General features: G+C 38.9%; 1 protein-coding gene across 1 annotated transcript; it reads right to left on the reverse strand.

The window, feature by feature from the left end:
* Positions 1-7,181: 7,181 nt before the first annotated feature.
* On the reverse strand, positions 7,182-45,021 carry Oprm1 (opioid receptor mu 1). Its single transcript, XM_038339174.1, has 3 exons — positions 44,738-45,021; positions 8,482-8,834; positions 7,182-7,717 (listed from the first exon to the last, which is right to left on the reverse strand). Exons 1-3 carry the CDS (start codon positions 45,019-45,021, stop codon positions 7,182-7,184), a joined length of 1,173 nt encoding a protein of 390 aa, XP_038195102.1.
* Positions 45,022-72,089: the final 27,068 nt, after the last annotated feature.

Here is a 72,089-nt window from a genome sequence, read left to right on the forward strand (position 1 = left end):
CTACAGTTATAGAGGTAATAATCCATACTGCATATGAATAAATAATATATACTTTCCTAGCTACAAACAAATCTATAAATGTTATTAAAGCCAAGTATTTAAATAGACATATTTCTAATTAAAAATATTTTACCATTGTTATACTTAAATGATGGAACATACTAATTGCTTCTATTTTCTGTAGTATACCTTTGTGTAAGCCTAGATAACTCTAGTTTCATATATATAAATACACACACACACACACACATATATATATATATATAATATACATTCATTTATAACACACACATGATGACTGAACCATCTTCCTTTGAACCAAAGAGCTGAAAGAAAAGCCATTTTGGTTGCATTCACAAAGAATGCATTAATGTGGTCCAGTACAGTAATTTTGTGAGCTATTCTCATTTCGGGCTTTTGTCATGGAATTGATATCATTTTCTTCCAAAATCAGCTCTCCACAGATGTCCTACAAAAAACCATGAATCCAGTATTTGATAGTGATGTAGTTCATTTTCACGATCAGGCTTTTGCATTTTCTTCTCTGAGAAGACCATAGTTTTATAGCTTATTCCAATGCAAGTCTCTTCTGATATTTGGCCTGCTTCTTGGAGTGAGATGCTTGGAATGCTAAGAAAATGTCTTCAAAATGGTAATCAGAGGGTTTAGGTGCCCTTGCCATACCAATGAGAAGAAATTAACATGACATTAACTTTACTGCTGTTGCATGACTTAGGCTCATTGCTAAAAATGACTGCTTGTCTTCAAAGGTAACTATATTATTTTATAAATCTTTTTTATTATTTTTATTTTTCTCTGCTTCTTTCCCTGCCTTTTCCCTCCCCTTCAATCCTCCCCCAAGGTTCCCATGCTCCCAATTTACTCAGGCTATCTTGTCTTTTTCTACTTCCCATGTAGAATAGATCTATGTATGTATCTCCTAGGGTCCTCATTGTTGTCTAAGTTCTCTGGGATTAGGATTTGTGGACTAGTTTTCTTTGCTTTATGATTAAAAACCACTTATGAGTGAGTACATGTGATAATTGTCTTTCTGGGTCTGGGTTACCTCAATCAAAATGATGTTTTCTAACTCCATTGATTTGCCTGCAAAATTTAAGATGCCGTTATTTTTTTCTGCTGTGTAGTACTCCATTGTGTAAATGTACCACATTTCCTTATCTATTCTTTGGTCAAGGTGCATTTAGGTTGGTTCCATGTTCTGGCTACTACAAACAATGCTGCTATGAACATAGTTGAGCACATGTCTTTGTGGCACGATTGAGCATCCTTTGGATATATACCCAAAAGTGGTATTACTGGGTCTTATTTTACAAATCTTATGTTTTCCTTTGGTGAGAAAACATAACAATTGCTCATCAAATTGGTAGTGATTGAAGGAAAAGGTATAACTATTTTCTGTGTGTGCATATATATGTGTGTGTATGTTCGATGAATGTATGGTCATGCTATATGGACACGTGTGTGTGTGTGTGTGTGTGTGTGTGTGTGTGTGTTAGTCAGTGGTTGAAGTCAGTGGTCTTTCTCTATTTCTCTTCAACTCATTTTTTTGGGTTAGCACCTCTCCCTCTCACTAACCGGGAGCTGTTTCAGCTCCACTCTACGGATTTGCCTGCCTCTCTGCCTCTAGTGCTGAGATTACAGATATGTGTCACACAACCTGGAGATTACAGATCCATGCCACATGACTTGGAGTTTTATGTGGGTGCTAAGGATACAGACTCAGGTCTTCATGTCTATACAGCAATCATTTTGTCCCCTATTTAAATCAGAAATTTTGGTATAGTATTTTTATTTAAAATTCAGGTTCCTGGCCCCACACAATGAGCCATGATTCCTTAAAGGATGTCTTACAAAATCCTGTGTTGTCTAGAATTCAGCATAAAGGCAGAGAATCTCTTGCTATGGTCATACCACACTCATAGAAAGAGGCATAATATTAAGGTGAGAGGGGCAGAAAAGAATAGTTCTCAATTATTCTTAATATCCGTGGTTCTTGTCTAGAGTGCACTGTTACTGATTATCGGGTGTTGTATTTAACGTCCATGATCATTTGTCCTATCTTTTTTTCTCTGTCAGAGATTCTATGGCAAAGAGATGTGCTGGACCACACACAATCATCATTTAATTTGTATGTTGGTATAGGAAAGTATCATAGCATTCTTCTATGGTTATAGTTGTTGTATTTAAATAGTATCCATGGTGACCTAACAGAGTCACCCCCTCTCCTTATATGATGTTAAACATTTTCAAAATCACCCAGGTATCAAGTATAAAGTGCCTTTAAGGGTAAGGTTGGGTAGAAATCAGGCAGGAAAAGCCCTGAGTGGATAGTGACATTTCAGGTCTGAACGAGACTCATGTTACTTGCAGTCCATAGTGGCAAGTGTTCTGTCCAGTTCAGCAGGACAGCAGGATGCTACGTGGGTGGGGAAACTCAATTGTAACAGGAACAGATGGAACATAAATGTTTTCATTGGGCTCCACCTAATCAAGATAAAAAAAGCCATAAAGGCGACACACTGAACATAAAGCCACCATGGGTGCTGCAGAGGGACCAGGAAGCTGAGCCTGGGATGAACAAAGTCCAGAGGAAAACATTACCCTCTCCCCATTCTCAGTGACAAGACTTCTTCAGGGCAGTGAGTCCAAGTCTTGGTTTTTTTTTAAAGCATCTTGTTAAAAATTAATTTAGAAGACAAGTTGAAAAGTCTAACTTATGTGTAGAATACCGTGGACTGAGGTGGAGAATGCCTACTGATCATTGTTTCTGAACGGTGGACCCCAAATTTCAGTGTTATGGTGTCATTTGAGTTACAGTTGGTTATTTAAGAAAGAGGTCTTCCATATACTTCTCTGTATAAAATACCACAACTCACGCAGCCATTCTGTAGATATCTGTGGAGTGTTTTTTAATGTTTCAGGGACTGGGCTACATAGATACCAGAGGTACAAGAAGAAGCATGATGGGTGTGTTCCTGCTGTCAGAAGCAATGGGGTGGCTGTTTACTACAGCCTGAACAACTGTGACTTCAGTGACCTTTCCTCTTCCCTCTCTCCATCTCTTCACAAGATGACCAGAGTTCCTGTCTTCAGGAGCTAGACCGTTTCCCTCCCACCCATCCAAATCTAGGTTGATGGGTTGTTTGATCCATAGAAAGCATGGACGTAACTTTGTCATTTACTTTAAGAGTTATGTAAGTGTGAGTGGGTATGCACGCATGCAGAGGCCTGATGTTGATATTGGGGGTCTTTCTTGATTACTTTCCATATGATTGAGTAGGCTCTCTTGATTGAGCTAAGAGCTCACTAATACAGCTGGTTTCTATAGACAGCTTTCTCTAGGGATACCCATCTCATGCTTTCTAAGGGTTGCAACCACAAACCACAGGCAGGCTGTTGTTCCCTGCCCCTCAGTATTCATATGGTTTCTGGATATCTAAACTCTGGTTCTCATGTCTGTGTAGCAAGTACTTTTGCCACTGAGTCATCTCACCAGAACACTGTCTTTTTCTGTCACCAGACCTGAAGAGGTCTGTTCACTTTCTTTTTTTCTTCCTCAGAACCTGTGGCCATGATGAAGACAAGCTTAAGACAACATTCAAGAGGATGAGTCTATGCTCCTGTGGCTGTCTTAGATCAGGGGACTGATAGCCCCAACAGTGTCTGGCTTCAGTGGGAACAGCTAAAACTGACAGCACAGGCAAGCCTGACCCAATGTACTGATGTATGACACAGTTGTGGTCTTTGTAGATGGCTGCTTCTAGACTCTAGGTTTGGGAATATTTTGCTGTACAAGAAAAACATAATTAGATGCCTTTATCTAGAACGTGTGACTCCAAATTTGTGCCAGGCATAGAAATTTCCTGTATGGCTTATCAAATTACCTTGGTAACTGCCACATCGTCACTTCACTTTTTGCTGTGTGGACATGGCCTCAGCGCATAGCTGTCAAAATACAGACACTCTCGGGAGGTTTGACATTGGATCTCTGGTCTGCAGAATGGGAAGTTGACTAATGTGCTTGGCGTGTGACACGTGGAATATAATATATATATATTTTGGAGAAAACACAAACAGACAGAACATAAACATTGATCACCATGGCAAATTATTCATACTTCTAGCTAAAAAGCTTATGCCAATCCAGTTAGTCTTGTTTCCTAACAAGATGACTATTTTATAAACAAATGAATGAATAAACACAAAACCACAGTAACTCTGATGTGGGATTTCCCTTTGTATGCTGGGAATACCATTGGCTAATAAAGGACTGCTTTGGACCTATAGCAGGGCAGAACTTAGTTAGCTATGTGGGGAAAACTAAACTGAATGCTGGGAGAAGGAAGGTGGAGAGAGAGAAGCCATGTAGCCTTGCTAGAGACAGACACTGGGAACTTTACCTGGTAAGCCACAGCCATATGGCAATATACAGATTACTAGAAATGGGTTAAGATATAAGTGCTAGCCAATAAGATGCTAGAGCCAATGAGCTAAGCAGGGTTTTAAATAATATAGTTTCTGTGTGATTATATTGGGTCTGAGCTGCTGGGTGGCCAGGGAAAAAAATCTAGCAGTCTCCTCACAACAGATCTAATGAATGCCTGTTCATCAGATTTGGACTCTGTTTGAGCTAATCTAATGATTAACATAGGCAGAGCCATGTAGTCAGACCACCTTCAAATCTGATTGGAACGTCTGCCTGAAAATATCCACCATAGGATTTCCTATCATCCCAGACATCTTTGCATGATTGAGTCAACCCTAAAGAAAGACATACTGAGAGAGATGGGTAAAAAAAGCAGCTTTGATTTTTGTTAATTTTCAAATATGTCAGAGCATCTTTTCTGCTCCTTGCAGTTTCTCTTCTTGGTCCAGCTCTCCCAGCTGGGCCTTTGGGAAGCAGCCAGTTCCAGGCTAATGTGCTTCCCTGTTATCTGATGCTGACTCCGCTCCACAGAGGCAGTGATAACGATAAGTGCTAATTGGATGTATTTCTAAAGCAAACCTTTTAGTTACTTAGGACAGAACTTCTCCAATTATCTTCCCTTCTACTCTCTGGCTGTGCAAGAACTGATTTGCAAACACTGGGTTTGAAAGGGAGTCAAAGGCAGTCTTGGAGAAGCTGAATGACAGTCTTGTTTAAGTCAGGTAGGGACTAAACTGGAGAGATTGGGGGCTGTGCTTCCATTAGAGGAAGGACAGGGTGGGTCAGGCAGGGTCCTACAGGAAGTTACCAATCAGCCACGCCCCTGTAAGCTTGGGAGGAAAGACCCAGCATGGCATTTGGGGAAGGGAGGAAGAGCCCAAGCTTCCCTATTTTCATTCTTTTCTGTGGTGAAAGTAAACTATTTCAATGCAAAGGATTTGAATCCTAGCTTTGGACAGGTAGTTTCAAATTCTTTCCTCTAATAGGCTACCCATGGGTTGGAGAGAAAAAAAAATCATTTTAAATCCTTAACCCTTTTAAAGTGACCCATAAGAATTTGAAAGCCACAAAACATGAAGGACTGCTTAGAAAAAGGAGCAGGTTATAAGTCAGTGTGGATAACAATGAGAGAGGTGTGGGGAGGTGGGGAAGCAGAGCAGAACCCAGTTTTTTTTTTTTTTTTTTTTTTTTTTTTTTGGTTTTTCGAGACAGGGTTTCTCTGTGGCTTTGGAGCCTGTCCTGGATCTAGCTCTTGTAGACCAGGCTGGTCTCGAACTCACAGAGATCCGCCTGCCTCTGCCTCCCGAGTGCTGGGATTAAAGGCGTGCGCCACCACCGCCCGGCAGAAACCCAGTTCTTTATGGCTTTGATTTTCAAGCTGGAAACAGGGACATAAATTTGTTAATACTTGCTTTTGCAACAGGAATGAATCTGCCACCATTACCACATGCTCTCCAGGGGAACTGGCTCACATGTTTTATGTTAGCCACGTGTCTCATTTAGGTATGAGGATTCCATGTGTCCTGAGGCAGATTCATGTAGGTTGTATTGCATAACTATGACGTTGTGAGAAAGATGGAGCCTTGGCTAGGCTGGGTAGTCGCAGCTGGGGTGAAAAGGGACATGGAGAGATGGGTATGAGGAAGAGACGGCAAGTGGAAACAGCTACCACTGTGGTGGTCAAGGCCTTCCTCAGGCTGCTCCCCTGCTGGACTCTGAGGTCTTTTGTATAAAGCTGCTGTCCTCATAGCCCTGCCCCTTGAGAATATAAACTTGACCCAAAATTTTGACCCAAGCAATTATTTCACAGGAGTCTTGAACTCCAGTTTCGTGTTATAAAATTTTATATGCTGTGATTTTTTTTTCAGGTGTGGGAAGCATTTTGGAACACTTATTTATTTAAAATTTATTGATAATTTAGTCATACGTGTACTGACATTTTAGGTTAGATGTCAAATTATTGCAAAGTGGTGAGTTAGGGAGTTTTGAGAGTATTAGAGATAACTTCTTCATTTCTTGTACAGTTACAATATCATGAGTAAATCTTGGATCTTCCTGGGACTCTCCTGGACATAGGAAGGAATACATGTCCAAACATCTAGTCACTCTTAAATAATTTCCAAATAGTATGGACAATGTTTAAAATGGATGTTAACATAATAGTTAGCAATATGCTGGCATTTGCTCTAGTGTTCAGACACCAGTTATTACAAACCAAAGCCTTAACAAATACAGAGATGGGTATACTTTGGTTTGTTTTTCTCTTTTCTCCTTTTCCATGACATTGATTTTTGGGAATATCTTGTATTTACGACCACAGCAGACAAAGCTCTTTAACAACAGAATTAGAGTGTGGTTGGCTTTTAAGTGGCAGAGATATTAGTGTGATGTTGTTGCGATGTAGAAAGTTTCTGTGTGAAACAAGGACTCCAAGGTAGAATTACATCTAGGATGTACTACAGCCATTAATTTTGCAAAGAAGACAAGGCTAGGAGGATAGTAACTTTTCGCAGCTTGATAGACCGTTGGTCATCGTATTCCTATACCTAAATAAACATGTTCAAATATATTGAGCACATTTATGTGACACATCTTTCTGACATCGTGATGAGAACTGGGTCCCCTCCTCCCTCTCTTCTTGGGCCTGGCCTCAGTTCCCCAGTAACTGATCTAAAGGTTTTAAATATTGTATTGCTACAAGATGATGTATTTTTTTAATAAGCTGTATGTAATTCTAGAAAGCACATACCTGATGGTTAGTTCGATCCACTGTGTTAGCTGTGGAGGGGTGGTCTCTAGTGTTCTGACGGACACGAGTGGAGTTCTGCTGTTCGATCGTTGAGGAGGTTGGGATGCAGAATTCTCTAAAGCAGCGCTTGAAGTTTTCATCCAGGAACGCATAAAGAACAGGGTTCAGGCAGCTGTTTGTGTAACCCAGGGCGATGCAGAAGTGCCAGGAAACTGTCTGGAAGGTGGTCTCTGGAATCGTGATCAGGGCTTTGATGATGACGTAGATGTGGATGGGGGTCCAGCAGACGATAAACACAGCCACGACCACCAGCACCATCCTGGTGATCCTGCGCAGGTTCCTGTCCTTTTCCTTGGAGCCCGACAGCATGCGCACGCTCTTGAGACGTAAGATCATCAGTCCGTAACACACGGTGATGATGAGGACCGGCATGATGAAGGCGAAGATGAAGACGCAGATTTTGAGCAGGTTCTCCCAGTACCAGGTGGGATGCGAGAACGTGAGGGTGCAATCTATGGACCCTGGAAGAAAAGAATTTTCAAGGAAAATTAGCAGCAACATTTAGTTATAGCATTAGGTACCAAAGCTGCTCCTTTGTCTACTAATAGCTTTGACCTGAGCTAAGTTTCTTACACAGACGTGTGAGGAAAGAATGAAACTTATTTATTGATTACAGAGAATTTACTTCCTTTCCTCCCTTCCTACATTTCCCATTTTTCTGTCCACTTGTATCACATTAAGATTTTATGAAGCCAGAGTTATGTACATTTTGCAATGAATGAGGCACTTGTCGGGTTTATGCTGTTATAAAAGCTGTAACCATTGTCCCAGGTTCCCAGGAGTTTCCTGCTAACGAATGGCTCCCCTCCACTTCGGAATGGCAGTTGCTGTTAAGTCAGGACAGGTTGAGAATTTAGAGCAAGCCTCAGTGAAACGTTCTCTGGACTTAAGTTTAAATTATGTTTGGAAAAGCTATGCTCCCATGTACTCAACATTTTGTTGAAGTAAGTTCAGAGAAATCAGCAATAGTAGACTTTGGTCCTATTAAAATTCCTAGAAGGCCTATAATTATAGAGAAATCTTCCCATTTCAATATATTTAAAGGCATTTTCTTACCATATTATTTTAGTTTTTTATTATTTTTATTATTATAGTTAATTAAGTAACCAATTTCTTAATTGAAAGTACAGTTCGGCAAAGACACTGTGCCATGAATTCTACTTGGCTCAAGATACTACCCCAACACATCAGACTAGACTTGACTCAGGCCCATGTTCACCCTTACCCTGCCTGTATTTTGTGGTTGCCATGAACATAACAGGCAGACCAATGGCAGAAGAGAGGAGCCAGTTGCAGACATTGACAATTTTGGCATTTCGGGGGGTACGGAAATCCAGGGCCTTGACCGGGTGGCAGACAGCAATGTAGCGGTCCACGCTCATGGTGCAGAGGGTGAATATGCTGGTGAACATGTTGTAGTAATCTATCGAGATGACGATCTTGCAGAGGATGGTTCCGAAGGGCCACGTTCCCATCAGGTAGTTGACACTCTGAAAGGGCAGTGTGCTGGTTGCCAAGGCATCCGCCAGAGCAAGGTTGAAGATGTAGATGTTGGTGGCGGTCTTCATCTTGGTGTATCTGGGAAACAGGAGAACAGTGGAGGGATTATGAGAGACACCACCTGAAAGACTGGTGTCATTCCCTTAAGAGAACATCAGTTGTAGACCCAGGACTCTGTCAAAGTAACAGTTGACTGTTTATGAGTTCCCATGAGATAAATAGTAATTTCCCTAATTACAATTTTTCTTTTCTATAAAATCGTTATTACAATAGAAAACATGGCAATTGTGGGTGTTGTTTATTTACTTGAGACAGTCTTATGTCCCAGACTGGCCTCTAATCTGCTATACAGCATGGCTGGTTGAGCTCATGATCTTGAACTCATGAACCCCCTAACTCTAACTCCCAGGTTTTGGGATAAAACCATTTCCTTGTCTTTAATGTAGCAATTGCTGTGATTGGTGCAATTGACATGGGAACTATCAGAGAGTGGATAACGATACTCTGGATATAAGAGAATATTTCAGCTATATGGAGAGATTTAAAATTATTGAACACTGTTATGGTACAAGGACAAGTGTACCTCTGCATATGCATAGATACATATCATAGGTACATCCCTGTACTGTCTGCTATGGGGCATGGAAATGATCATTGGTAAATAGAGCAGGTGAGGAACAAGTAAAGTAGAAAGCATTCCAGAAGCCCATATTTTGTCTTAAAGTTCAAAGAAGAATGTTGTGGTAGGAGTAGACTGTTCTAGAAGGAGAACAAGAACTCTACTCAAGGCATAGAGTTGAAATGGTACAATGAATGTGTTTGGCATTCTGAAAGGTAATATTCTACCAGGAAATGGTGGTGAGTATGAGGGGGAAGTAATACAGATGCCAGGAGGTAGGGAAAGAGTATGTGATGATGAATAAGCCCTCACCCAGTGGTGATTGAAATTTAAGACATTTTTGGCTTTAGTTTTAAGGTCTTTCTTGAACTGTTATTGACAGGTAAGAAATTATACATAGTGAGTGCAATTTGGCAAGTTTTGACATATGTATATCTATGAAATCACTTCCATCAAAATCAGTTTTTGGTTGTATGCATCAAAAGTCCTTTCCTTTATATTGCTAAGAAATTTGTCATTGTGTGACTATACCCCAACTCCATAATCCATTAATTTGTCAATAGGAAGTGACTGACATATGGTTTTTGGCTGTGGTATATTAATCTACTGTGAGCACCCAGTTAAAAATAGAATGCACTTCCTCTCTTGGCTAAATTGCTAGGAGTGTTGTTTGTCTTGCATGTAAGCAGAAAGTTGAATGATGAGGTAGGGAGGATACGCATTTGTAATAATAAATTAGATTGATGATAGAATACATCCTGTACATAGCTCCCACCTATTGCTTTCCCCTCTTAGTATTTTATGCACTCAAATTCTTTAATATTATCCCCAGAATTATGCTAGAGATGACTTCCTTCCCATTCTGTCTGTGAGCTGTGCAGTAGGCTTTGTTATTGGTTCAGGCCACAAAGATGTTAAGAGATGGAGATCACAGGAAATAGATTCGACTTCTGGCTTCAGTGGAGCCACTATGGTTTGATTTTTTTTACATGGTCCACATATTCACAGTGTGAATATATTATATTCACTTTATTATTAGTGAGAGGTCTTTTAAGAGACAAGAGTAGCAGGATATCTTTGGGCTATTGATTCAGGATTTTGTCCTCAAAATGAATTGGCCTAGTCATTCTAACCCTGGTTGTTACTTGAGAGAAGAATGCTATAAAAGGGTAAGAATGAGCAATGTCCAGCATCATTCTGAGCTTCCTCCAGACATTTAGTACCTTTTGCTAGCATGAATGCCCATCATGACATCAGCCATGATATGCATGGTGTGATTCAAAGAAGGGCTCTCACCAGAGCTGGCGCCATGTTGTTTGAAATTTTAGCCTTTAAAGTTGTGACTTATATAAACCTCTTCCTTTTTATATATTATCTGGTCTGAATTTTTTTCCATAAACACTGGAAATGAGCTAAATAAAAAACTAGAGGTTTTTCCCTTATGGGAGGTTTATTTTAAAGAGGGCACCAAATCTGAGGATTTTATAGCCTATAGTTGTTGGGAAAACTCATTTAAAAATGGGGTTTCAAAGCCCTCTGCCTGAGGATTTTAAAGAACACAAGAGACTGCAATACTTGAAGCAAGGGCTTCCCTGGACTTTTTATTTACAGAAGCTAGTACACTCCTTTAAAATTTCAGTTTGTGCTCAGAGGCTTTCAGGCAAGCATGTTTAAAAATCTAAGTCATTCAGCACCAAACAGCTAATTTTTGTGGGATTTGGTATTCTAGAGCCTCTGGTATAGGGCATTAATTCAATGTTCCAAGACTGTTTTGGTGTCCGTGAACAGCAGGGAGCAGAACCTTTATACTATTTCATGGGCATCACCAGGACCAGCCAGCTGAGTCTGTTTCCTGAGTTCCACTTTGGACACCTGGTGCACTCTGCAGAACTTGCAGAGCAATTGGTGCATTTCAGATGCAAGGTGCTGTGGGACACTGTAAAAATTTGTCACTCACATTGGTTTAAAAAATGCTGATTGAATAGTATCCAGGCAGAAAGTATAGGCAGGGTAACCAGACTAGAAGAATTCTGGGAAGAGGAAAGGAGAGATGCAGTCCAAGCCAGATGCAAAGGAAACAAGATGAGAATACCTTACTGAGAAAAAATACAAAGTAATGTAGCTAAACATAGATAAGAATTATAGGTTAATATAAGTTGTAAGAGCTAGTTAATAATAAGCATGAGCAGAAAGCCAAACAGTTTGTAATTAATATAGGCCTCTTGTGTGTATTTGGATCTGAACAACTGTGGGACCAGATGGGACAGAAACTTCCATCCTGAAGGCCACCCTGAGTTGTTTTAGAGCTATTATTTCCTTCAAGGACTTTAATATAGGAAGGTAGAGACAGCCAGTTATCTTGAGATAAGTCAATGAGATTCAGTAAAGACCATATACCTGACAAACATAAAGCAGATACTTTCAACAGAAGCAAGTGTTATGGAAATCAAGTTATAATAGCGATTTTAAGCTTTTAAACTCATTTACTTTAATGTTCAAGATATTGAAAAAATTTTGATGTTGTGATAAATGGAAAGATTTCTTTCCCCCAAAGCAGAAAATGATTTTTTAAAGATAAGCTATTGATGATAGGCCTGTGATCCAAAGGCATACCATATGACATTAGTCACACTCTGGAGAGAGTACCTTCAGGCAGCTTTCTGACCCATTTCACTCTTAACATTTTCTTTAAACTTATTTGCTCACTTAGAATGCATAGTTTATTTCAGTTAAAAAATTATTTCCTCCCTTGTAATGAGGTGCTTGTGCAATAAAATTTGATTAGTATTTATCATAAATGGAAAAGTGAGTGGAGGGTATGCAAAATTTTCAATTCTGCTATGTACATGTTTATCACAGTATCATATGAGATTAACACATGGTTAATACATACAAAATATTACTTGTCAATTAAATCAAACAAAGCAAATATTAAGATCTTTCCACTGGCGTTTTATAGAAACACTGATATTGAATTTTTCTCATGAGGTCTGTACACCTTTCCTCTGAAGTGAACTGGAATTTCAATGCCAGTTACTCATGCTTTGAGCCATTTTAGTAGCTTTCTAAATATATGAAAGAGAATTATAGGGCCTGGAGGTTTGTTGATGCCTTCAGTGTATTTCCACAGTCTTTCATCTGGAGAAATGCTTTGCTTGGGGAAGGGGTACTGCTACTCAGCAAAGGAGCCTTTCATTATGCTCTGCTCTGATGTGGTGGTCTGGATGTCTTCTTAAGAAACTTAGATGAATTATCAGAGACACACTAGATTCCATAAGGAGTAAATAAGCCAGAATTAGCAAGTAGAGAAAGATGTAAGATAGAGGAAGGATTGTCTTTTCCATTCTCTTTGCTTGAGCAAGTCTTGACAAAACCCATGAATATTAAATGCAATCCTTTCTCCACCCTTTAATTTCTCTACTTCTTACTATGCAAGGAGAATGGAAGTAAAAAGAAGGAAGTGAGCAGGTACAAAAAGTGAATGAGCAAGGCATATGGCCTGGCAGACTGTCTTCTGGACTCCCATGCCCTTCCTGGTGTTGGCTGCACCTGTCTCTACTAAGCAGTGACCCAAATATTTGCTTTCTAGTTATCCCGTTAATAATTTCATAATAAATACTGAAAATACATGTATTCTAGATGAATGATTAGCTATGTTTTGTAAACTCAAAGGCATAACTATGCAAAATAACTTCAAATATGTGTTCATCTTAGGACCATCAGAGTTTGACTACCTGGGTATGTGTACAACCCACGTCCTAGGCTGGCATGAGGCTGTGCAAAGTCTCTTTTATTGGTCCCTCTCTGTGGTCCCTCTCACATGGCACACGCACATCTTTTGCTTCTAAATGTCTACCCTTTGCATGTGGTTACAAAGCAACTACAGTGTGTTGCTACACTTGTTCTTCTTGCCATTTTCCCAATTATAGCTACTTTCTAAAACCTCACTGAGTTTAGTTCGCTAATGGTAAATGAAACCGCAGCAATCCAACAACCTGTGTGGCCATCTACCAGCAGCCTGGCCAGTCTTTCCTCTGATTTGTTTCTGAGTTAGTTCTTCAAATGGTGATGACTTTTAGTTCAGAAACAAAACTGAGAGAGGGAGTCTGAAAACAGGAAGAATACATTTTCCAGTTTGGTTTTATGGCTTTCTATCAAATTTATCATATATATCTTATATCCTATCTATCACATATCCTTCACCCTTTCCTCCATTATGCTATAGGTATTTGCAATAAAGCCAATGGGATTTATAGGAGAAAAGTCTCCAGCCTTGGGCCCTTTCTAACCTTTCAGGATTTTACCAATTTGAGTGAGGAAGGAAGAAGTTTAATTACACAAGGCTCTGTGAATTTCTTTTATAAATTTGGCACATATACTTGTTTTGCCATGACCTTTGTGGCCACATCTGCACACAGAAATCCATATTTATAATGGAGGAGGAACAACCCTTTGAGCATTATCTTTTCAATCTCATGATGAACAAGGTAAATCAAATGAAATAAAGGTGCTTGTCCTACATTGCAGGTAATTATGCAAGCAGAGACATTGTCAAGTGAACAACTGTCTGAATTTCTCCATTATTATTCAGGATGGGGTATATGTGAGTGGATGGTGCCAAGGAGAGGCAGGAAACAAGGAATAGAGAGAGGGGAATTCTATAATAACAAGTCCCAAAGGAAAACTATCATTGTCCATGAATATGGAAAGAGGCTATATGCTAGTTTGCTGTTTTCTGTTACATTTTCTACTACCTTCGTTAAGGAGGAAACAGGGATCTCTCTGTAAATTGCTTAAATCAGTTCATCTGTGTTTCTTTCAAAGGTATGCTACATGGCCATTGACCCGATTCCCCACGAGCCAATACTAGCAGAGAACAGTTGAATGACCTCAGAGTGAATCTTCCTCTATAGGTGAAAGGTGATTTATTTATCATTTTACTCAAGGGAAGACAAAAGTTTTCAAAAAATTAAACAAAGAAGCATAGCCTTCCAGTGGTGGATTAGCAATTCTCATGTGTCGCTAGAATAAGGGACTACAGGAGCCCTTGACTGAGCTCATCCTTTTTACCTATATGTTCTCTGTTCCTGTTTTCTTTTTGTCTACTCTCCTTTTTTCAACCCCAATTCCCTCAGGGATGTCATGAGAAAAGAATCTTCCAGATAGAGTTACATAAAGTTTTACTTTCTTGGAGAATTGCTGAGCTATATGCATAGAAAACTTAAAATGAATAACCAATATTACTTTTACATCTGGGGCTAATAAAGGTCAGAGTAAATTGCAAATCTTCCATTGTTTGAAGTCTAATAGGGATGCATTTCTATTGTTCTAAGTTTCTTACCAACAGTAGTCTTCATTTCATTTAATTTAACTTTATACTTGGTTATTTGCAATTTTTCTGTTACTTTACTTAATATGTTTTAATTAACTTTTAAATCATGTGTATTCCATGTATATTGACTATTTCCAATGCCCCCAACTCTTTACCACTTTTGTATACATCTCCTCTTCTCCACGGCTCTCCTTGTATATCTGTCCCTGTCTGCCTGTCTGTCTCTCATATTCATGTTTCTTTGTTTTGTTTTGTGACACACTAAGATTAACTAGGGCCATCAGTATGACTGTCACATCCCAAATTTATAAGAAAAAACATGGTTTGCCTTTAAAAATTTTTTGATTCTATGATAAACACATAGTTTAAAGAAATGTTATTTTGCTTCATTGTATGATATAAATAGTTAGAATTGGATACAATTTTCTTATCTGTAACCTAGAACTTTCATTTGCTAATAAATAGAACACACACACACACACACACACACACAAGCTATTTCAAAACATCATCATCAAAGCTCCCATTTCAGAGCTACAGCTTTATGGTTCATGAATAGTAACATTTTATAGCTTTCAAATTCAGAACTTCTGAGAGGAAAGGAAATGTGTTCTATGATGTGGGATTCCCCTCTGTATGCTGTGAATACCATTGGTGAATAAAGAAACTGTCTTGGCCTATTGATAGGGCAGAACATAGGTAGGTGAGGAAAACTAAACTGAATGCTGGGAGAAAGGAGGCAAAGTGAGAGAGAAGCCATGTAACACTGCCAGAGACAAACACTGGAACTTTAGCTGGCAAGCCACAGCCATGTGGTGATATACAGATTAAGAGAAATGGGTTAAATTAATATATAAGGGTTAGCCAATAAGAAGCTAGAGCTAATAGGCCAAGCAGTGATTTAACTAATACAGTTTCTATGTGATTATTTTGGGGCTGAGCAGCCATGAACCAAGAAGAAACTAACCCTCCCTGAAATAGATTGGTGCCCATGTGTCCAACTAAATCCACGTAAAACCCGAGAAAGCTTAAAAAGGAATCCTAGGCATGAAAGAACATAGTTAAGCATGGTTTGGTAGTGGCATTCTCTTGGTTGACTCTGTTTGCCAGAAGCAAGCAGAGGCATGGCTCCTTTAAGAGAGGTTTTCCTGATTCAGTGGTAGCACAAAAAAAGCTGCAGCTTTGAAATGCTGGCTTTTTGGGCCTTGCTGCCAGTGCTACCTCTTACTCTTTCAGGAGGCTGAGCACTTAAATGGGGTTTGTAAGCAGTGTGTTTCAAACTGTTAGTTGCTTGACATAGTCCCGGTGTATACTTGGAACTGGGGTGGTGTGCACAGCTCAGAGGCAGCAAACAGCTCCACCATACTGGGCTGGGTGGGGCAAACAGGAAGTTCTGTATTTACCCTAGCAACGGTGCAGCTTAAGTTCATAAGAAGTGCTAAGCATTTTAAAAAGCACTTCTGGTCAGAAAATAATTACGGATATGCAATAATGGAAAATCCAGGAAAAAGACCACTAATGAGACACAGTGTGTTTTAAAATATTTACGTAGGCTTGGGAGAGAAGAAAAAGAGTATAGAGAGTTATCAAAAGAAGTAATTGGCTTATAGAAAAAAATGAAACAAAGTCTTTAAAGAGACAGAGTACAGACAGTCATAGATTAAAAGGAGTAAAGAACAATAAGCCATGTAAAGATGAAATATACAATGAGTCTGGATTATATATATTATTGTGTTTCCTTTTGATTTTTTTGACTGTAAAGAAGCTAAGTAACCAAGATATATACTTTAAAGGTTTATTGTCTTCAAAATATGGATCTAAGGATATGTTGCTTTGGAAAAGAGGTTATTGTTTGTTTCTACAGAAGATAAAAACTTGTGTATTCATTCCAGGTTAATGTGGTTTGATGGACCAAGACCCTCTGAAAAATTGCTGTGAACACTCCCCCAAAAATTACTTTACCCAACTGCTGACTGAGATGATCTTAGCACACAGGATACACCATGAAAGACCTGAATAACAATCACAGCACCACAATCAGCAGGAATTAGTCTAGAAAATTACACCCAAATTCCCAAATATTGTTTATAAATGTTTGTTTATATATAAAGTGGGATAGGATATATAGATGAATACTTTGCATTGGTATTGATCTTGTTTTATAGATACAAATTTAAAGTCAATTTTGTTATATTTTTATTTCTGCTCTTTATTAAGGTATTATGTTTGTCCAGCTCATTTAAAAATGTAATGTATAATTAAGAAATATAAGTTAATAGATAATCATCTATATAGTCATGCTTCTAGTCATGTTAGTTAGGTTTTTTAGATATATAGAGATACAAACCTTTCAAAGACCTACAGAATATGGCATTTAAATGGTTTAAGAATTTAGGACTTTTCATGAAAATAAAACACATCTGTTCCTGGCAGCACCAATTTACTTTAAGAGTAAGATGGGCATCAAAGAGGCTCCTTATGGAGTTTGTTAGCCATTTGGGAAAGAAACTGCTTTTGCCTGGACTGCTTGATGAACTGGACATGTAGGACCCACAGAAAAATGACTGCTGAACTTGCCTAAAGGTGAGACAATCCTTTAAGGTTCTAAAAAACTTCATGAAAGAGTCTGTTAAACATTCTGCAGGACACAAAAAAGTGACTGATGAGCTGCCAATATAGGTGGAACTGTCTTTGAAGTTTCCTGCTTCATAGTAAAGTCTTATGGATAATAGGGGCCTGTAGGCTAAAGATGGATGCCCCAATGGTAGAGAAGAACTTTGGGTGACTGTCCCGGTAGTGAGATGTCTCTGCTAAATCTAGAGTTTTGGAAGTTGCTTATAATGTGCTTCCTGTTTACTTAGGTAATATTATATCCTTCTGGAGTCTTTGATGGAATTGAAGGATTTATAGTTATAGTTTTCCTTAGTTATGATAAAAGATAAAGTAGATATAAATATTGTAACTACAATTCTTGCTTGATACCTGTTTTGTTATATGCAATTTTACTATGTTTAAGTTAAAATCTTCCTTTTTATTTAAACAGAAAAAGGGAGGGGGAGGTGATGTGGGATTTTCCCCTGTATGCTGTGAATACCATTGGTGAATAAAGAAACTGCCTTGGCCTGTTGATAGGGCAGAACTTAGGTAGGCAGAGAAAAAATAAACTGAATGCTGGGAGAAAGAAGGAGAGAAGCCATGTAGCCATGCCAGAGACAGACACCGGAAGTTTAGCTAGTAAGCCACAGCAACATGTCATTACACAGATTAATAGAAATGGGTTAAATTAATATGTAAGTGTTAGCCAATAAGAATCTAGTGCTGATGAGCCAAGCAGTGATTTAACTAATACAGTTTCTGTGTGATTATTTTGTGGCTTAGCAGCTAAGAACCAACAAGTAGCCCTCCTTGCAACAGTTCTATGCACCCACAATGCATAAAATCTAGCAACTTCAGATAATGGTGTGCCTGTAGACATTTCTTTAGTATTGAAAAAAAAACATGAATAGAACTCTGAAATATGCTAAAATGGCATCAACATTATTAATACATTTTTGAAACAAATGCCAGTTTCAATATTAGAAAACCTAATTGTAGAAGCTTGTAAAGATCTGTGGATACTCAGGTTAAAATTCTTCAGAGAATGTAGGCTATTGGTAAATAGTTTTCCTTTGAAATTAGGCTTTAATGACACACAGGCACTTTAGGTGTTGTTTACTGACCTTGCTCTTCAGTAGTAATTTGGTGATGTTGTAGTCATCCAGTATAAGTAGGAGATGAACAGTGATACAGGGAAGGAAAAAAAGCAGTAGACACAGATAAGGAATTATCTACCCTTTAAAGCATTCTAGCATAAGATGGGTACCACCGGATGCTTGTTGAAAGGGGCTAAATAAAGGGACTGGAGTACAGCAGTTTAATTCATTGTGATACAAGCAAAGTTTTCTTAGCAACACCAAAAACTTGAAATAAAATGAAGAGAGAGTATTTATTTTTGTCTGGTTAATCATCAAAGTTTAAAGTCATTAACTGATGTCATCACAGAAACTCATGGAATAAGTCTGAGGTAGACTACCTCAAGACCACGTTATTGAACACCCTGTGTTACAGGAAAGGACAGGCACAGAGGGCTGTGAGTTTGAGAGTGTCCTCTCCACTTCATTTCTACAGATTGCACTAGGAGCTGAAATGTCTCCACTATACTGCCTTCTGAGACTTGCATATTTATGAGTGCTTTCCCAACAAGGTTATAAAACACGTTGCTCCTGAAAATTTCTGCTCATGGTCCAGTTAAATCAGGCTAACCATGGAAAACATTTATTTTCTTTGCAGAGTTATATCTGTTTAGAGTATCTCTGAAATCAGTTTTCTGTGATGTGTGTGTGTGTGTGTGTGTGTGTGCACGGACACGTGTGCATGTGCATACACGCATCTGGGTGTTCACATGTGTTTGTGTGCATCTGTGTGTGTATATGCATGTGTGCATGTTATTCATACAGACTTTCCTTACTCTGAGGTTGTTAAAATGATCTAAATGGTAACACCAATAAATCATACAATGGGATTTCACTGGGTCTGCTCACCTCTATCAGAGAGGGAATCAAAACAAGGCTGAGTCTTAGAGTACTTCAGTACATAGCAGGTACTCAACATGCTTATATTTGTGATACAATAATAAGATTGGGGCTGCAGAGATAGCTCAGCAGTTGAGAGCCTTTGTTGATCTTGCGCAGGACCTGAGTTCAGTCCCCAGTTATCCTGGTAGTTTGCACCCATCTGTAATGCCAGTTCTGAGGGATCCGACACCCTCTTCTTACCACCATGCTCACCAAGCAAGACATTCATGAGCAGAAGATAAATAAATAAAATGAAAACCGAGATCATCCTTGTGATGAAACATTAACCCCATTTTCTCCTCTTCATTTTTATATCTCAAAGACCATTTGTCGGGGTATTGTTGTTGTTTACTCAATGAGACTAATAGAACACCTGGCACGAGTTGGGTGCAGTCTAGAAGCTGTCCAGCTGGCGTTACACTGCCTGTGGCTTTCATTGATTTTGACTGTGGCATTCTGTCCACTGTTTCCTTTTCCTTTACTCACCCTATTATTCTAAGAGATATAGTTTTCATCGTTTCCTTTATTATAGTATTTTTTAAAAAGTTTTCTTTTCTCTATGTGAAATGTCTGTTTATTTGACATTGGTGGCCTGTCCAGTTCAGGATGTGTGGGCAGTTGTTTCAACAAAGGTTGCTTTTCTTTCATACCTCTGTTCATGCTTTTAATATATAATGTTAGCTTTTTGGTATCTACTCATGTCCAACTTCATGTGATTCTTCCTGTTTTGTGGAAACATTGATTTTATTTATCTGAAAATATTAAGTATAATATTTTAAAGTCATTATATGATTTCTTTTTGTGGCTTTTTTAGGTTGTTGGATCCCCATTAGTCTTCTTCATGGTATAATACTGCCATTCATGAGCAGTAAGATGATGGGAGATTCGAGGGAGATCTTTGAAGTCAATAATCATCACAGCCTACCTGGAGTCATGGCTGGAATTATCCAGTTTTTAATAAATATAGTGGATGGGATGAGTTGTATTAACGCATGATATGCTAGTGTTTCCTAATCTGGTTTTGAGTGCCTTCTGATATCCAGAGAATTGCTAATCTCTCAGATGCAGCCCAGCATTCCTGCCCCAGCCACTGCACCATTGCCTTTGTCCAGTTTGGAGACTGGAAGGCATACAGCATGAACTGACACAGTTACTGCCACCATGTGGGACACGTTTTCGCAATGTAATGACATTGGTGTCCCTTCCGAGTTCTAACTGTTCATCCAGGCTTTCTGTTTGTCTGGTTAGGAGAACACTCTTCCTTCTAACTCCATGATTCTAACAGTCTCAGTTCTCTCAGTTCTCTTATCCACCCCTTTAAAAGGAAGAATAAAAACACCTATCTTACAGTATAAGGCAAGAAAAATTGTATGTGTGTAGTTTTCCTTTATCTCCCTATCTGTGAGGTTTGGCTTCTGAATGGAAATTCACTTTATGTCCCACAGCTCTGGTTTGTAAATTTGAAATAACTGTTCTCCTTGCAGAGAAGCCACCTGTTCAGGTTTGGGACAAGGTGGGCTGGTGTTTCAATCTGGATTAGAAACAGGAAGATAGCAGGATACAACTCAATCATTTCCACCACAAATGTATTGATCAATAGCAAGGACAATGCTATTTCTTCTTCATATGCTAATTTGTTTTATATTCCCACAATGGGTTAAAACATTACCAGGAAAGACAGTAACACTTAACTGGACTCATTAAACTGATATTTTACCGTTTTCATAAATTTATGTGTGGCTATCATTGATAAGTTATTTACTTATGTTCTTTCAAAAATAATTTCTAAGGTGTTCTGGATATGGGAGCAGGCAATAAAGTTTTTTTTTTGGTTATTTATAGTGGACCATATTGAAAATCCAAAAGATTGAATTTACTTTCAAACAGTATAGAAAACCAAATAAAGGCAAATCTTGTGTTATTCATGGACTTGAGAATCCATTTCAAATTTCTCATGCTCATACCTGAAACCATAGTTCCAGTTAAAATGAGTGAGGTTCAACAGAGTATCGGCTGCTCTGTCTATTTGTGCTAGACCTCAGAGCTGTATGGAGTCTATAATATCCTGACTGTTCTGCTTTGGTCAACCTCAGCAATCTATGGGTTTTCCTGGCTCTGATGTTCACATGTACAGCTATCATCAATTAAGACAGTTTTGGTCATTGTATGGAGTCTTGAGAGACTCCATTCCTATGGGAATAAAATATACTTGCTATGACACCTCAGTATTTCCATCTCAGTTCTCATGTGAAGTTACCTCACTGCTGTGGGAGATGTAATAATGAGATACGATAGTCAAGAGGTTGAGTAATAGTGAGAAAGATAAAAAGCCCCAGACACTGTTCAGAGTTAGTTTAATTGTAATCAGGGTGTTCTGTGTGGAGCAGAGTTTCTCTGGGTATCAAAATTATATGAAGATTCTCCATGATACAACAAACAAACAAACCATCACCCTCAAAAAACAATAACAAAAATAAGTTGACTTTATAATCTTGTTTATGAGAGAGATAAAATAGAATCTGCCCACAACCAGAAAAAAGCAAAACATCTCCTGATCAACATGACCACTGCTTCTCAGGCAGATGACCCCTTCCTTATTTCTTAACTATACTTCTCTATGTATAAAGTTATTGATGCATTTTTATCGAGTTACCTTTGTGTGTTCATTCAGACGAACTTCTGTTTCTTCAAATTCTCTTGTGATAACCAACCTGAAATTTTTGTGATGTTGCCTCTTTATTAGTATAGCAAGCTTATTGAATATAAAAAAAGTTACAGACATATCCCTGCTGTTTTGGGGCTCATGTACATTGATTGTGGAGTGCACTTGTACCTAGTAATGTAAATTAGTAGGTTGTACCCTCACCAGGAGGCCAAAGAAAATCAGCCATGGAGAGAGGCCTTAGAAATTCTCCAGCTATGTGAACAGAGGAGAACGGACCATTGGGGGGGCGCTATAACTATGACACCTGCTGTACCACTAATGTTTTGGCATGTGCACTCAGCAGTGTTTGTAGAATAGGAAACATCCAGTCCAGCTGAAGCTAGGCAATTACGAAGGCAAGGATTTTGTACCATCTCACCATAATGTCAGCACTGGCTCCGTTTTTCAGATCCTCTAGCCATGCACTGTGCCTATAGTCCCACACACTAGGCTATCTCTACCTATAAGATACTTCTCACATCTTCAAATCCTAGCCAAAACAACTACCACCACCAACAAAACCCAAACCAGACTTTAATTCTAGATGCCCTCGAAGTGAAGAACTACTTATCATAATCATTTGATTTTTATTTATAGTAGGTTTTTTCATATCTTCTAGAGACAGTGTATATTTTACAATAAATATGTAGTGCTCTCTGAGTTAAAATCTTAGGTATCAATGTCCTGGATGCTCGAACAGCAGTCCTAAGAACAAGCCTAACCCCATTCAAGGGCTATGAATCTATAGACCAGTGAGTAAGTGAAACTGTCTTGCTTATGTTAATTTTCTTTAATTTGCATTCTTTATCAAGTTAGAAATAACATTCAGGTATAGCTTGATAGGGACAATGTCTTTAAAACTAGGGCCCATAGATCTGAGCACCTTGTCTGTGACCTTAATCATGTGACTGAACCTTGATTTCCACATCATTAAGATCTGATTCCATTACCAATAAAGATGACTGCTGAACCAAAGGAAAAGATAATGGAGCAACACACTGCTTCTGCACATTACTGTGACAGCTAGCAGGTGTGGCCTGCTCACTGTGTGCCTGGCATCATTCTAAGAATGTTCCTTGGATTTTTTTTTCAATTTTCATAACAAACTTATGAGATGTATACCATTAATTTTTTGGTAGATGAATACACTAGGATTTATGAACGCTGACTATCTCACTTAGAAATAAGCGAGGCAAGGGATCTGAGCAGATGGCTGAGTAGGAAGCTCTAAGAGTCTGTCTTCCCCACTAAGCTATGATTACACTGGCAGAGTCTCTCTGATGTAAATATTTTGGAACTTTGGAGTACATTGAAGACTTACAACTTCCAGAGGAACATTTGGGCAGTAAACCACAGTTAAGTTTGGTCAGTTTTCACATAGTAAAACTGTGTAAAAGTGTGTAAACTCCAAGCAAGGTAGACATCAAGAATCCTGTCCTACAAATATCAATGTGTGTGTTCGGGTCGCATTGGTGCAGACACAGAGGCATGGAGCATTGTGAAATCCTTTCAATGGTACAAATCTCTCCTCCTACAGCTAAAACAACATGAGGGGCATCTAAAGGTCCTGGGATCTTCCTTCTCACTTCCTTCATTGTTTTGAGAACCACTTTTCTTTTGGAAGATAGACATGTAAGATTAAGACAGCGAACAGAAAATGTATGTATATATATATATATATATATATATATATATATATATATAAAAAATGAGGAAGTGACTATTTATGGCTAGTGAGAAGTACAGGCTCAGAAAAGTTAGAAAAGACCATATATTTTCATCTCTGGTCAATGCTTGAAACAGGTGATGATCTACATGATTTAAAACAAAAACAAAACCAAATACCCATGAACTTCAGAGAAAGGAGAGAATCTGGTTGTCAGATCTCACAGGCTATTCTATTCAAGGTAGATTTTTGCCATAAATACCTTACGGCACAGACACAGGAAAATACTGACTATTTAGAAGGAGCAGAATAAAGGTAGGGAGAGAAATAAAGCATAAACTGAAAGAGTGAGGATGTCAGTTCAAGTAGGAAAAACAACAACCTCAAAACAAGCCTTAATGATGGTCCACAATGTAATGGACCATTGTGGAAAACTCAGGAAAAGAATGAGTGGGCAAGATAGAAATACTGGGTAGATGTGCAAAAGCTAAAGTAAACCAGAGGGAAACCCTAGATCTAGAGATAATGATAACTAAAATGGAAATTAATGAGCAGAAGAATCAGAGTGCTGAGGGTCATCCAAGTTGAAAGTATCCAAGCTGAAGAACAGAAAGAATGAAAAATAGAGCCTAAGGGATGAGTGGGGAAATACAAAGGGAACTAAGACATAAAATAGAGAGAAAGAAGAGAGAGTGTTTGAAACAAGGCCAGGCACTCCTTAAGTTGGATGGGTGATGTGAAAACACAAGCATTAAAGAAGATGATTACCCTAGGTAGCATGGAACCAGACACTTCTTTTGAGATGCACAGTGAACCCGCCAAAAGACAAAGGGAAGCTTAAAAGCATCAAGCTTTTATCACGTGTAAGACTATGCCTGAGCAGCTTTCTCATCAGAAATGTTGGAAGCTGGAAGGTGGTCAGAGTGTTAGCAGACTTAAAGTGTCAAAAGGAAAACATCATCATGTAAGAATTTCTTCAGATGTGAGAGAGAAATTAGGACATTTCTAGATAAGCTAAAATTGATGAAATTTGCTAAATTTTGCAATTCAAGACATCCTAAAGGAGGTCTTGCAGGTTAAAGTAGAAATACAGTTGACCATAACTTGAAGCCATACGAAGATAAGATCTCACTAACAGAAAACTAATAAGCAATTATAAAAAACTAGCATTGTTGTAAGAAGGCCACTAGTTAGTTCCTGGCTACTTAGTCCTGAAATAATCACACAGAAACTATATTATTTATAACACTGCTTGGCCCATTAGCTCTATCTTCTTATGCTAACTCTTATATCTTAATTTAACCAATTTCTATATCACCATGAGGTCATGGCCTACCAGTAAAGTTGTAGCACATCTATCTCCAGCAGTGGCTACATGGCTTCTCTCTGACTCCACCCTTTCTCCCAGGATTCAGCCCAACTTTCCCTGCCTACCTAAGTTCCGCCGCCCTGCTAGTGGTCCAAAGCAGTTTCTCTATTCATTAATGGTAATCACTGCATACAGAGGGGACTCCTACATCATACAGAGGGAAATCCCACATCATAGCATCATTAAACTAGTGGTTTGTAGGTACACACTTCTCTTTTCTTCATGAATTACATACTGAGACAGTGAAAATGTAAGTCTAAAAGCTAGCATTTTGCTAGGTATATATGGTGACACATGCCTTTAATTGCAGCACTAGTAAGGCAGATGCAGGTGGATCTCTGAGAGTTTGAGGCCAGCCTGATCTATAAGAGCTTGTTGCAAAGCTACAGAGAAATCCTGTCTTGAAAAAAACAAAACAAAACAAAACAAACAAACAAACAAAAAACCCACCCTACCCCAACAAACCAAAATAAGTAAGTAAGTAAGTAAGTAAGTAAGTAAGTAAGTAAATAAATAAATAAATAATAAAAGCAAAGGAAAAAAAGCTAGTATTTCTTCAACCTTGTTTTGGAAGTCCACATTTTGTTTTCTATACAAGATACTAATGCCTTAAAAAAAAGCACCACCAGGAAGCAGCAATTATGACTAGACTGATAAACTGTAAGAGATCAGGTCAATAACCATCAAACTCTTCTAATAAATAAAACCTTTGGACATCAGACTTCTAGACATACATGCTACCAATCATCAAATATGTTTAAAGTATTGAAGAAAAGAAAGCAAACACTTTCCTATCCTTTCTAGGAAGGATGGGGAAGCGTTTGCAATGATTTGACATCAAGGTTCAAAAATTGCTGCCAGCAAAGAAATCTACAATCGATGTACAAATAAACTTATGAAAAACTGGTGCAAAAAGTTCTAAACAGAACACTGTCAATCAAGATTTGCTGCATATTATAAGTCGTGTAAGTTCAGGAGATCTGACACCCCCTTCTGGCATCTTTGGGCACATACATGTACACGAAAACAAATAATAAAACCAATCTATGAAAATAATTAAAATAGGGTAGACAAAATGGCTCAGTAGGTAAAGACACTGGCTGGTCAAGCCTGAGGATCTGAGTTTGATCCCCATGACCTAGGGCAGAGGGAGGGAGAACGTTAAATCTAGAAAATTGTGCTCAAGTACTGTGACACATCAGATACACACATGTGTATGTGCACACACAAAAGTTAAAAAATAATGAAAATGATATATTTGTACACTGTGCCATTATTACTCTAAAGAAAAAAATGTGAATCAGAGTAAAAGGAGCAATGGAGGCAAAATTTACATCTGTAATCTGTTTGCTGTGACGACTGGCCTTTTCAGCTCTACACTTCACTGATACAATATACACACCCAAGCTGTGAACTATCTGCATGATAATCAGTCTCACGGAGTTTATAAAGGTTCACAAACATCTCAACCCATGTTATTGCAAACAGATGCTGAGACCCCGTATTTAAACACCACTGAGATTCCTCACAAATTTCAGGCAGGAAGCAAACACTGTAGTTAGGAATAAGTTGATGCTCCTCGTTATGTCAATAGGAGATGTAACTAATTAGGATTTATTTCATTTGTTATCTGGAGTTTATAATTATGGAATTTGAAATTTTTTGGAAGTATAGCAATATATAAATGTTAAATAAAATGTCAGCACTATATAGTAGGCTTCAGATTGAGAGGAATTAAATGTGGGGAAAAAAAAAGCTGTTCCAAAGGTTGCTAAATTTTTAAAGGCGATTTGATTAATGCTTATGGCAATTTAACTTGAAATTCCATTTGTCAAAACTGCAACTGAGCATTCCTTTCTCTTCCTTTCAGTGTGCCCATGTTCCTGCTGCTACCTAAGTAGTTTAGCATTTCATTAGCACCTGCAATGCTGACTTTCAGGGCCAATTGAAAGAAAAATAAAGGCAATGCAATTTAGCTCCCTGGGACCCTGATTTACATAAAATTACATATTTATAACGACTGTTTTTCATCCAATAATTACGTAATTTTCTTGAACTTAAATACCGTGCCTACTTGGACTTTTTCTAAGAAACTAAAAGTAGCTTATTGAGGGTTATTTTTTCTTCTAAGTATGTTCAGGCAGAGATTTTTGGAAGGTATTTCCCTTCCCTTGTGGAGAATTCAATAGCATTTGTAAGGGGAAAATATGATTCATGAATAAACCAGTGATTTGGCAAAGCAAGGAAGTACCATTAGTTTTTAAAGGCTGGAAGTTCAGTCTTACAGTGTGACGGGGTTATTAAACCTAAGCAGGGTTGGCGCCCAACTTGGAATGGACTCCGTTGGCAGTAACAATGTTTCAGTAAGAAATAAGGAATACAAGTGTGGTTTTAATAGGACAGCTCCAAGGACAACGATGATTTATTCTTTCCTATGAAAGCTCTCTATGAACGAAGTATTGTGCTGCTTTTGGAATCATCTACTATCTTTGAAACTCCTTTTAGTTTTATATTAGTAAAAGTTTTTGTCCCTACTATATGTTTTACTTTAAAAAAATCTTATGAGTCTGGAAATATGTGTGTGTGTGTGTGTGTGTGTGTGTGTGTGTGTGTGTATGTGTATATATATAAAATACACACATATATATGTGTATTATATATATATATATGCTACAATAAAAATCACTATAATGTATATAGGCAACTCAGAACAGTTGGGTGTATTTAATATCCTTATTTTATGATCAAAATGATATATGTCACAGTTTCTCCTAACTAAAAGTAAAAATCTTATTAGGCTTTATGTGAAAATTTTGTGGTACTTTTCTTTACAGTATCTTGACATCCATATCTGTATTTTAAATTTTCAGAAAATACACATTTAATGATTATTCTGTTCCCCCATCAAATATCTCTTTAGTGGTTGACACTGTAGCATTCAATCACGCAATGCATGCTCACATTCATTTTTGATAAGCATGGTTTCCCACTGAGATACATCTGACCTGCCTTGCAGTGACTTTCAAGAACCAAGTTGTTTTCAAGTTGAAGGGTAGATATGATGGCAAAGTATGTGTGGGGGCTGTGCCAATGTCATGAAGATCATGGTTTAGTATTTATGTGGTTACAATAAGGCAGTTATTAAAAATGTGTTTGGTCAGATGAGAATATCCAGGTAATGATTGATATACATCTGGGGTTATCTTCTTGGCTTTAGCTTGCCAAGCATTTTGTCTCTGGTGGATAGGAAGACAACAGTTTAGGGTTAGCCCTAAACTGAACTATTTATTGTTGTTTTCCAGAAACAAACATCAGTCTAATTTCTATAACAGACTGTTACCATATTTTCTGAAATCAAACATAAACATTTGTTAAAAAAAACATTTGAATTCACACATTTCATTACTCAGTTTTACAGATAGGGAAATTTTAGTAATTTTGTGGCCATTGCATTTTCTGCTCTGTGAAGTAGCACTTCCTCTACTGCCCTAAGTGTCTAACGTCAGGTATTTGTGAAGTGCTTGGTATGCAGTAGAAGTCGGGACATCTGAGCTCACCTCCCAGAAACTCCTGTGCAATGCATCTCCCACCCCAGTGTACATGGCACAATCGTGTATCTCCTTGTGGTATCTTTCCACTTCTGTGGAAGAAGCTCTCTCCTGTTCACCTTTGCCACTTCAACTTCTTTGACCCAGTGAGGCAAATATGCATTGTTTTCAGGTGAACAATTCACAACTAAGAACTCCTCTCTCAATGTTAGCTTGTAGTCTATCACCAACAAAGCAGAATTCCACTTGAAGATTTCTTGGGATACCTTCCCCCCTAATCTGCTTCTAAGTAACAGGATGTGGAATGAAATGGAATGGGTATGCAAGGAATCCATACGAGACATGAAGAGGTTCTGTTTTGATACTGTTCATGAATATCTCCATCAGCCATTGAAGAAGAAATAGAAGAGGAAGAGAGCTGTAGGTAGAAGCAAGAGTGAGGAGGGGATATCTTAGTCTTATCTTCTGCTTGCCACAATCAGGCTGCCTGGACCCACACAGGCACGTCTGTGACCTGGGGTGAGCAGTGATGGCAGACAACCTGCCCAGAGTCTCACCATTGGCATTTCAGTAGGGAGGCACAGACACAAAAATGATAAAAAGGTTTACCTTTTTATTTAATTAGGTAGACACTTTAGCAAAATTCTTGAGTGAACTTGTTACTCTTCTTTCAAATAGATTTTTTTTTAAAGACATACGTGCAGATTTGATTCTCCCAGATTCAACTTCGGTGAGTCCCTCTCAGCTTCTACAGACTCTCTCCATGGGTGTTCTTGGACTGTGAAGCGTGGGGACAAAACGGCCCGACTTCCACAGAGCAGCATCCTCCTTTCAATTTGAATGTTGAAAATGTCTTTCCAAACCAAGCCACGACAACTCCTTTAATAAGAATTTTACCTTCAAAATATTTATTTAATTACTTTTAATTATGTGTGTGCATGCGTGTCTGTGTGTGGGTAGGTGCGTGTGAGTATAGGAAGACCCACAGAGGCTAAATACATCAGATATTCTGGAACTGGAGATACAAGTAGGTGAAAGCTACCCAACATGGGTACTGGGAACCCAACTAGGGTCCTCACATAGCAAATGCTCTTAGCCACTGAATCCTCTCTCCAGCCCCAAGAACTTTGCTTTTGAGAATTCCAAATTTTTCGTCATTAGCTGCTTAGGAGAAGCCCACTAAACATTGCTCTGTTTTTCATTTCTTTTTTTTTCTTGACAGTGCTAGGAATTGAAGCCAAGGCCTCATAGTTGACTGCCAAGCTTCCTAACACGGAATTGTATCCTCAGCCCAGCATTGTTATTTTCAGGAACCAGAAACAGGATACTGAAAAGCAAAGGATTAAAAAATTATTACAGCATTAACATAATAATATCTGGTCAATAATGTATATATACATGTATATATGCACATATAGTATAACTACATGTATATTCATTTATATATAATATATAAATGAATATACATCTAGGTATACTATAACATGAATAAAAAACAACCAGAAAGCTTAAATATTAAATATAAGGGGACATGGAAGAACTGAATGCAAGAAAGGGATTGAAGTTATGAAAGTGGAGATTAAGCTAATTGGTCCCCTAGTTCCAGGCTTTTTTTTTTTTTTGGTCAGGGGATGGATAAGTGTGCAAAATACATTTGATAATAAACTGTAAAATCTAACATAAAACTATACAGTTTCAATTTCAAGTATCAATTCTAACCATAGAAGTTATTTAATTATATAGTTTTACAAATTTTTGTTTTAAAATAATAAACTTAAAACATTAAAATAAATTAGTGCTTTGAAACAGTTCAGCTGTCTTACATCACTTGGCCTTATGGGTTTTAAATACAAGACTGGAAATGTAAGAAAGGCAGTCTCTGTCCTTCAGAAACTTGTTTTCACCAAGTAGGAAATTTCTTTGGTGTGTGTGTGTGTGTGTGTGTGTGTGTGTGTGTACATATACACACACAGGCATTAAATGTAATTATGGAAAAAAGTCATGGATCTTTGGTGTGGGATGTCCTATTTATGTGTTGCTTTTATTGGTTAATGAATAAAGAAACAGCATTTGCCTGTGATAGAGCAGAATAGAGCTAGGCGGAGAAAACTAAACTGAATGCTGGGAAAAAGAAGGCGGAGTCAGAGATATGCCATGTTGGTGTGAGAGAATGGTCTGTATTCTGTCTGTATTATTTTAAATAAATACTGATTGGTCAGTAGCCAAGCAGGAAGTTTAGGTGGGGACAACCAGACAGGAAGTAGAGGTGGGTCAATGAGAACAGGAGTATTCTGGGAAGAAGGAAGCTCTTTATGCAGTTGTGAGCCCACAGAAGAAGCAAGATGTGACTGTCCCGCTGAAATAGGTACTGAGCCATGTGGCTAACATAGACAAGAATAATGGGCTAATGTATGTTATAAGAGCTAATACAAAGCCTGAACTAATCAGCCAATCAGTTTATAGTTAATGTAGACCTCTGTGTGATTTCTTTGGGACTTAACGACAACTCTGAAAACTCTGTCAACACCATGTAGCCACCAGAGGGGAAAGGTGCAAGCTACCAGCTGGAACCTTGCTGGAAGGCCACAAGCCACATGGTAAAATATCAAATAATGGAAATGGGTTAATTCTAGATGTAAGAACTAGCTAGCAATATGTTTAAGCTATTGGCCAAGTGGTGATTTAAATAATATAGTTTCTGAGTTATTATTTCAGGAGTCTGGGCAGCCGGGAAATGAACAAGCAGCCTCCAACAACAGATCTTGCTGAATAATAGATCTACAAAGCTGAGCCCAGCACAGTGACTCTCTCCTCATTGTTTATTGACATAAGGATTAGCTTTCCTGTTCACAGATATGAAATGCTGGCAGCAGGAATGTGTAGAAGTATTTTCAGATCAAAGTTGAGCTTTGGCATGTAAAAGCCAACAAATAATTAATGGATTCTATTTTCCCAAGCTGAAAGGAAACTAAGACTCAGAAAATTAGTCCTAGTTATCCTAAGATAAAAAGGTAAGTGACAATGTCACAGGGTGATAGAAAGAAGCCCTGCAGATACAGACTTGTACGGGGTCAGATTGCCCACATCCACCATTCCTGACTTCTGTGAAGCAGGGTCTACCAGGAACAGAACAGTCACCAATAAGTTGTTACTTAAGGAATATTCTGGGAAGACAGAAATGAAGAGAATACACCAGGCAGACATCCAAGTGAGCCCTCAACAGCTGGCTCACACATCCGTCCTCAACACAGTAGAACATAGCACTTTTAAAGATGGGAAAGTTAAGTGTCATATATAATTTTGCTCAAATATTAGTTCCATCAATTTTTTTTAGCCAGACAGATTTGAACTTAATATGTTTGTCACCCGTGAAGGTTGTAAAATGTTACTATTTTCCTTAAACTCATGATATAAGTCTGGGACTGTTTAAAGCAGTAATTTAGGATGGCTAGTAGAAATCTAGGACATAGTAGTGCTCAGAAAATTCTAATAATGGAAACAGTGATGATGATGATGGTGGTGGTATCCAATGGATTTAGTTTCAATATTATATATACTTTTCTGGAGGACAGATTTCTAGGGAGCACATGCTCTCTCTTGTTAATTTTTATCTTTCTGGACTTGTATTTAACATTGCTTTATATTCACTAAAGTACTGCTTTTTATTGTCTTAACATGTCTTCTAGATGTTGCTCATGTGTATTAAAGATAATATGTATACTGACCCATGATTGCTCTACAACCACAACTCTTTCCAAAGGGTTACTTTCAGCAATTATCCTTCTAAAATGTTTTAAGCCTTCGGTTCTATGACTTTGCCTATTCCAGATAGAATGTTAATCAATACATTGTGTTTTGTGTGTCAACCTAGCATCTAAAAACTGTGTGGGGATAAAAATGTAGCAGGTGCACTGGGGCACATTGGATTTGTCATTGTTCCAGAGTCAGAGTTTTTAATATATTTTTTGACAGGGTTTCTCTGTATCTTTGGAGCCTGTCCTGGAACTAGCTCTTGTAAACCAGGCTGGCCTCAACTTACAGAGATCCGCTTGCCTTTGCCTCTTAAGTGCTGGGATTAAAGGCATTCACCACCACCATCCAGCCAGAGCTTTTAATTTTAATATGTTAGAAGACATATTCCTATGTCAAAAAGATTTTGAAGGTGTTTGAATACAAAGGCATACAGAGGGTATGTTCATTCTTTGCTTCATGCACTATGATTTGCTGAGAGAACAGTGCTGGTGAAATGGTTCATTTTCTTCCTAAGATTGCACTTTGGAAGAAAGGAAGGATGCCATCTAATTTGGCCACTCCGAGTTAAATCTGGTACACTAAAGAGAGTGCTTTGTTCATAGTTAGTGCTCAACAAACATAATGACTATGCTTAATCTTCTTTAACATCACTCTGTGCATTAGTTGATTTTCTGTGGCTATAATAAAATTCCATAACATAGCAACTTATAGGAGGAAGAATTTACTGGGGAGGGGGGAGGCTTATTGTTCCAGAGGGACAATTGTGTGGAAGTAGCAGGCATAGAAGCTGGAGCACACTGCTGAGAGCTCATCAAACATGTACTAGGGAGAGAAAGAGAGAGACAGAGAGAGAGACAGAGAGACAGAGAGACAGAGAGACAGAGAGAGAATGGAATGGTTCAAAGAAACCCTCAGTGACATGGCTCCTTCAGCAAGACTGAACCTTCTAAACTTACCTGGAGAGTGCCATCAAGTAGGGAAAAGTATTCAAATGTCTGAGCCTGTGGGAGGCAATCTTATTTAAACCACCACAGTCTGTCAACAATTTCTACCTGGTGTGGCCTCACGCACTAGTAATGCCAGTATGTGGGAAAGGGTGGCAGGAGGATCAGGAGTTCAAGGTCATCCTTGAATTACAAAGAGAATTTGAAGCCAGTCTTGGCTACAAACCCTTAAGGCCAACACCATTTTCTTCCCTAATTATAATTACATTATTTGAGAACTCCATTATTCAATATGATGAAGACTTTAAAATGCTCACAATTTCAAGGCACCAGCTTTAATCCTTAGATATATGTTTTATTTTACAAAGGGGTTAGTTTTAGCTTCTTTTTTCATTAGAAGAAAAAAAAGATCTTAGAAGGCTCTTTATTAGTGTCATCTGCTTTTAATAGTCATTTATTTTAGCAACCGTAGCTCAGCACAGGAAGCAAACTCTCAGTGAATTTCACTCAGTCCATGTGCTTTTCCTTTCAGAGCTGATGGGGGATGAATGAGAATGAGACGACGTCAGTAATAATTCTTCTTTATTCTTCTTGGCAAGCACAACCAGGTGCGGATGTTCAGGTTTTACTGCTGGCAACATTTTTCAATTAACATTTAATCTTCCCCCACAGAAAGTTCAACCTCACACTGGCATGGAACCCAGCATTTCAGTGGAAGAATGTTGAGAAACAAAGAAAGCCGTCGTCCCTCCCGTCACTCTGCTGTTCCTCACTGTCTTCATTCTGAGAGGGCACAGTGTGCCCCAAGGGCATTATTCCCTACCACATTTAGTGCTTACTTTATTTATAGGGGTTGCTGCCTTGATTTTGGCAGTTGATAGACACAGGTTTCAAGTCTTGGAATAATCCATCATCCAGGCATTTGGAATAAACAGACAGGCAGTCACAGAACCTCCAGTACCTCATAGAAACAAGTTGACAGATGTTTCTGTCCTGCCAGGTCCCACAGCCATTGACTTCTAAAGAAATCACACAGAGGTCTACATTAATTATAAACTTATTGGCCTAGTATATCGGCTTCTTATTAACTCTTATAACTTATATTAGCCCACAATTCTTCTCTGTGTTAGGCGCATGGCTTGGTACCTTTTTCCGTGAGGCAGTCACATCTTGCTTACTCTGTACCTGGCTTCCTCTCTTTCCAAGTGACAACTGCAGACTGAAGCTTCCCTTTTCCCAGAATTCTCATTGCCCTGCCTCTAGTTCTTTTTGTTTGTTTGTCTAAGAAAAATAGGGGAAGTGCTGTGGGACAATGGCCTGTACTTTGCCACTTGTATTTTAAATAAATGCTGATTGGCCAGTAGCCAAGTAGGAAGTAGAGGCAGGGCAAGGAGAACAGGTGAATCCTGGGAACAGAAAAGAGTCAGTCTGCAGTTGTCACCCAGAAAGAGAGAAAGACAGAAACATAGCAGGCAAGATGTGACTGCCTTGCCAAAAAAGATACCAAGCTACAAGGCTAACACAGACAAGAATTATGGGCTAATATAAGTTATGAGTTAATAAGAATCCTGAGTACTATGCCAGTTAGTTTGTAATTAATGTAGACCTCTGTGAGAGGTTTCTGGGACTGAACAGTTGTGGAACCAGGCAGAACAGAAACCCCAGTCAACAGAAACACTCCATCTTTTGACCTATTTGCCTTTCATTAGAGAATCAGACTCAGCAAAAGTCAGGGTGACTCTTCATTGGGATGAAGTTTGAAATGCCTAAATTTCCACAGTGCATGTGCAGAGTTATAGGTCTAAGTAATTTCTTCTGACTCAGATGAACAAGTCTTGGGTAAATAAGGGTTTCCTCCTATGTTGTTGTAGGAGCCCACGTGTAACTCAGTTTCCATCTGGAGTCATTTCTGACTTAAAGAAGTCATGTGCCTGCTCTTCTTTTTTTTTTTTATAACCTTGAAGGCTATGAGAGACTTCTGATTTAGCCTGTGAGAAAAGAACACTTCATCTAGTAGACAGTATACTGCTGACATAAACCTCAGGAACATCAAGATAGAAAGTAAGGTTGCTTTTGAGCAGCAAGCACATGTTGGAGAGGAGGCTGCTCACTCAGGACAGGAATGGTCTTGTAGTTGGATACTGACTGACAGTCTGTGCTGTGCTGTGCTTTGTTCTGATTTTGTGTACAAGCAAGTTCTGAAATAAACTCTGGGCTGTTTGGCTGCTTTGGCATGACCAGACAGACATCCTGATTCTACCCTGTCTTTTGTTTCTTCTGACTTTTCTTTGGCCTTGAGAATCCCCTATCCAGGAACCCTAGCTGACCTTGTAGGAATGGGCTCCTGCATGTTATCATGACACACCTTTCAGTGCCATACAAACTGAAAAGTGAGATATTTAAATATCAAATTATCTAATCTTGGTTTGATATTTTTGGAGATAGTTTCTCAGTCAGGCCTGGAACTCATCATGCAGCCCAAGCTGGCATTAAATTCATGACAAATTTTGTCCAAAAATTTGGTTTTTATTTCCCCACCCTCTCTGAATTGATTAGGCAATATGAAAGGATTCATCAACAGGGAACCAAATGCATAATCTACCTGCAGAATTTCTTCACTTCAGCAAGGTGGGTTTGGGATGACCCAATGCCTTGAGGAAGAGTTAATAGGAAGGACAAGAAGATTGATCATAGTGACACTCATGCAGTACTTTGCTTCATTTCTATAGGCCAAAATGGCAATCTACAGCTGAAAACATTTTAATGAATAAAAACTGTGTTCTAGTGCAAGAAAAGGGCTCTGGATGCATGTCACTGTGCTAATCATGGTGGCCTGTGTCCTGTGGGGTTGGAGTGTGAAGAAGTTCAGAAGCAATCAAGAAGTCTCTTCACTCTCACAGAGCACTTCAGAGTAAGCAAAGATTTTTACTATAGTATCTAGTTTCTATCTGAATTCATATGAGATTGAATATGGTTGGTATTCTTCACAAAACACTAATAAGATTCTGGTAGCTTGGGTCGGTAGCTGGCATAAACATTTAACAATGGGCAGAGGTTCAGGGTTAGCATTCCATCTACTATGTCTATTCTGAAGAGAACTGCTGAGTCTTATTTAAGGAAAAACTTACAACCTCTTGGGCTTTAACTCCCCTGAAAGTTAATTTACTAATGATATTATACACAGCCTCCTAGAGGTCAGATCTTTTATACCTCCTTAAAACAGGACTCAGTTTCATATTCACAAGACCAGCAAGATGGACCAGACTGAGCAATAGGAGATTAGATGTACATTAGAAGCATGGAAGAGCTTTAACATGCTAATTCCCAGACCGGTTCTCAGAGATTCTGAATTAGCCCTCTATGGGCAGTGCTTCTTCTCATCCTCCCCCCTACTCCTTCTCCTCTCCTCTTCCTCATTCTCCTTTTCTTACTCTTCTAATTTTCTTCAAAAATGAACTTCTTAGATAATGTTAACTTTTTAAAAAATTTTAATTGACTTTATTGACCTCTACATTTTTCTCTGCTCCCTTCCCTGCCTCTCTCCTTCCCTTCAACCCTCTCCCATAGTCACTATGCTCCCAATTTACTCAGGAGATCTTTGTCTTTTTCTACTTAGATTAGACCCATGTATGTCTCTCTTAGTGTCCTCATTATTGTCTAGGTTCTCTGGGTTTATGAATTGTAGGCTGGTTTTCTTTGCTTTATGTCTAAAATACTCTTATGAGTGAGTACATATGATTGTCTTTCTGGGTCTGATCCATCCATTTGCCTGCAAATCTCAAGATGCCATTATTTTTTCTGATGTATAGTACTCCATTGTGTAAATGTACCACATTTTCCTTATCCATTCTTCAGTCAAGGGGCATTTAGGTTGTTTTCAGGTTCTGTCTATGACAAACAATGCTGCTGTGAACATAGTTGAGCACATTTCCTTGTGGTACGATTGAGCATCCTGTGGGTACTAAGTGAGAACTAGATCTAAGTTCTAGCAAGTAATCCAGCCTACATAATAAGAATTTTAAAAAATTGATTTTCTTTTTAACTAACCATGGAAATCATACTCATTGCACAAAGCCTTATGACATCTTTAAACACATGGGAGAACCAGAACAATGGTTCTCACTCCTGGTAACAAATTAACACAAAGTAATATGGCTTTGTGCAATAAGTATGATGTTCCATGGTTATTTAAAAAATAAAATCAATTTTTAAATTCTTTTTATGTAGACTGGAATAAAAAGTAGACAACTTTTTATGTTGTCACTTAGAACATTTGAGAATTTGTTTTTCATGGACTCTATGTTGCCCTATTACAGCTCTACTGAAACATAGCTCTCTGCATATTTTAGCCTGGTGGTCATCTGTCAAAGCTAAAGACCTGCGGAACCCATAAGGGGGTGTCTGCTGGGAGCAACTGATCCAAAGATCAATCATTTAGATGTGGATGGATGAAATTGCATCAAGGCAAGGACTTGGGTAGGAAGAGGATTTCAAATAATGCACACAAAATCATGGATGGAAGTCAGAAATCTCCCCCAGCCTCATAACATCCAGATCTCCTCTAATACTCTCTCTTCACCAGTTGGACAGGCTGAAACAAAGAGAGTGACAGTGTTCTGAACAACTCTTGAGAGCTATAGTTATCAAATGTCTTAAAATACAACTGTGTTACATAAGTCAGAAAGAAAATAAATCAGCTTTTGTGTTTCCGACGTCTCAAACATGTTGATAGACTCATGGGCCTCACTCTTCCCCAAGCATCTAAAAGCAGTTATTGGTTTATGAGGGAGAGGGAGACATTTCCTTCATTGACAGCCACTTAAATACTGCCAATGCTCGTGTAAGCAACATAAATGAAATCAAATGGGTCATTATAAAACAATCATGAAAGTGGTACTAGGTAGGAAGAAGGTGATCAGTGGGTAGGAGAAAGGAACAGAGGAGGCAAAGGGGCATATAACTGACATGTATTATGAAAAATGTCATATTGAAGTCCATCATATGTATGAACAATACATACATATACATATACATACATATATATATATATATATATATGAAATCTTGGGGGAGCAGGGCTTAAATATTCATCTGTCATGAAATAAATCAATTAAAAAAACCCTAGTGACACCTAAAAGCTGTGAATCATTACCTGGATGTGTGTGGTGGGTTCAGCAAGGCTGCTGTGCAGACATCCATGGCATTGAGAATAGATTTCATATGTCCTAAGAAGTTAATATGAATCCACACATGACAATTTTAGTTATTCTCAAAAATCTCCAAGTGATTGGAGGTGAAAATGCTGTGCAAAAGCCTAGAAAATTGCCTGGAATCAAGATGAGCACAAAGAATATTTGAGAAAGGGAAACCTTTAGAAACCATCTTAGCATTAACCCTTAGTCACTAACTAAGGGTGGTCAGGAATGTTGGCAATCATTTGGACCAATGGAGAGATGAAAGAGAGAACATCATGTGTGGCTGCTACTAGAACCCAATATCAGCATCAATTCAGAAAAGGCAATGTTGCCTTTCTGAATTATCTGTGGCAAAGGTGCTGTGTGTTTAGTTACCTATTACTATTGTTACTTTATGAATTTGAAAAATATGTTATTTCAACAAAATTCTTTGTATCAATTATGAATATGGCCACTGCATGAATATAAAATTTTATACTTCTTTACCAGCCTTTGACTAATGAAGTCTTAAGGACCAAATTTATCCAACCATTTCTTTCTATGATTTACTAGCAAAGCATGATTTTGTGTTAAGTGGTTGAAAAAAATTAAAAGAAAAATATTTTTAGGCAGATAAATCCAACATGGAAGTTAAAACTTCTGTGTGCATATAAAGTTTTATTGAGAGATAATTGTTTCTATTTATTTGCATGATGTCTATGGCTTCTTATAAGCTATTATCACAGAGCTCAGTCATTAGAACAGGAATTATTTGCTCATAGAAACAAAGCATTTACTTTCTAGCTTTTTATAAGAAATGCTGGATAAGGGCTGGAGAGATGGCTCAGCGGTTAAGAGCATTTCCTGCTCTTCCAAAGGTCCTGAGTTCAATTCCCAGCAACCACATAGTAGCTCACAACCATCTGTAATGAGGTCTGGTGCCCTCCTCTGGATTACAGGCATACATGCAGACAGAATATTGTATACATAATAAAATAAATAAATATTTTTTTTAAAAAGAAATGCTGGCTATCTATTCTTCATCCTCGTGTGTGTATCTGAGTGCTCCAAAGTGAGGTGAACCATACTTGGAGTAGTTAAAATTCAAATTTTACCTTATATAATGATGCATTTAGGGAATTAAAATAACTTTCCAGATTGAATCTGTAACTGGTTATCCATTCTGACTGTTTTCAATGTTGGGGAGAACAGACAGATTTAAAGACCTACAGTCATTAAGTTGAAGCAGGACCCTGATAAATGAACCATTAAAAACTAGAATAAAGATTTTGTTGCTTAAAATGACTTCTAAAATTTACTAAATATAGATTTCAAATCATTGTGATAGTGTAGCTATAGGCCAGCTACTATTTATTAGGTAATTGACCTCTTTATTTTAGAATTGCTTAGGAAATGAGGGGTAAGAATTCAGACAATGGAACTGAATCCTAAATTATGCTATCCAGACATTCTGTGTTTCCATTACACAATTCTAATCTTACTGAACCCACTGTTTTTTATAAATATGTGGAAATCCATTTAATTTTGACAGTTTTACTCCGATATACAAAATGAAAAATGCCACGTCTGTTTCTGAGTGTATGTGGTGCTCCTTGGTGTCTGGCGATGAAGTGATGAGGGAACTGTGGGTATTCATCTTGTGTTCACACTATTTTGTTTGATGGTAATGTATGGGCAAAGCATGGGACTCACCTGTGTGTGGTGAACTTGCTGCCGTGTGTAATGCACCGCTGAACTTCTTGGTTTTATTTGAGTCAGAGCATCCTGCATCTGTAGACTTAAGCAACTGCCCTTCAAAAGTATTCGGGAGATTTTGTACTGTACCCAGCCTGCGCAGGCTTCCTTTCTTGTTGTGATTCCCTGAAAAGGGCAGTATGCCCTCCATTTGCACAGCATTTCCATTATATTAAGATTATAAGCAATCAAGATATGATTTAAAAACTCAAAGTTGAAGGCAAATAATGGACCATTTAATATGAAGGCTTGGACTTGGTATTTACAGGAGTCCTAGGGCCAAATCCCCTCTGGGTGCCAAGAGTTGACACTATTTCCTCGAAGATTGCTATGTCTGCTGTCAATCCTTATTCCAGAAGGAAGCTATAGAGCAGACCTAACTGACATTAGTTGGCCTTACAAAATGTACTTGTGGGCTTTTGTATCATTTTGAGAGCTTGTGTAGGTTTGCAGAGAACTGTGGATTACTTGAAGAGCCCTGTTTGTAAATTCCCAGGTGACTCCAAGGGAAGCGTTGTTCTGCCTCTGGGCTCTCCTACTGTGAGCCAGCGTCCCTTATGAAGGCTAGGGTTTGCCTTATTTGTTTCTTTGTAGGTTTTGGTTATGATTCTGAAGTAGGCTAGCTAGGAATAGGGAAAAGAGAAGCAAACTACATGGTGATTGGAGGCAGCAACCACAGAGCTGTGTGATACAACAGAGTATGTTGCAATTGCACAAACCAAGACTCTCCAAGCTGACTGGGACTAACACAACTGGCCAAGTCCCCACCCCCACCCCCAACTGTTCTATCTATCTTCAGTATGGTACCTTATTGCTAGCCTTCCAGAACAAGATGTTCCCATCATGCATCTGATGCGATGACACACCCCAAGCTCCATTTAAGGAGAGAAAAGTGTATTAAACCCTATTCCAGGAAAACCCCACCTCTTTCCTGGAATTCCTCACCTTATTTCATAAATAACCCTCCTTTCTATAAATGTTGATCTATAAGGCCAGATGGTCCAAAATGCCTGGTGCTGCTACATTCTCCTAAGAAGTCTTCACTTTCTCTTAGGGGCTTACTTTTGCTCTGTAAGGGGATTTCCTCCCTATTTTAATTTTTTTTGTCCCCCTCCCCTCTGTGAATTACTTCTCTGGTCAGGAAATGGGAAGCACTAGACAGAGGTACTAGTTTGGTCTCTGAGACCTTCCTAGTCATCACTGGCTACAGCAACTTTGCTCTTTAAAATGTCCTTGTGTACAGTGATAAAATGCTGTCTAGAAACCCAAACACAGGAAAACTGTTAAGAGCTGTATACAGAAAGTATATATGTTAGACTCTGTATAAACATAACTTCACACATGCACGATGGGCTGTGGGTTCAGTGGAAATCTATTTGTAATATGTATTCAACAGGGCATCCTTAAAGAGAAACACATGTGGAGCAGGTTAACGTATTGATTTGTTGGATAACGTTTTTCAACCAGAGGCCTACAGCAACCCTATGGTAGTCATGGAGACTTTGCAGAGCGTACCATGATGAATGATGAGGGCCACTGTACTCATTTCTTTTTACTTTTTTATTCCCGTGGGGACAGTCACATTCTGGTTTCAATTCAAAGCTGATAGAGCTGTGTGTATTTATACACATATATGCACATCTCTGTGTGTATTTGAGCTGTGGATTGCTGGTATCTATCTACAATACTGATTCTGCTTTGGAGAAAATTGTGTGTGTGTGTGTGTGTGTGTGTGTGTATGCATGTGTATGTGTTTGTATGAATAAAGCAGTTTCCCCCATTTTAAAACCAAAAGTCTTCCTAGGTCATGGCTACCTATGATATTTCTATGAAATCATGTTTGTATTTCACATATTTGATCTAGAACAGAGCCCTCTTTTATTTCTTACATTCCTTAGAACAGAACTTTCTGAGAACCCCACTTAAAGTTTGCTCATCTAAGGTGTTGTGGAAGCGATAAGGAGGACGGTCCTGAGAAAAGAGAAATTAATCATATCTTCGGGGCTACAGTTATTTTCGTTGCTGTTTTTCTAATAGTTATTTATGATTCACCCAATAGCCTCAGCTATTCTCGAAGATGCTACATTCATCTCTCTGGCAGTTCTAGCTATTCGGCTACTCAGTCACATTTGTTGCTTAAAGCAGGTAGATATTAGTGAGCTGCTCTCGTTCTTTCATGGACTGTACTTTCCTTTTGTAACAGAGTGACAAAGTCCCTGAAATTAGGTGGGGCACTACAACCTCCGGACATCCAATTGAATATGCTCAGCTACCTAGGCACAGTCTCTTCAACCCACATATGGTTCTCTAAAACCTCATCTCTCACTGAACTGCCTATTTTTCTGTTTCACGTTCTTATTCCCGGAAGGTTATCTGCCGATGGAATTAAGCCCCTGTTCTGCCACAGGTGGGTGTTTGGGTTGACCTTTCAAATGGAACTGCTTTTGTCAGAACTTTCAGTACAGAGAAGAAAGCATAATGCCGTGTTCTCAGTGAAAGACAGTGTCACCATGTGTCTCCAAGTGAACAAGGGCAAGGTGAAGCCTTTGAAAGGAATCCACCCAGCAAGCAACCTCTTCAGCACTGGGAAAAGACCAAACTGTCAGCCTCAACTAGTTCCTGTGATATTAGCTCCCTTTATAGAAAATAGAAACCAGAGGGAATAAAAACGATGAAGACTCTGTGGGCTAATAAGGAGAAAAGACTCTTGAATGGTTTGGCAATTGTTTCACACTTTTTAAACCCAAGTGCCCACCCATAAATTGGGGGAATTTTGTTATTTCAGTATTACTACTGTAAATTAAGCTTTGTCTGTTGATCTAGCATCAGAATTAACTCAAATAATCAATTTCTATCCTGATAAACAGAAAATTGCATAAGCTAAGTGACATCCGGGGTGTTGAACTAATGAATATCTTTTCTTGGGTAAATAATTGATTTTCTTTGTATTGGTTCACTTGTCTAGAATAGATAACCCCCAGCCCATTCAGCTCTTTCATTTTATGATTCTGTGATTCCTTTTTTCCCTCTAGGAACAATGAGCAACATATTTTCCTTACTGAAAGTCATCTTTAAATTACAGCCTTAACTGTGGGATGAGACTGAGTTTTAATCTTTCATTCAGATCTCTGTTCTAAATTACAGAACGTAAATGTTTTAAAGCATAAATTCTCGTATTGATTTCCTTCCTGTATTTTTCCTTCTGCTATTAGCCTTCCCCTCAATAGATGGTGCTCTTTTCTCAGAGACATATTCCTTACCCAAAGATCAGAGAAATCAGTTTTACTTTAAACAGTCATTAATTAAAGAAATCAGACAAGCAATTTTCAGTACCTTGGGAAGAAAATCATAATGAGGGAAATGATACTTCAATGACTTGAGTGCTCTGTTGAAGCCTGTGACATGTGTGTTGAAGAGGTAAAGCAAATGCCGTAACTAAACATGAAAATGCCATGCTCATGATGCCACATAAGAAAGACTCAAATCAGGAGCCATTTTAAAGTACCAGGATATCCATCTACTTTAGCAAAAGTGGATAAACATGTATTCCACATCATAGGCAGGATTCGAGCATGTAACTCAATGCCAACATACCCAACATCACTCTCAGTACCGAGACCTTGCTCAGTCTTTGCCAAATTCATCTAGAACACCCCGAACAACAGAAAGCAGACCTCAAACTCTTTGGAAGTAAGACTGAGACACTTTCCTCTCCAGACCATCCTGAAGAATTGCCAGTAATACGTAATGTTGCTGCTTTTATTATCACTAATTGACTCCCAGGTTTGCAAGTCCTGAAAAAATGGTTGTGCCCTGTAGATGCCCTGAGCTACCCAACAATTCCAGATGCCACTCAGGACTCCCTGAGCAGATCTGCAGGGAGAAAGTGCAAACTGGGCTGAACATCACAACAGCATGCTTGTTATATCCAAGCTGCCCTGCCCTGGAGAGCTGCCAGGAAAACTCCCTCCACCTGGGCTGGGGCAGCCTCAGGCTGCAAGAAGAGTAAAATGAACTCCCTGAACACCAGAGAATGGGTGGGGCTGTGGTCCAGCCTAAACCAGCAGGTCTAAGAAAGTTAGCAAGTTCGTTCATCTCTTTAACCTACTGAGAAGCCTCTGCCTTTCACTTAGGGAAAGCTAACTAGATTTTTTTTCCCCCACAGCTCACTGTTTTTATAACTCATGCACAGGGATGATGGACTCTAAGACATGCTTCAAAGACCCTCTTAGCTTAGAATAAGATGGGGATCTAAGATGGAGCGTCCCCCTCCTCCAGACAATATCTTAAAAGCTTTGCCCAAAGGAACTTCTTGGTTTTGGAATTTTGAACACTGCTTTATCAAGGGAGTGAGAAAAACACAGAAAAGTAAAATTTCGCACACAAACAGCAAGTGCTCTATTCAAGTCACCCCTTCTTGGCACCTTGTTTTCTTCTCTTCTGTCACTCAGAGACTTTGTCTCCTTCCCCCCCGGTGGAGCTCAGCGCTCAGGGCATTCCTTACCTGACAATCACATACATGACCAGGAAGTTTCCAAAGAGGCCCACTACGCACACGATAGAGTAGAGGGCCATGATGGTTATGGCTGTGACCATGGAAGGACTGCCGGGCGAAGAACACAGGCTGTCGCTCCCGCCAAGCCCGGTGCGGTTCAGACCACATGGGTCCGACTGGTTGCCATCTACATGGGACAAGTTGAGCCAGGAGGTAGGTGATGGGGAGCAACTCCCTGGAGCCAAGGGGTCAGAACAGTCGCTGGTGTTCCCAGAGCCGATGCGGCTGTCCATGGTGCTGAAGGCCTGCTGCGGACTCGATGCGGGCAGTAACTGAGAGAACCAAGACTTTTTGGGTTTCACGATCCCCAGCCTCTTCCTCTCCCAGCTGCCTCAGCTCTGTCAGTTTCTTACACAGTCCAGCCCCGGCGGAACCAGAGAAGAGCGTCAGCCAGAAGGGAACGGCTGAGCGTCCGATATTCTCCTCTACTTGCGTCCCCCTCCCACCTTAGAAGTACAGGGAGCCCTGTCCTTAGCATCCCAAAGCACTGTTCACTGTGTGCAAGGGAGGGAGCGCGATGTGAGGGATCCAGAGGCTGGAGAGGAGGGAGGAGAGCGAAGGGGTGGATTTTGCGCAAAGCAACTCTGAGAGTCAGTCTCCCCTGTCTTCACGCGCTTCCGAGCAAAACGAGTGTAAAGTGGGGTAGGAAGGGGCAGAAACAGGGATGTCACAGAGAAGGGTAAGAAGAGAGGCAGTTAAGTTTCTTTGCAACGAGGATGCATAAGGTAGGGGATTCATATGCCTATTTTTCCAACACTTTCTTTTCCTTTTCTAATCAGCCAGAAATGTCACTGATCTGTTGCAATCTCAACGACCCCTAGACTCCAGTACTCTTCCCACTCAGCTCCCCAATGCAATTATTTGGGGATGGAGACCAACTGTTGCTGTTCTTCTTTCCTTAGATCCCCATACAAAAATACAACTCCAGCTTCTTAAATTTTCAACCCCACAAAGCTATTTAAAGCAAAATGGTCTCTCATTGATAAAGAGAAACTTGGTGAAGCAAGCCTGTTTCTTATTGATAAATTCCCTCAATTTATCATGCATCAGATGGCCTATTTGCAGCTGAATTTGTTTCGATGAAGCAGAGACACAAGAACATGTTACAGAAATGAGGGTGAAGGGGTGATACCCAGTAAAATCCACTCATGAGTACACTGCCTCTCCTAGCTCCATTCTCATGGATCTACTTAGAAAGATTTATGTTTTTAACTTTACACTTCTCCCATAGTCACATAGCCTGCTTCTGGGGAACAGGCTACCAAACCAAGCAGAAATTTTTACCATTTTGTTCTTCCTACTGTAGAGATTTCAAAAACAGTCTTGTGGCTCCTTTGAGCAAACAAGACCCTGGAGGAACAAGGATGCACTTAAAGTTTTCGATCTTATGTCCAAATTCACAGGTGCTTCTGAAGGAATACAAGTTTAAATTGAACAGTAGTGTGTTTTCTTCTTTTCATCCCTGTGTACACATATGGTTGTGCATACCCTTAGTTTTTAATTATCAACATTGAAATTAAATGGGCTTGATTGGTTGTGGAAAGTTTAACTGTATTCTCATAGACTGTGGAGAGCAAGCTTAGAAGGAACATGTAATTCCAATTTTACTTTGTGACATTCCTCTTGAAAGCAGATAACTCACAGCTAAACTATTAATCATAGACTTTTGGACAATGTTAAGTATTATTTTTATACTTTTCCATTAAAGGGTATAATTTCAGCAGTAATGTAGATAAGGTTTCCCAGTGGATGCTCAAATACCTGTAAATATATTCTCCTAGGAATACATGTGTCGATTCATGTGGTTGAGCTGAAATCTGTGTGGGACTCATTCACCAGTTTCCTGAGTATTCACAGAACTAGTCCTCACTCCCTTTATTGAAAGTTTTACTGCCTTTGCTGTCAGATGGTTCTGTGATACAGTCCTGTCATCTCCAGCAGTGTGAGTCTGAATATGTTGCTTTACCTTATTGAGTCATAATTTTCTTCTCAGAATAAGAACCTGAACTTTATTCAACCATATGTTCTCATCTGAGATCAATATTTCCCTTCTATTTCTAATTCTTGTGCCTCACAGAGAGTAATTATCATCCTTTGATTACTCCAGATGCGACATTTTCTGAACACCATTTTATGTCTTTATCTGTCTGTCTGTCTATCTTCCTACCTATTTTCTGTATGTTTTATTCATTCAATATTTACTTTGAGAAAATACAGACAAATAAAATTTTCTAAATACAAATGTTAAATTAGCCTTGAAAGGTCTATTGAAACATTATATGTAAATAATAATTTCATACCACTCCATAGACTACGAGAGAACCCCCAGTTCAACTTCTGTTATTTATTAGTTTTCTCCATAATTGCTCATTTCCTTCCAGAATGATCTGGAGGTCTTCAGGGAAGCTTAAATCTGCCATAAGCAGAGGCAGACTATTAAAAAATGACTCAGCAAACTGATATCCTAAATACTTTATATTTCTGGATTACCCATGAGATTTTTAATTTTCAAGAGCCATAGTATGTTGTCTGTGGGAATATTTACCTTTTCACTGATGTTTCTGCTGAATCTTGGTTTTCTATTTGAATCAAGAACAGTTTATTACCTAGTGGTCTAGATTTAATTTATACAATAAAACTCATATAAGAAAACACTTTTCATGAAGTTGTCTGCTTCGTAGAAATGCATTTTGACACCATGTGGATAGATACAGCAATGAGCTAAAAGTTGCTCTTCTTTCTTGGATTTCAGTGTCTATTGGCTTTAGGTATTCATATGATAGCCATCAATGCGCTCATTTTCATATATAATATATATTTTCATAGTTGAGTCATGAGTATTTTTGAGAATGGTGACTAACAGCTGTTAATGAAAGCCAGAATCATAAGTATGATATATGGACTAATTACAGTGCTTAGAAACTCAGAAAAGCAAGGGCATATAGGGCTTCATCAGGAGAGCGTGCAATGTGTTTTGTAGCTGTATTCTACTCCTGACATTCACATATACACAGCTAATAAGAAGGCAGTTGAGTCTGATACAATATTATTTTAGACTACTGAAATACTACATAATCCTTCAACAAAACTGAGTAAGATTCCTTGATTTAGAGTTTACAAAATAAAAAGTTAAATTAAAAATAAAAACTCTTCACCAATTTCCATGTGATAAACCTAAGAGGATACCTGAAGTAGAGCCAGTAAAATCCCTGAACTTTAAATTTATAAAGTAACCCCAAATCCAGACTCTACTGTCTATTTTCTTCACATTCTTTATGCTTCCTGTTAATTGGTTTCTCTTGTGTAAAATAAAGAATGAGAATCAGCTACAAAGCAGTGTTCCAAGATTACATGTATTTAAAAGAGCATGCCCTTTGTCTTCAAGTTCATTGTCAAGAAGAATTCTTGAAGGTATTATATAATATTTAATGGCACAAACTTATCCTTACGAGTTTTATCTTTTTAAGAGCCTGAACGTTCTAATAACAGTTTGACTGTCAGCCTTTCAAATAATTATTATAAACAACTAGCTTAAATAATTAGTTCATACATTTGCATACCTTTCTTCGCATCTGGAAGCTCAGTTTTAAAAAAGATTTGGGTTTTAATTTTCAGTCTCTTATCACTTTATTATTGACAGTAGTTAGTTTCTCTTTATCAGTTTCACTTAAAAGTTATTGAGAACTCAGGAAGCCTCTATTTATGCAGGCGTTGTGGCTTGAATGTGAAATATACCACAGTGGCTCAGGTGTTAGAATACTTGGTCCTCTGCTGCTGGTATTGTAGACCCTATAGCAGGCGGAGCTTTGCTGAAGGAAATGGGTTACTGGGGGGTGGAGAGGTGGTCCCTGAGGTTTTGTGGCCCAGTTCCATTTTGTGTTTATGTACTGATGCTAGTAGGTTGTCTTATAATTCATCACATTAGAAGTTGAAACCAAGATATTTAAAAAACCACATTTCTTTATCAACTTACTAAAGTTAATGATACAAATATTACACAGAAAAATAAGTAATTTTGTTTATTTTAAGGAATACCTTCCCCAATTTTCCTTTAGGTCAGAAAAAAATTAGAATTAGTAGGAAGAGTGGCACCATGGCTGAGCCATTCCTTCACTGTATGGTTTAGAAGTAGGTAGTAGGTAGGTTCTCCTACATGAATGATTCTGTCTCAATCAGGCACATCATGGGTGGTTGAAATTTACAAGGGAAACTGAAGAATGTTTGCATTTACTCAGGTATGTGATTGGAAAGAGGACTAAATTTTAGCAGTCTTTACAGTTGTGGCTTTTTTTCCTTTGGTACTAAACTCAGTTAGTACCATATCTTTCTGTCTTAAAGGGAAGGTGGGTTATAAAAATTGAAGACACACCAATGATTCTTGGATCTCGTGGTACATGCGGATTCATCAGCTGTTCTTCTATTGTGAGCGAATAGTCTATTTAATCATGACTTTGTGATATTGCTCCAAGGTCATTTGGGACTATCAATTCCTGGCATTTTATCACTTCCTGAATGCCAGCTATACACGCTATCCATACACACTTGTTAATACCACTAAAGGCTGTGAAGGAGAAATTCTCAATATTATGATGCTGTCAAGTTCTCTCTCTTTCTTTTTAATTTCCAATTTCCTCTTTGATAATCAATTCTTTCAGTCATACTGGAGGTGATAGACTCACCTTCTCCATTTTAAATCGAATATTGACCAAACATACGATTCTGAGTCAGTGTAGATATCTATCTTCCAGTCATTCTTCAAATAAAAAATAGTGTCCCATGGGAAAAAATGTACATGGTTCCTCCTCCAGCTGTGACAACAACACAAGTGTGTTTTCTTGTGAGTAGCAACCTCTGTGGCTTGTGGTGGGTGAAGTGTCCTATACATATTTCCTGTTTCCTCACATCAATGTCAAAGGTGTGAGTTTGTGTGTCTATTATATATATATGTGTGTGTGTTTGTGTATGTAGTCTATGCATACATGATGCGAGTGTGAATATGCAGAGGCCACAGGAGGATGTTGAGTGTCCTCTTTTAGAGCTCTCTGCTTTATTCTCCTAAGATAGAGTTTTTCACTGACTCTGAAGCTATGCTGCAGACGAAAAGTCCCAGCAATCCTTTTACATCTGAACTCCACAGTGCTGGGTGGGGCTACTGTCCATTTTCCTGAGACTCACATTCTTTATGCTTCCTGTTAATTAGTTCCTCTTGTGTAAGATAAAAGAGTAAGAATTAACTACAAAGCAGTGCTCCCACAACCCCTCCCAGATGTTTATGTGGGTTCTAAGGATTTGAACTCAAGTCCTCATGCTTGTACGGCAAGCGCTTCTACTTGCTCAGCCCTCTCTTCAGCCTCAAATGGTTGAAATTCTATAAACGTAACTTTTATTCATCCACTGATAGCATTTCCCTTGCAGTTAGTGGTGTGGAGGGATAAGCGACTCCCAGACAAGGCTCACTATTGTCCTCACTCTTGGTTGCCCGCCAGAACTCGATGAAAAGACCCTCTTTGCAGAAGACACCATCCATTTTGGCCAAAGGACTTGGAAAAACATCATGCAGATACTGTTTGGTGCTTTCTTTCTTCTGGCCGGCTTTCATAGCACCAGAAGGCACTGTGCAGGTCACCGTTGGGGAGAAGAGTGACCACCAGTCTTTCCCAGCTGTGACTCCTGCCAGCTACACTACTGACCAGTCTGACAGGATACGTAGCATGGATGTTAGAGAGGTAAAAAGCACCTTTGGACTAGATTTAAGGTCCTATCCTCAGGAAGAAGGTCATTCCTGGTCTTGCAAATCTGGCCAAGAACTCAGCTGTAGAGCTGATGGGCTCCAGGGGTGAACCTACTATTGTTACTTTGTTAATAGACATAGTATCAGACTGCTTTCTAAAAATGTATCTCAATGCAGGACAGCTTCCAGACCTCCTCAGAGAAGAATCTTTGTGCAGTGGGGTGTGGTTAATATATAGGCTCACAACTTGTCCAAGTGCAGAGATGTGATCTGTGGAATGAAGGTCCATAACTGTGGGGGGGAAGGGAGAGGGGCTTTTTAAAAAAATTACCCAGTGAATGTGAATCTTCAGGGTTTCAGCAGTGAGTAACAGCACAGAGTGGATTTCCCAGGCTGGCTGTTTGACCAACCATGCTTTCCATATCATCTCCAACTTAATCTAGTGAAAACCACATGCTTTTGTAGAATTGTTAAAATAATTTTTTATCTTGTTGATTTCATGACTCTTAGAGACCTCCAGAGTTCATAAACCACACCTTCATGCTTACTGATTTACGCCAGTGTAAAAATGCTCTTGCTTCTCTGCTTTTGTTTCCTGTCAATCCACAGAGCAGAGATCCATGGGTGCCCCTGCTAAGCAGCACCCAGGTTTCTCTCTTTGAGCACTAGTTCCTGTACCCCACAGCTTTGGATGACTTTTTTCCATTCGCACTAAAAACTTTTCCTTCCTTCCTTCCTTCCTTCCTTCCTTTTTTTTCTTTTTTAGATAGTGTTTCTCTTTATAACAGGCCTGGCTGTCCTGGAACTAACTCTATAGAGCAGACTGGCCTCAAAATCACAGAGATCAGCCTGTCTCTGCCCGAGTACTGGGACTAAAGGTGTGCACCACCACTGCCTGGCTTTAACCTGCAATCTTAAGCCTCCATTTCTTAGGGTTCCCCTCTTGTCTGTTCTTCCTCCCACTCTCCTCTCTCTAAATTCTCACGTTCTGCAGATTACAAGGACATCAATGGATACAGCATTTCCTCTAGCATTTAACTCTGCTTTCAAGGCATCACACAAGCTCCTATGCACAGAAGACCTTGTCACTTTGCCTTGGATACCACAAGTTGCCTACTTTTGAAAACAGGCTGTTTCCTTAGGTTTCTGTTTCTAAACCAAGTCCTGCCTACTGTCTCTCTGTTTTCTCACAACCCTATTCTTTCTTCCATACTTTAATATCAAGACCTTTTTGTTTCAGAGGTCTATCAGGGACTTTAATAAGGCAAAACTTACAGGCATTTCAATCTTTAGCTCTCTTGTTCTTTCTCCCTCCTTTTTTCCTTCTCCTTCTTCCTCTTCATTTATTATACTTACAATTTCTCAGCTCTGCTTTTGTTTATCCTAAGGTTTACTTTATCCTTTGCTTGTATTGCACATGAGGCACTCGGCATTCCTTCCTTTTCTCTTCTCAGTTTGCCCTTCATAGCGATCTCAAATCATGCTTGTCTATACTTTTGTGGATGTGGAAATGAACTCAGTCTACATCTCCAGCACTGTCTTTGACCTGAGAGAGTAAGATTCTTATGTGTATCAGACTGGTTGGTGAACATGTTCACTGGAGATACAATGTGTTGACTATCCTCATCTTCTTGGCTCAGTATCGTTCTCTTAATGGCACCATCATCCTTGCATTCTCCCTCCATCTTTGGTACTTTGCAGCAGGTTAGGGCACACACTCTGAGTTTCTTTTCATGGTAAAAATATGTCGGAACCATGGATAAGTAGCATGGCCATAGCCAACTTACATACTTTGATGATGGTCTGTTGTTTTAAACATTCGTAGAATTTACTTCCTAATATGTCTATCCCATAGACCTTTTATATAAATACTAAATGGTTTTGGATTAACAAACCACTTGTGAGAATTGCTAGCATATTTAAGCATGACATAAATATTTACTAAGCAATACCATAGACTATTCTCACTCCCTTTTCATTCCAAGATTTAATTACCAGATCATTGACTTAGATATTATAAATGTACTATTGTTGTTGGTATCATTTTCCTACTTCAACCTTTTATGACATCAATCTATCTTCTGCTTTAGACACTTGGTATAATGTCACTCAAATGAGATTTAGGAAGCAGAGGGGTGACTATGTCGCTGCTGACTGTAGAAGGAGCAGCAGACTGTGTTCCTGCACAGCTTCCACACAGCTAGCTTTACACCCGAAATCATTACACAGAAACTGTATTCATTAGCCTCTTATTGGCTAATTCTCACATCTTGCTTTAACCCATATTTAGTAATCTGTGTAGCACCACGAAGTGGTGGCTTACCAGGAAAGATCTTAACCTGTCTCGAGTCAGAGGATCATGGCAACTGACTGAGGTGTCTGCCTGACTCTGCTTTCTTTCTTCCATAATTCTGTTCTGTCTACTACGCGTATCTAATTTTCTGTCCTATTAAAGGGCCAAGGCAGTTTCTCTATTAACCAATGAAAGTAACACATAGACAGATGACACTCCTCCATCAGCTGACCTTACTCCTTATGCCTCTATAACTTGGGGGGCAGAGCTGACATCCTGAGACCATCAGGACCATCCCCAGAACTGCACCTCTACTGCTTACTGTTTGCACTTTAGTCTTTTGAGTGTTGTGGAAGTTAGCTTTCTATTGTTGTGGTAAAAACACCATGGCTATGAGCAGCCTGGGGAAGAAAGAGAGTTTATCTCAGCTTACAATTGTCAGGTTATACTCTATCACCAAGGGGAGGTGGGGCAGGAACTCAAGGCAGGAACTGAAATAGAGGCTATAGAGAAATGGTGCTTACTGTCTTGCTCCTCATGGTTTGCTCAGCATGCTTTTAAAAATATATTTATATAACATAGGGCCACCTGCTAAGGGGTGGCATTGCCTACAGAAGACTGGGCCTTCTCACATCTATCTATAAAGAAAATGCTCAGCAGATTTGTCTATAGGCCAATTTTATGGAGACATTTTTCTCACTTGAGAGTTCCTCCTCCTCTGGCTTGTGTCAAGTTGACAAAACACCAACCAGGACAAATGTGAGAATCTAGCAGTTGGCTCACACAAATACTGAGGTGCTAACACACAGTTGGTGACTAATGTTTGCTATGCTCCCTCATTTCTTGGTGTTTTGCTCATTTTCTTTGCTGTCACATAATAGATATTTAAGAATCGGCTGTTGACTGTGGAGTACCATTTCTGCACAGTGTGGGCTAGCATGAGGATGATGTAGCAAATCTTTGGTGATTTCTGCAACTGCCACAGAAAGGAAGACAATCTCAAGAGGTGATCACTAGCATTATAGATACACACACACACACACACACACACACACACACACACACACACACACAGAATCTCAGAGTTTGATGCTCTTGTGTCATTTTTCCCCATATAGTAAAATTGGAAATTGCCTGACCATCAATGATTTTTGTTAACATTAAGAGAGTTTATATGAAATATTATTTAAAGAAATAAAAATTCCTTCTTAGAACTTTTGATAGTATTAAAGTGTCATGGAAATTTTTACTACTTTTTCTTGTTATTTGTGATGCAAAGACAGAACAAACTTGACCTTAGACTTAATGGGCAGTTTCTCAGTGGCTAAGATACTTGCTTCTTACTGGGTGGGTTACATATTTTAACTTCAGCTATAGTTCTCTACAAGTAGAGAACTATTCTGATAATACTTGGTCTTACTGTCCATTTAGAGCCCTTCTAGGAACAATGAAAGCAGTAAGTCTATTTTAATGCTGTATTTTCATTCTGGATCATCCTTCTTCAGTTTCTTCTTCAGTGAAGACATTACGCAAACAAAACTCCCCTCACCCAACTCTCTATATTTTAGAAATCGTGGGAACTTACAAACAAATATTTTAAACTTCATGTCCCTAGACAGCTCACCTTTTCTTTATTTCCTTAATCAACTTAATTACCTTAAAAGCAAAGAGCAAGCTTACAATTCCTTGTAAATATGTTAAGATGACATTTTCTTGGATGAAATTTATACAGAAGGCAGAGCATCAAAAATGGGAAAGTATGAACTGAATGCAGGATATCAGACATTCCCTAAACCGAGGCCACAGAAATACTGAGAATATCCTCTAGTGCTTTTAGCAGCTCTAAAGTGGAGATGTACCTGCTTGTCACTATTGGCATGACACTAACTAAACTACCGCTGGTTAAATATTCATTAGTCTTGACAGTAGAGAGTTGATTTTCTGTAATTATAAGGAACTCCTTCAGGCCAAGTTTGCATATTATGCTCAGATACTGTTCGTCTTGAAGTTTAAAAAATATATTTAGTTTTAAAGTGTTTGGTGCCATATAATTTTAAAGGCAATTTAAAGGCTACTTTTGAAGAAATAAGTATTTCTAGAAATAAATAGTGGTGCAAAATGATTGATTTGATAGACTACTTTCCTTTAGGCATCCATATATTAGGATGCATAGCTCTCATTTAAAAAGAAAAATTTAATTTATTGTTTCAGTATACATGTAATACATTAGAAAACATCTTTTTTTCTTGTAGTCAAATATGTTAAGGGTAGATCAGTGCTCTCTCTCTCTCTCTCTCTCTCTCTCTCTCTCTCTCTCTCTCTTTCTTTCTTTCTTTCTATATTTGAGGAAAGATTTGCCTTATATCCCAGGCTGTTCTTACACTCCCAAGGGAATCCTCCTTCTTCTAACCTCCCCAATTCTATGAATACAGGCATGGAACACTTTGGATTTACTTTTAAAGACACAAATAGACAGTTGAGCTCAGAAAAGCTCCAGAGGTTTCTGCATTACAGAGGGTCTATAATCAGGAACACAGAAGATGGTGATATTCCAGGGTGAATTGTTACCTAGTAAAGAAAAATTGTAAGAGAGACCTTTTGAGTTCAGAAAGAGAAGACTAATGGATGGGAGAAAGGGCTGAGGTCTTTTGAGAAACAACCCCATCACAGATGTGTAGAATAGGCTTTGTCTTTCCAGAGATATACAAACAGAAAGTGTGTCCTTCATCTAAACATACAACAGTTTAGGCAGCTGAGCCTTCACTCCTGGATGAGAAAATGACATTCTACTGAAAGAGAATGTTCAATGATCTCTCCTGAATCAGCCTATGCGTATTCAGTGTATTTTATTATTTACCAGAAGTGGAATCAGGTTTGGATCTCCACACTTTTAATCAGAAAATAGATGGAAGGAAAAATTAGGGTACAGTGTGGAAGGAAAAAGGGCTTTGAATATGGATTTACTTTCTTCATAGGGAAAACATCTCTGTATTTATGATAGTGTGTCAGTGCTGAAATGTCCACTCAGAAGATTCGACAATTCTTTAGTCAGGTGAACTGTCGAGAAAAAGTTGTTATGTTCCATAGTAGACGGCTTGGTGCCTTTTACTGAGTATATGAGTAGAAGATGAGGTGAAATAACACATCCTCTTTATATAAATGGCCTGATTTAGTAAGCTGTTTTAGCATATGTTATTTCAATACTATTCTTTTTAACTTAAAGATTGAATTATAAATAATCTGAAAGATTAATTCGACACGTCCTCTGAGTGGACAACAGCAGGAAGCGGGTGTGAACAAGACAGACATGGGAAGTTACATGACTCCTTCAGAAGCCTTTCCTTAGTCGCTTCTGGCAATTTACACACATGAAAGTCACGCTTCTTTGGGACTGTTTCCCAGACACTGTGTGTGGACTTATGTGGAGAATTTTGACTTGTCTACCCAGATGAATGACTAGGAGTTATGGGAAGGGGTCACAAAAGGCTTCCTAGCACACTACTTTAGCCACTGTCTACCACCACACAGGCACCCCCAGACTCAATGCTGTCAAAAGTCTAGGCCAAATGCTGTTTGTCCTGACCCCTGGGTTATAGACTTGGCCTGATGTGCTATGAATGCTTTATTTCTCAGTAAAGGCTTTGGCTATGAGAAGTAGATAACCTTCATATTTTCATTTATTTTAGATGCTTATTTGGCATCAACCATGTGCTAGACATTAATACCAGGCACTCAGTGGAAGTAGTAAACAAGAAAAAAAAAGACTGGCTTTATTGTGGCTTTTCTTGTAGGGAGAATAGAAAATGGATAGAGAGGAGAGAGGAAAAGAGGGAAGGGAAAGGGAGGAGAGGAGAGAGAAGATAATATCAGATAGTAAAAAGTGTAAAATACTAGCAAGGAAAATGAGTCAATATTGTGTCAAAACCAGATTGATAACTGAGTAGGAAACCAAATAAGTGACATCCTGGTGTGTCTGTATTTGATGATGTAAAAGAGATCAAGGCCATTAGAGCAATAATTTTTTAATTCTGGACATGATTACTAACTGCTGGAATTTCATGCTTATAAGTAAGCATATTGTTTGCTTGTTTGGCTGGCAACCTGATTTCCAGTTCCAGGTTTCACCGAACTCAATCTCTCTCTGTGGAGCACCAAAACACCTGACATAGTGAAAATAGTTTCTATGTATTATTATTTCACACATTCTGAAATTCCTGCTATTATTACCTTCAGGAAGCAACTTAATGCTATACTACTATACTAGAAATCATGGACTTGAGAACATGTTCAGTGGAAATTCTTCTGCAGTTTTGTAAAAGGAGCAGCGGGCTGCATTCCTGCCTGGCTCCCACATGGCTAGCTTTATACCTGAAATAACAACACACAAATTGTATTCATTTAAATACTGCCTGGCCCATTAGATTCAGCCTCTTATTGCCTAACTCTCACATCTTGATTAACCCATTTCTATTCATGTGTGTAGCTCCATGAGGTGGTGGCTTACCGGAAAAGATTCAACATGTCTGACCTAGTGGCTGGATCCATGGCGTCTGACTCAGAGAGGAGAGGCATGGCGATTGCCTTACTTCCCTCTTCCTCCCAGCATTCTGTTCTGTCTACTCCACCCACCTAAGGGCTGGCCTATCAAATGGCCAAGGCAGTTTCTTTATTAACCAATAAAATCAACACAAAACAGAAGACCCTCCCACATCATTTCCCCTTTTTCTGTTTAAACAAAAAAAGAAGGCTTTAACTTTAACATAGCAAAATTACATATAACAAAAGAGTTCTCAAGTAAGAATTACAGTTACAATGTTTATATCTATTTTTTTATTTTTTTTTGTTTTTTGTTTTTTCGAGACAGGGTTTCCCTTTAGTTTCTAGAGCCTGTCCTGGAACTAGCTCTTATAGACCAGGCTGGCCTTGAACTCAGAGATCCGCCTGCCTCTGCCTCCCGAGTGCTGGGATTAAAGGCGTGTGCCACCACCGCCCGGCTTGTTTATATCTATTTTATCTTTTATCATAACAAAGGAAAACAACTATAACTATCTATTTATTGATTCTTCAGCTCCATCAAAGACTCCAGAAGGACACAATATTACCTAGGTGAACAAGAAGTAAGCAACTTCCAAAACTCTAGAAATGACTGAGACATCTAGCTACCTGGACAGTCACCCAAAGTTCCTCTGTACTGTTGGGGCATCCATCTTTAGACTACAGGCCCATAGTATCCAGCAGACTTCCATGAAGCAGGAAATTTCAAAGGCAGTTCAGTCACTATCTGTGTATCCTGCAGAATGTCTCGCAGACTCTTTTATGAATCAGGAACCCCGAAAGACCATTTCACCTTTAGGCAAGTTCAGCAGTCCTCTCTCTGTGGGTTCTTTGTGTCCAATCTATGCATCAGTCCAGGCAAGAGCAGTTTCTTGCCCAAATGGCTATCAAACTCCATAAGGATCCTTTTTGATGCCCATCATCCTCTTGAAGTAGATTAGTGCTGCCAGGAGTAGACATGTCTCATTGTCATGAAAAACCCTAAATTATTAAAATGTTTAAAATGCCATGTTCTGTAGTCTTTGGAAGATATGAAGAATGCCTATCTAACTGAAATATATCTCTATATATCTAGAAAATCTAACTAACATGACTACAAGCCTGACTATTATTGATGATTATCTATTAACAACCTATATTTCCTAATTATACATTACATTTTAAATGAACTATACAATCACAATACCTTAATCAAGATCAGAAATTCATATACATATAACAAAATAGACCTTAAAATCCATACCAATGCAAATTATTCATATCTATATCATATCCCCCTTTAAATGTAAAAGAACATTTATAAACAATATCTGGAATATGGACATAGTTATTTCTCTCCAAACTGCTTCCTGCTGTATGGGGGCGCTGTTATTCAAATCTTTCATGTTGTAACCTGTCTGCTAGGTTCATTTCAGTCAGCAGTTGAGCAAAGTAATTTTTTGCGGGTGTTCATAGCAACCTTTCAGGAGGGCGTGGTCTATCATACCATATTGGGATAGAAGCAATCCACAGGGTCTCATCCTCTGTGAAAACAAAAGAAGAACTTTTCCAAAGCATCATAACCTTAGATCCAAATTTTGTATTCAAGGTATTTTTCAAAATATCTATCTTGGATTAGTTCAGCAGCATTTATAAACAAATATCTTTTAGCAGTTGTTGCTCCTTCCTCAGCATTCAAACAATTCAAAGAGAGCATAATAGCATACAGTATCAAGATTCTCTTTGTATTTTCCATCTTTGTGCGGCTTTATTGTAACCTCTATTTTGTTTATTTTTACTTTTTGAGACAGGTTCTTTATATATCTTTGTTCTGGAATAACTCTGTAGACCAGGCTGTCCTCAAACTCAGAGATCCATCTGTCTCTGCCTCAGGCATTGGTATTAAAGGTGTGTGCTGCCATACCTTGAAGTCACAGAGGTCAATCTACCTCTACCCCTTGAAGTCTCAGAGGTCAATGTACATCTGCCTCCCAAGTGTTGGGATTAAAGGTGTGTACCACCACACCCAAACTACTCTCTTTCTTTTTCTTTTTTACTTTTAAGAACTTTAACCTTTAGCCTGCATATATTTTTAACACCCTGTAAATCATTTAGAGTTTTCTTTGTTTTTGAATCTCTCTTTACTGTATCTCTCTCTCTTTTTCTGACCACATGAACCTTTAAATTACTGAGCAATATAGGTAAGATTAAAGCCATGGCTTTGACTGCTAGATCCAGCCCATTCCTTAGCTTCCCAGCCTCATGGTGGAGGCACTGGCTGTAGCCATGTGGCATTTCAAGGTCCCTACCAGCAAGCAAGCTGCAGCATTCTGCTCACAGACCACACTCAGTTGGACTGCCTGCCTGAAAGGGTCAGAGTTTGTCCTGGCATGACAGCCCAGAAAACTGGCATTTTAAAACAGCGCACCTTTTTCCTCCTATGACTGAAAACCAAAAAGCAAGCATTTAGCTTTTCATCAACACCGTTTAAGTGTTTCGTGATAGGACCTCCTAATGAGCTACAGGGTTTTGCAACTAAAGTTGAGTCAGGAAGTTTCTCTTTGATGAGAGTGTTGGCTTGCCTCTAGCAAGCAGAGCAGACCTGAGAAATTGCTGCTACCAAGAAAACATACTTTACTCTATTCTTTCCCAAGCTTTCTCTGGCTTTCTGTGAATTCAGTTATCCATGTCTGGGTGCCATTTGTAGTGATGAGGGTGGCAGGCTGCTTCCCGCCACCCAGCTATCTTTACCCGAAATAATTACATGGAAACTGTATTCTTTTAAACACTGCTTGGCCCATTATCTCTAGCCTCTTACTGGCTAACTATCACATCTTAATTAACCCATTTCTAATAATTGTGTAGCACCATAAGGTGGTGTCTTACAGGGAAAGATTTGGCATGTCTGACCTGGTGGCTGGCTTCATGGTGACTGTCTCACTGCCTTCTTCCTCCCAGCATTCTGTTCTGTCTACTCCACCCACCTAAGGGCTGGCCTATCAAATGGCCAAGGCAGTTTCTTTATTAACCAATGAAATCAACACAAAACAGAAGACTCTCCCACATCACAGTTTTAAAAGTCATAGGATTATATTACTTTAACAGCTTAAATTATTGTTGGACTCAAGTATAACCACAGTAAAGTATGATCTAAAGAAGTCTTTTTCTCCTGCACTTTCAATTAAAGGCAACTCTCCTTCAAATTTTGCTTTTGTTCTGTGTGTTTCAAAAGTCCTTAGCAGATATGTAGATATGTGTAAAACTCTTACTGTTTTACACAGTATTCACCGTTAGTCCTCTTTCCTTCTTTGTGCCTTTTTCCTGGGTTTGCAGACTCTGCTACCTAGATACTTGTGAGTGTACAAGGTATGTAAGATGCCACTGATGCTTTCCAGCAGACACAACCACCCACTCTGTGAGGATGTGGGCTGCTTTTTCATGGAGTTTGAACTGTTCTCAGGCTTTTGTTATTGCAGTTAATATTGTGAGCCATAGCCCTGTGAGTCCTGTGTTCTAGTCAGTGTGTCTTTCACAGGGATTCCTAGAGTTACATCAGGGGTAAATTACACACACACACACACTATATATATATATATATATATATATATATATATATATATATATATATATTGTATTTCCTAGCTTTCCAAAGAAGCTTCTGGCCTTTAATTTCTGCTCAGTTTTTCTCAGGTCAGTATTCTATCACACTTAAAAACAGAGATGTCCTTTTATTTTTTATTTTATGAACTCTATATTTAAAGATATTACCACTTTAATGTTTTCTCAATCTGCCATACAAAATCATTTTATGTTATATGTTTATGTTCAATTTTTTCCACATTCTTACCTCCAAACATGATTACAGGAGCCAGATTTTCCTACCTTCAAATCACATTAGCCTTGCATTACTATAACACAATACCTGATGTTATTAGCAGTCCCGATCTGATGAGAGAACACGTTGTGGGGGAAGGGAATCGGACTCACCTCACGTAGTGTTTAACACTGCTTGTCAGTTCAGCAGGGTCTGCACTCACCTAGAAGCAAGCCTCTGGACATGCTCACTGGGTATTTTCTAATTATGTCAATTGAGATGAATAGACCCACCCTGGTTTATGTCCTGGACTTCATACGAGGAAAACTTGAGCTGAACATCAGAAACCACTTTCTGTTTCATGACAGCAGGTGTCATGTTGACCAACTGCCTCATGCTTCTGTGGCCCACATTTCCCCAACATGATGGTCTGTACCCAGGACTGTAAGCAAAAGAAATCCTTTCTCCCTTAAATTGCTGCATTTGTTTACTTGTTTGTTTTTCCAGACAGGGTTTCTCTGTGTAGCCCTGGCTGCCCAGAAAGTCACTCTGTAGACCAGGTTTTCCTCGAATTCAGAGATCTGCCTGCCTGTGCTGAATGCTGGAATTAAAGATACATGTCACCAATGTCCATCCTAAGTTGCTTTTGTTGGGGTACTTTAACACAACAACAGAAAAAGAAACTGATATACTCACTAACAGGGAAATAGAGGAGAGAGAGGGGGAGAGGGAGAGAGAGGGAGAGAGAGAGAGAGGGAGAGAGAGAGAGAGAGAGAGAGAGAGAGAGAGAGAGAGAGAGAGAGAGAGAGAGAGAGAGAACAGAGGCAGAATGGGCAACAGTTCCTAATCCTTGAGAGAATATATGCACAATTACTTAAGTGTGTCCCATAAGGCCCCACCTATTGAAAGCCTCCATCTTCCAATAGTACCGCCTGGTGACCATACCACAGCATGGACTTTTAGAATAATCTTGATACTTTGGGAGGCTACTCTCCTGTCTGCTGAGAGCGGCACATGCAGCTTTTATATTTTTCCCCACTAAATCATCAAGTTGTTGCTATATCACTTACTAAGAAACTTGAGTTTTCACCCCCGAGATTTTGTAAATGATTGATGCGAAATAAAATTGATTTTTGAATTTCCCATTTATTCTAGTAATCCATCTAGTTTGTATGCAATAAATTCCATGTTATTGTGAGACTTTTCTCATATATTTAATAACTGCTGAGACTACAAGGCACTTTCCCGCCTTTTTCAATATTTGTGTTTCTTCAAGTGAACTAGTTAACTTTTCTAGTTTTAAAAAGAATGCTTAAAGCACTTAGTGTTATCTTATTAAATATGCACACTATTTTAGAGAGAACTATCTATTCATAATACTGGTTTTACTAAGTACCTGTACCTGATAAGCATTTCCATTTATTTAAGTTTAGTTAAGATTTTTTTCTTCAAGTTTAGACATTCTTATTGGAAATTAGTTCAGGCACTTACTGTTCTCTCTGTATTACTTATTGTATTTATTAATTGTCAAGTTAACTTTCTTTTTTGCCTTATATTATATTATATCCAGTTATGTATATATACAATTATGACATTCCTTTTTATATGTTAATATTACATAATTTGTGACTTTATCAATTTCTTATTTATGGAAGATATTTTTAATAATTGTATTTTAAAATTATATCATGTTTTTATTATTTAAAACATTTAAAAACATATTTTGATCATATTCTTCTCCTCCTCCAAGACATTCCAGATCCTCTCCCCCCTCTACCCACCCAACTTTAAGTTCTTTCTCAAAAATCAAAAACCCAGTACAATTATAACACACCCAAACCAAGAAAACAAAACAAAACCACAACTATAAAGAAACATAACAAAACAAAAAACCATCAAATTTTAACCAAATAAAAGCACACACACACATACACACCAAAAAAAAAAAAAAAAAAAAAAAACCTAAGGAGACCATTATATGTTGGTCAACTACTTCTGAACATAAGGTATGACAGATTTTGTTTGAGAGAATTTCAATCTCATTTTCTTTGGGGTTGCATACATCATATTAGAGAAAATATCTAATTATATCACTTTAAGATTATAAATGCCACACCATGCCTTAGAGAAGCATATAAACACAGCTGAATGAAGCTGTATGTAGTGTGCTTGGCACTCATACACGTGGCAGCAGCATACAGTGAAGTCTTAGCTTACTTTTTTTTTCAGTTCAGACTAAGCATGTTATATACCTCCCTACTTTGAAAAACCATTGGGTTTATTTTAAGAAGGAAACAGATATAGTTTATATGTAGTGTACATATAATTTCATGTGTAGTTCCTTTGTTCCTCTTATTGTCTGTAAGCTTGTATTTCTCTGCATATCTCACTTTATTTTCTGTGGCTTCTACTAACCTACCAGCATTTTGTTCACGGTGAGAAGCCCCTTAAACACCCAGTAGTGCCGGGCGGCGGTGGCGCACGCCTTTAATCCCAGCACTCGGGAGGCAGAGGCAGGCGGATCTCTGTGAGTGCGAGACCAGCCTGGTCTACAAGAGCTAGTTCCAGGACAGGCTCCAAAGCTACAGAGAAACCCTGTCTCGAAAAACCAAAAAAAAAAAAAAACAAAAAAAAACAAACAAAAAAAACACCCAGTAGTTACATTTCTCCCCATGACCCCTAAATGACTTCTCAAAGTAAAATATAAATACTTCTAAAAACTTACAAAACCCTGTAAGATTTGCACCCCTCCTCTTACCCTGTCCATAGAGCTCTGGGATCCCATGTTCTGCTGTTTCCTCTCATTACCACCTATTAACTCCAGGGCTTGGCACCCGGAGTAATTCTATCAGATGTTTTACCTTTTCTGATATGGACCAATTGGATCAAATTTCTCAATTGATCACCACTTTTTGAAGTAGCATCCATACCGAGGTAGATGCATCTTGACCGTAATTCTTCTTAATGGTTCTTCAGGTCTCTCCCCAAGTGGATAGTATTACTTGGCTGCTCTTTTGCTTCTGGTGTCAATAATAATAGCATTGTTATTGGTGAACGTGTTCTCCCACAGGTTCATGTGTTGGTCCCCAGCTGGTGGTACTCCTTTGGAAGTTTCTGGAGAGTTTAGGAGGTAGGCATAGTTGGAGAAAGCAGGTCACCTGAGACATGTATTTCAAGGTTACACCTAGCACTTGGTGAGTCTTCCACTTTCTCTGACTCCTGCCTTCTATGATGTGAGGAGCTGAACGCCTTTCCCACATGCTCCTGCTTTCTCGACATTCTGCCCACCTCCCAGAGCCAAACAATGCTGGTATGAAACCATGAGCCTGGATGGACCTTTCCTTCGGGCTGATTAGCGCACACACTTTGTCATGGTGATTCTGAAGTCAGCATACACTCACATTCATTAGACAGTACAAGGAACGGGACTCAACAGCGTTCTGGATACAATCGAGGGCTCAAGAGGCTTTGGCTGGTTCCACATGCTCTCCTAATCTTTTCTAAGGCCCTAAAGGTCAGGAAAGGCTATACAAGATTGAGAAAGGTGTCAGTCAAGCACAGGTGTCCCATTACCTTAGCTGAGATCAGCTTCCTTCTTCCAACCTTAGACAAAGTCTACATGGGACAAGTTACAGACGCATGTATGATCAGCATCTATTGCTGAATGCATCAACTTTTGTGTCGACAATGAAGGACTCATCATTAGTATGTATTCTACACTGTATTTAATATGTGTCTAATACCATCTAACAAATTAAAACTTACTTTTGTGTGCACTGCTTTCTACCTCTTAACCTTCACTTCATGAAGGTAGGGAATTTTATCTGCTATGAAATTGGTTTTCGATAAACATTTTCTGGATGAATGAGACCACAGATTGTTTCTAAGTTCTGCCAACCCGAGTTAATCATTCGGGACACCTAACTGACATTGCTTTGAGAACTTCACGATCTCTTCTCTCCCCTACAGATATCAGCACATAAATGATCCAAATGAAAGTCTCCTTAGAATGCCACATGCCACAGTTTTAAAGTTCCATAGTCACATCTTTTGGGTCCTGTTATATATCACTTTGTTAGTATTGTTATCTCTTAATTGTTGTGTGAATTAAAAAGCATTTTTGAGCCTCTCTTTTAACCTCGATTTGAAAAGTGTCTTTTGTGTTCAGGGTCCATATCATGAGGGGTAGGGAGAGCTAGCTCATATGCTGTTGAGGCAATGTCTCCATTCACATGTTCCTTTATTAACACACTTCATTCTTTCACAATCCCATAACGTATTAACTGTGTATTAGGATCGTTCTCTACCCTGTTAACTCTCCCACCCCTATTAGCCCCAACCCCTTCCAAAACTCTTTCTCCTATTTCCTGGTTTTGTTTTTGTTCACTGTCTCATGCAGCATAGGGTCATCTGTGTGACACTGAGTTTGGAACTAATCAGGAAATTTTAGCTAGTTCATCATGACTTTACAGAATCTGTTCATTGACAATAGAGCATTAGTAAGTGGTAGGGCCCCTGTGAGTCCCATTCATACGTGAAACCTTTTACTTCATTGGGATATTATTATGAAGTGGGGCTTCCCGTACAGATTTAGACTCTGAGCTTGTAATCTTCATGATTGGATTGTTACACCTGTAAGAAGGGAAGAGAGATCTTTCTCCCCCTTCTCTTTCTCTCCCTTGTCTTCTATCTCAAGACTTGGAAGAAGAAAACCACCTACAGAGGACATGCACAGAGGACATACACAGACTCTGGTCTTGCTAACATCCAACAAGGCAACCCTACTGTGACTAACAAGCCACTGTTGTGTAAGCAACTCAGTCCTAAGGGCCTGCAATATTCTGTCATCATGGCCTAAACTTGCTGAGATGTTTGTCTTCACTAATTTTTAGAGTACTTTTACTTACATTTATAAGTATATAAATAAATACTAGGGAAGTGCTGTTTCACCAAAATGTATCCCTAGCCTGGGGTGTTCTTAATTGACTGAAATATAATTGACAATTGAGAAATTATTTCAAAAATTCAATTTTTGTTTCTGAGACTCCAGGCTGGCTTCCAGGGTTCTGGAACATCAGACAGTTTGCCACTAACCCTTTGGAGAGCTGATATCCAAACAGCTTTAAAACATGTGGCAAACACTTCTTTCCCATCCGAGTCTTGTCTCACTCTCAAGAAGACTGAGGTACGGGACAGTGAGGAGTGAGAAAGATGGAGGACTTTCTGAACGCAGGAGCAGCAGTGAGGCTTTCAGTGTTTGTGAAAGGCAGGTGAGCCATGGATCTTTTATAGCTTTTTCTTCATAGCAAAAAAAGAGAGTAATTCCAATTGCCTCTTAAATCGTGATTAAAATAAATACTTGGGCCGGGCGGTGGTGGCGCATGCCTTTAATCCCAGTACTCGGAGGCAGAGGCAGGCAGATCTCTGTGAGTTCAAGGCCAGCCTGGTCTACAAGAGCTAGTTCCAGGCCAGGCTCTAAAAAAGCTGCAGAGAAACCCTGTCTCGAAAAACCAAAAAAAAAAAAAAAAAAAAAAAAAAAAAAAAAAAGAAAAAGAAAAAATAAATACTTGGGTCTAACTGGGGAGAGATGAAGAAGCCCTTGGCAGACTTTCTTGGCTCTCTGTGTGTCAGCCTTGGAGAAAAGCAGTCTTGTTCTGGAAGCCTTGTCCAGAAGTGGCCTTGGCCAATGGGATGTTTCTGATCCTGTGCCCAGATCATGGTGAGCCTTCCCAGCTGGGGTTTCTTCATCCCTGTGTAACTCATTTTAGGGTCTGCCTCTTTTGAGTCCCTATCATCATGAAAGCTAGTGTTCTGCCCAAAGTGGGGAATGAAAATCTTTCTTTTTATTTTAAAATTTCCCAGTAGTCTTCGCACAAGAATAAGGGTACCCCACTTACCACCCAGAATAAAGCTTATCCATGTAATGACTGCCCCTTCCTGAGAACTAATATTTTTAATTACTTTTATTATGTAACTTTGTAGTATTAGAAAGATAATTATTTCTGTGCATTTACTTATTTGAGAATATTTTACATTTGTCAACTAAACCCTTCCATTAAAATCTGAGATTGTAGGTGACTGCCATTGCTCTCAATTATCCACCAGATCTGGATGGTAAAATACGGTTGTGGAGGACAGTACGCACTTGACACTGAGCTAGAAGCATCCTCAAGGCACACTGAGTTTCATAATGTTAAAAGGTTCTGGGGAGAAAGGTCATCAAAAGTTCTCATCCAGCTATGAACCCTGTTAGCTACAATATCAACATGATAGCCATGGTGTGTCTACTCCCACAATAGTGGTATAATTGGTATGGGGTAACTGACCACTTTCTGACTGTAGTTTAAGCAAATTCCACATGAGAAATTTGTGTGGGGTATGTTAAACCTCGTTAAAGTTCGTGTCCTCGAGGAATCTATTATTGTTTTAGTAAAGAGACACCATGTTAAACTACCCTCTAAATATTTATGATTATACCCATGGATAAGATCTGCTCTCAGCTTAGGTCAGAGATGTGTCTGTTTGTAGTAGACAGTGGTTACTGCAAAGACCCATAGTTGGTTAGTGTGCTGAGAACAAGTTGAGTGCTCAGCCCTATCTGCATCCTATCATACCATCCCCCGCCCCCACCACAGGGCTCACAGAATATGGAAGAAAAGGGGGCAGAATGCATATCAGAGCCATTCCCAAAGGATGGGAAGGAGGTCTGGGAAAAACCGTCTTCTGAATACAAGGGTGTTGTATCCATGAATCATAGCAGCAGTGCTACCCACATGAGACCAGAATAAGAGTGAGCCCCTCAATATTCCATCATGGGTAGGACAGGCCACACCCTCCCTGAGGAGCTATAGGCAGTTAATAGTTGCTGAAGGAGGGGAGTCACATCCTCAGTGCTGTAGCCACTGATAAGTTGCCCGTGCTTAAGTCAGTACCCTCCCACCTATGCTCACGTAGACTGACAATCTAAATAAATGTAGTGGGGCACACAGAAGCACACATACATGCAGAGATAGGGTGGAGAGAAGACATGAAAATATGAGGGGAGAATAGGATTCTTTCTGGAGGTAGAGGAGGATAAAAGATGTGTGGGGGTATGATACAAATACATTATATGTGAAATTATGAGAGAATAACAAAGCCAGATGAAAGGTATCCTAGACTGTCACATTTGGTTATTTAGCTCATTCTCAGTCTTTGTTGAAGATGTTGTAAATATTCAATTCTACAATAACTGAATTGGTCTCAACCCATAAATACTAAAAAATCCAATAATTCTCTCTTCACTTGTGTCCTTAAGACAAAGATTCCTTAGCCTGTGCAGTAGCAGTAAAAGTGGTATTGAAGATTTTAAATTTATAATTTGCAGTCCGATAATAAATGACTCACTTGATAGTAGCAGAGTTGCTTCAGCTATTTGAAAGGTTGAGTCATCTTTGACTCTCTAGTAACACTCATTTTCATCAGATGAGCATTTCACTCTTAGATATATTCAAATCCAATGTAAAATCCTCTTTGCTTTCCCTTCTGTAAATTTAGGTTTAGGTTTTTCGGCATGTGGCCATTTATAAATGCACATATATTTGCATGATGGTATGCATGCAGATAATGATGAGATAGTTTATGTTTATAGTGAGACCAACATTTTATTAACAATTTTCATTTGTTAAAGCTTTTTTTATCCCTTTCTCTCTGCTCTTGGCTGAGTTTTCTAAAATTTAGATATTTCTAAATATCTAATTTCTAAGAACCAGGAATTTCTAAGAATCCAGCTTCTGGATGTATGGCAAAATTAAAAAACATCCAGGCAGCCTATGAAATAATATGAAATGATTTACATACAGTCAAAATTTGGCTTAACCACCCCTTATTCCAAGGCCACTTAGGGAAACAGAGAGACAGATATACAGACACACATACCGTCACCAGCAGTACCACCATTTAACTCTTGCAATTATTAATTACCATTTCTGTGTTTTCTGCTCATCTTTTTTCTGATGTCACATCACATAGACTAGGAATTTACAACATTAAAGAAATGAGCATCCAATAGTCCTTCCAGCAAATTAGGAAGAAAAGATTCCAACAACAAAAATAAGTTGATCTTTTTTTCCTGCCCCATTTCATTTATTCACCCTTCACCGCTCTTTCTGCTTCTATCGGAGAGGGTTCCATACTCCACATAATAGCAACAACTTTAATGGGATGCGAAGCCTGGCCCTTCTTACACAACAACATTTATTGGATGCGACAGTCACAAGAGGCTACAATTACATAAAAGCAAAGCCTTTCCCCATCATCTTAGCAACCCAGATCAGCTGAATTCAATTCACTAAATTCTCTTGTTAGCACGCAAGAGAGGCAATTAGTTCAGACAAAGCCATGGCTACACTCGGAAAAGAAGTCCACCTGAGAACTGCTCTTCTCTCACTGTTTCCTCTTTATTGTGAGCTTTTGGAATGTGGACCTAAAGGACTCTTACAGCATTGGGCCAGATCCCATGCCTTCCAGCTCTGTAAAATATTCTCTCTGAAATGAACCTGGAGGGCCCCCAGCTTTGGTGCTTCTGTTCACTCTCTTTTCAGGGATGGCAATGTGAGTTATGGGAAGAGAGGGAGCCTGGACGATCACCAGTGCCAGGCAGTGACACACCAAAGACAACCTTGCAATAAAATTTTTGTTTGCTTTGTTCAGATATAAGATCAAAAGTGTCCTGTGGTGATTTGACTGAGGCATCTCTGCCCACCAGAGTTAGTGACAAGAGCTTCCTTTCCCCTTAAGAGAAAATGCCTGAACCAGTGTTTCTGTAGATAGTTTTGTTGTCAACAACACAAACATGAAGAGGGAATGTCAGTTGAGGAGTTCACCTCCATCAGAGTCTCCTGTGGACATGTGTGAGGGATATTTTCTTAATTAGTGATTGATGGGGGAAGGTGGTACCATCCCTGGGAAGTTGGGACTGGGTTGCATAAGAATGCAAACTGAGCCAGCCATGGTGAGTAGCGAGCACACAGTTTTCCTCTCAGCTTCAGTTCCTGCTGTGGGATAATGTTCTTGTACACTGTGAAGATTTGTCACTCATATTGGTTTAGTAAAATGCTGATTGGCCAGTAGCGAGGCAGGAAGTATAGGCAGGACAATCAGACTAAGGGAATTGTGAGAAGAGGAAAGTCAGATAGTCAGTCTCCAGCGAGATGCTGAGGAAGCAAGATGAGATTGCCTTACTGAGAAAAGCTACCAAGCAACATGACTAAACATAAACAAGAATTATGGGTTAATTTAAATTGTAAGAGATAGTTAACAATAAATCTGAGGTAATAGGCCAAACAGTTTATAATTAATATAGGCCTTTGTGTGTTTCTTTGGGACTAAATTGCTGTGGGACCACCAGGACAAAATCTTCCATCTAAAAGTTCTTGTCTCTAGGTTCCTTTCTTGAGTAACTCTGAAGATGGACAGTAAGCTATAAGTCAAATAAGCCCCTTTCTTCCCTAAGTTGCTTTGACTACTATCTTATCACAGTAACATAGATGCAAGCTAGGGCAGTTATCATTTACTGAAGTCTATAGTTCCTAGTACTGTTGAAAATATTTAACCCTTATAAACTGCTGTGAACAACCCATTTATTAATGAACAACCATTAATAAACCCTCTACCCAAGTACACTGGGTGTTTGTTTCCATCCTTATTGGTCCCTTTGCATTAGCCTCCAGGTTAGTAGTTTTACCTGTATTCTTCTTTAATTTTGGTTTGATTTTTGCTCCTTTAGGTACCTTTTTATTTCTGGGCCACTTTTATATTGGAGGAAAGTTACCAAGAAAATTTCCTGTTTCCATATGCAAGTCCCTAGTTGTTTAAACACAGCAACTTAGATACACAAAGGGCTTGTGTATTTATCATTGTTTATTTCACTCTACATGGAACTAACCATATTCATCCCTTTCCCCCCAAGTTCTAAAAAAGTCTTTAACGGCCGGGCAGTGGTGGCGCACGCCTTTAATCCCAGCACTTGGGAGGCAGAGGCAGGTGGATCTCTGTGAGTTCTAGACCAGCCTGGTCTACAAGAGCTAGCTCCAGTACAGGCTCTAAAACTGTAGAGAAACCCTGTCTCGAAAAACCAAAAAAAAAAAAAGCCTTTAACTTTCCCATTATATAGTATGAAGCACACTTTTCAAAACTCTATTCAGATAAACTTTTATCTATAGAAAACTCATATAGCAGTTTTGAAATTGGGATGTACTATACAGTACAAAGTCACTAAAACAATATTTTAAATTCTCTTCCTAGATAGAAGTAACAATTGTGTATCATTATGCAGGTGATACAATGTTTTGATCAATGTATATTCTGTGGACTGAATCTGGTTCTCAACGTGGGGCAAGAATTTCCACATTAAGCCTGAAAAAGCTTTTTTTTAAAAGGATTCTATACAGGCAAAAGATCAGAGTCGAGCACAGCTTCTTGGTAGCAGCATTTCTCAGGTGAGCTCTGTTTGCTGGTGGCAAGCAGAGGCATGGCTCCTTTAAGAGAGGCTTCCTAACTCAGCATTAGCAGCAAAACTGTGTAGCTCTTTTAAGAGGCCCTGCCACTGAACACTCACATGGTGCTTATGAGCAGCCAGCAGCATGCTTCTTTGTGGTAGCATGGACCTAGAAACTCCAGAGAGAAAAAAAAAACCAACCAAACAAACAAACAAAAAAACAACTTTGCTCCCTCCAGTACCACCACCATGAAGCTAATCTCTCAGGAAGCCAAGGAGTGGGGTGGATCCAGTCTCCAAAGCTGCAACTTTAATCCTAGCCATACTGCTTAGCAAATCAAAGACTCATGTAATCAGAGAAAGAGAGATATATGGTAAAAAAAATTCTGACAAAAAATTAACAACCTCTAAACAGTTTACAGTGTGTTTAAATACGTAGACTTGAGAGAGAAA

The sequence above is a fragment of the Arvicola amphibius genome, chromosome 8 (assembly GCF_903992535.2).
Source record: "Arvicola amphibius chromosome 8, mArvAmp1.2, whole genome shotgun sequence".
NCBI classification, from domain to species: domain Eukaryota; kingdom Metazoa; phylum Chordata; class Mammalia; order Rodentia; family Cricetidae; genus Arvicola; species Arvicola amphibius.

Excerpts from the sequence above, each read along its gene's own strand:
- Oprm1 (XM_038339174.1), bottom strand. The coding sequence starts at position 45,021 with ATGGACAGCCGCATCGGCTCTGGGAACACCAGCGACTGTTCTGACCCC. Across the intron at positions 8,835-44,737 it reads GTCATGTATGTGATTGTCAG|ATACACCAAGATGAAGACCG; the intron begins GTAAGGAATGCC and ends CCTGTTTCCCAG. Across the intron at positions 7,718-8,481 it reads AACCACAAAATACAGGCAGG|GGTCCATAGATTGCACCCTC; the intron begins GTAAGGGTGAAC and ends CTTTTCTTCCAG.